Source organism: Neopsephotus bourkii, unplaced genomic scaffold, assembly GCF_033783945.1.
Source record: "Neopsephotus bourkii isolate Nb327-2 ecotype Australia unplaced genomic scaffold, CSIRO-AGI_Nbou_v1 NB_1749, whole genome shotgun sequence".
Classification (NCBI taxonomy): domain Eukaryota; kingdom Metazoa; phylum Chordata; class Aves; order Psittaciformes; family Psittacidae; genus Neopsephotus; species Neopsephotus bourkii.
The window spans coordinates 7690654-7761556 of NW_026902223.1; the positions used below are offsets into that span (position 1 = coordinate 7690654).

General features: G+C 50.0%; 1 protein-coding gene and 2 long non-coding RNA genes across 3 annotated transcripts; 1 reads left to right on the top strand and 2 right to left on the bottom strand.

Moving 5' to 3' along the window:
• Positions 1–4327: 4327 nt before the first annotated feature.
• Positions 4328–6169, bottom strand: LOC133225027 (uncharacterized). The gene is made up of 2 exons (XR_009728998.1): positions 4614–6169; positions 4328–4452 (listed from the first exon to the last, which is right to left on the bottom strand). It is a non-coding gene; the product is annotated as an uncharacterized LOC133225027 (long non-coding RNA).
• Positions 6170–6883: 714 nt separating this feature from the next.
• On the top strand, positions 6884–38691 carry HS3ST3A1 (heparan sulfate-glucosamine 3-sulfotransferase 3A1). The gene is made up of 2 exons (XM_061376964.1): positions 6884–7470; positions 37944–38691. The coding sequence occupies exons 1-2, from the start codon at positions 6899–6901 to the stop codon at positions 38560–38562; spliced, it is 1191 nt and encodes a 396-aa protein (XP_061232948.1). The 5' UTR covers positions 6884–6898; the 3' UTR covers positions 38563–38691.
• Positions 38692–44829: 6138 nt separating this feature from the next.
• On the bottom strand, positions 44830–51555 carry LOC133225032 (uncharacterized). Its single transcript, XR_009729000.1, has 3 exons — positions 51458–51555; positions 48745–48898; positions 44830–47480 (listed from the first exon to the last, which is right to left on the bottom strand). It is a non-coding gene; the product is annotated as an uncharacterized LOC133225032 (long non-coding RNA).
• Positions 51556–70903: the final 19348 nt, after the last annotated feature.

Below are 70903 nucleotides of genomic sequence, written 5' to 3' on the forward strand. Positions count from 1 at the left end.
TGGAGAATCATATTAACAAGCAGAAAAGGCCCGGAAGGTATTTACTGTTGTTCCACCCTGTAGCCAGTCACAACTGTATCAAACCCAGCACTATGAAGCACAGAGCACACAAATAAAAGGAGACACAAACAAAGGTAATAAAAGAGACAAGTATCTGTTTCAAAAGCACTGGGAGAGCAGCAGGAGTGTAACTACTTCATGTTCCAGCTAATATAGCTGTCTGGAGTGATCCTCAGAAAGCTATAGCAGGGAGCAGTTTATGGCTTTCCCTTGGAGAGCTCTTGTAAATATTTGCCTGCAGTGGCTGAGCACCATTGGGAATGCTGGGGAGGTGTTCATCATTCCCGTTTGCCAGCCCAGCTAATGAACCTGCTGTTTGGGATGTCCGTACAGCGCACCCAGCACTGTAGGCATGGATGTAGACAGGGCATCACATCGTTCTCAGGATGTGCCTGATGCTGGGTTACTCCGAGAGTGATTTTTCCATGGGTGACAATGCATAAGCACTCTCTGGGAGGAACAGCTCGCTTCAGGTGTGCTTCTTTCCTGTGTATGGATTTGGGCTGAGCATGGTGCATCCCCATCTCTACTGCCTGTGCTCTCCAGATGGAAATCCATTGCTTTCCACAGCCTCTTGCCACCTGGGAAGGGATGGATGTCATTCCAGCCAACACAGAATGACCTGATTCCTCTTTCCATCTGATAAAGGCCAAGATGAGAGCTGGCCTCATCATTCAGTTCCCTCAATGTGCCACCCCACAAGGGATCTCTCAGACCACTCCACGCATTTGCTCTTCAGGCTCACAGCCCTTTGCAGCCAAGTGACTCTCACTATGCCACCCTGGTACCATCCTGCCTTATGTAAAGGGGTTCTTTGCCTGCTCTTGGGGTGCACCAGGGGGGCTGCAGCCATTATCATGGTGCAAGCAGCTTCCTTTCTGCACAGGATGGGTTGCTGCTCGCCCCTGGGGTACATTGCTCATGACTGCAATACATCCCATATGCCTTGTGTGGTTTGGATGACTGAGGAATCCCACAGATGTGGTGCCGGTGCAGATGCCAAGCTGATCATCCCAGTGAAGCACCAACGCTGCTGCATTCGCCCTGCATGACTCCACTGCCTCCCAGCCTGTCCCACCAGCACAGCACCCTGAAGCAGTGGTAGGTCACCAGAACCACAACTGGGAGCTGTGGCTGCCCTGAACAACGTGATCAGTCCCACTGGCCCTGGAGGGTCCTTAGCCAATTCCAGTCTTTGGGATACACTGATGCAGCTGCTTTTATGGGAGGCTGAGCATTAACAAGCTGCAGAGGCCCTCCAGATAAATCATCATCCCATATATCTCGGGGAAGGACAAACAGGGATCATTGGAAATCAGCCCTTTTGCCCCCAGATGATATTGTGCATGACAAAGCGCTGTGCTCCAGGCTGTGCTCTCCTCTCCTTCATGGCAGAGGCATCACCCTGAATGTGCTGGCCAAGCTGGGAAGGGCAGATCCAGAAATCAGGCCCCTGCCACGGCTGGCAGCTCCATCGGGGCTTTGGATCCCATTCAGTCTCCTACTCTTACCGCTTCTTATTAATTCATGCTCCCAATCCGAGGCTTCCCAGATGTCCTCACATGCTGTGCCAGCTCTCTAATCAAGTTGGCCCATTCTCCATCCCCCTGGGCAGGAGGTATCAGGTACAAGGTGGTCAGAGTGCCATGGCCTGACATCAGGCAACAGGATACATTGCCTCCTGCCTCAGCCAAAGCAGGACTAAGATTTCATCCTCTTCCTGCTCACAGGTCTGTTTGCATTTGGGGAGCAGGCATTGTGTATTCTGCTGCAGGCCAAGTCATTTTGTCAGGTTGAGTGAGTGCAGGCTGAATATACTGCCTCAAAACTTTTTCTATAGGCTCTATATGACATTTCCTGTGGATATTCTCATTCTCCAATTAACTCTTCAGATATTAAAACCAAAAGAAAAATCCAGGCCCTACATTTCTAATGTCTATGGCTCAGTGTTTCAGGAGAGCTTCTAACAAAACTCCCAGCACTGGAGATGCTGCTCAGCTCTCCAACATACCTCCAGCACTCACCTCTACCCGCTCAGCCCCCAGGGTGATGCTCCATAGGGATGCAGCTCCCATTCCCAGTGCTCATATGGCTCCACCACTGCCCTGTGCACCCTCAGCGCATGCTGCATCTGATGAGGGCTCTGCAGATCCCATCAAGGAAAGATCACAATCCCTTTATTAATAACATGGGAGTATCTGGCTGGGACCTCGCTGTGCCAGGCTCTGTGCATCCATGTGCTCTGCCCCATAAGTGGAGCCAGAACCCACCTGGGAGCCAGACTGCACCAACACAAGGCCACCGTCCACCCCAGGGCTGCCCAGGTGACAGCAGTGGCTCATCCCTGGCTCCACACTGGAGCACTCCCCATCATTCTACCCCACACCACACCTCACTGGCTGCCCATCCCAATGGCTCTCCAGGACAATGCATGTCCCTACAATCTGAAGGCATAAAGTCCTTGAACTTCCTGTGTGATTTCAAGGGGGGGAAAGCCCAGGAGATTACCAAGATCAATAGAGGATTTGGGTAAAACAGGACCCGCCATTGACTCCTCCCTCTCCTCTGGGCTCTCAGATCCTGGCTGCTGCTGGCCTGTCCCCATTAGCTATTGTTCCTATTCATTTTAGATGAAGGGGCTTTTGTTGTAGGAGCCCATTCGGGGTCACATCGCCCCTCGGTTATCAATCTGTTTCTCTCTCCTCTATCCCATACTCCATCTCCCCGGTACAATGGGATGTTTTCTTCGGCAGCAGCTTCCTGACAGGCAGCGGTTCCCTTTGCCTTCAGACCTTATAATCACTTGTTAAGCTGTGCTAGCCTCGGGCTCTCCGGTCCCTTTTCCACCATACTCCCAGTTTAACCCCTGATCCCATCTGTGCTACGGGTCACTAGGAAAAGGGAAAAACTACAGCGGTCCCAGTGGGACTGGTGCAGGCTGAGCATGCAGGAGGCATCCAAACTGGAAGCCTTCCCTTTTCCTAATTGTACAGGAGCACCTGGAAATATCAGATGGTGGAAGCAAAGTCTTCAGCTCTTGTTTGCCAAAGGGACAGCATCTGGGTTGCTGATTTTAAGCTTTTGCAGACTCGCTTGCGGACGGGCTCCCCTGCTGTGCGGGTCTGTCTCCTTGGTGTCCCACGCAGGCATCCCAAAAGAAGGGAATCCCACAGTATCCCATTTGGAATACAAAACCTTGCTTGGCTTCAAACTTAAACAAAGGAGATTTAAGTTAGGTATAAGGAAGAAGTTCTTCACTATGAGGGTGCTGAGGCACTGGTACAGATTGCCCATGGAAGCTGTGGCTGCCCCATCCCTGGAAGTGTTCAAGGCCAGGTTGGACACAGGGGCTTGGAGCAAGCTGCTCTAGTGGAAATGGTCCCTGCCTGTGGCAGTGATGACCTTCAGGTCCTTTGCAACCCAAACCATTCTGTGATTCTATTCTATGATTCTAATGGGCTGCTGGTGGTGGTGGAGGGGGATTTTGGCACTACTGTGCTGGGAGAAGAGCCCCACTTGCTATAGGAAGTAGCACCAGGAATGACTCGTGCAGCAGAACATTCCTCGGGGGAAGGCAGGAAGGGAGCAAGCACTGAAACAATGAACAGATAAAAGAGAAAGGAACAGCCAAGCAAGGTAAGGAACAAGTGCAAACAGGACCACGGAGGAGAGCCTGCCAGGACCATCCCCATAAGCCCATGCCAGCAGTGGGGCTGGTGCCAGGGAGCTGGGAGTCATGGGCACAACGCACAGCCCTGCAAGCTGGGGGGGATGCACTCACCATTGCCCGCCAGCCCACAGGGAGGGTCATTGCAGGCCCACAGTGGAGCATCCCTGGATCCTCAGGATCCCACCACCCCACTGCTGCCAGGGGATGCTGGTGTCTGTGATGGGGTATAGGAAATGCTTTGGGATAGGCAGATTGATCAACACAGCCGGGAAGGAAGGAGGCTGCACTCAAAACATTGAGATGTGTAAGAGGCTGAGTGAAATGGAAAGCATCTTTTGCTCCAAGCCTTTAAGTCATTATAAACCCCCTCCATGTTATCCCTGAGAAAGGACTATTTTTTTGCTAAAACAGGTAAATTCCCAGAACTGGATGTCATGATGTCAGCCACCCAATTTTTCTGGCTTTATAGCACAGTGCTCACCAAACACTCTTTGTACAGAAACTCACCTAAAAACAAGGACAAAACCAGTCTGCTCATGGAACTTCATGGTTGCAGCTGTACTGGCAGAGCCCAGAGCAACACAGGGCACGGAGGGCTGAAACTATTCACTGTTTTATTGCCCTTTCTCCCAGGTAAGACACCTTCCTTCCGGAGAGCTGCTCCTGGCTGCTGGAGCCACCGGTGCCTTCATCCCCAGCAGGCAGAAACGATGAGTCAGGTTCTGAAACAAATCACAGCATCGCCTTAAATATCATGGGGCTGTTTTAAATACAGCTATATTTAGCTTTACTGCTTTCTAGACACCAAAACTTTTAAAATAGACTCTGGTCATATTTTCCCTAGGCAACTAGTGACTTTTTAAAGGAAAACTGAGATTCTCACCAGGATTTCCAGGAAAAGAAGGCAGCGAACGTGAGTGCTGCGATGCGATCGCAGCAGTTCCACACACATCATCCCCCTGCACCCCCTTCACACTGATTTCGCTTCTCTTTTCTTGTTTTCTCTGCTTGAAATGACCATTTATTCAAACAGAAAATGCAGCATTGTTCTAAGTGCATAGGAAAAAAAGTATCATAATAAGCAGCATAAAGAAGTCAAAGCACTTTGCATTGATCGTGCTCCTTCTACAGGGCCCACTCCAAAGCCCATTGATGTCAGCAAAGTCTTTTCATTGCCTTCAATGAGCTGCGGATCAGAGCACAGATTTATAAAGGCATTTAGGCTCCTAATGATGTAAGTAGTTGCCTAGAGGTGTTAGGGGCCTAACCTGCTTATAGCCTTTTGTAAACCGCACCAGGCATCTACTTACATGTTGAAGCACTGAAATACCTGCAATGCTACAGTATCTTGAAGTCACCAAACACACCGAGCTGGAATTACACTCGTCAATGTGAGATAAAGTGATCTGGCAGCGCTGCAGCTGGGGTGGGTATGGATTTGGAAATGCATCTATTCCAGATAAGTTGCTATGCTTAGAGAAGAAAAATGTCATAAAGTTGGGAGAAGATCTAATAGAATAATTCACTGCACATAACATTTGTTATTAATTTTGGCCTGTTTACTATTTGGAAACCCATTTTTATTAGCCAGCCAGCTCTGCAGATGGCTGATTATTATTCATTGCAATCTCCCCCCCCTTTGCATTGAATAATTTGTGGCTACATCAGCTTTATTCCCAAGTAGTGGAAGTTTAATTCCTCAGCTTGGTCCGCACCAAACAGCAGGGAGAAAAAAGAGACCGAAGTCAAGTGTTTCATGTGCAAGTTTGTTTAAAGATTCGATGTTCTATGACAAACATTTCAAATTAAAAGGACATTCCCACAGGCAATGAAATAATGAAGCCCTGAGAATGGGGCAGCCGAGGCACGAAGCTGATAGTGATTTCCACGTTTTATGTACTCTCAAAGGAGGAGAGCAAATTGTAAGAGCAATATCCTGTTGTGTTTGTAGATATTTCCTACCAACTGTGGGCCGGATTCTGCAGCCAGCCATGGGGTAATGTGTTCAAATCAGTGGGGAAAAGCCCTGTTTCAGGGCTTTCTGTGCTGTATTCAGTACTGTGCTTGATGCAACTGTTGGCTGTAACACTGCAAGTGTGTTTAACACCCATGTCAGTGGTTGTGCTGGTTTTTAGGGGGACTGTTCTCTGTGAAGGTGTGGATTTATCATCAGGCAAATCAGGAACTGGTGTTCAGGTACCAGAGGGATGGAGGGGGGAGTGGTTCAAAACTGTGTGGATGGACGGAAAGGTGAGCAGAGGGTGCTCAGATGGACACCGCGGTCTCATCACCCTGCACAGGCTTCACAGAGAAGTCCGGTGAGCCTGGAAAGTCAGGCAGCATCTAGAGAGAAGCTGTAGAGCTGAGATCTCCCCTCTGCCCCAGGGGACACCACTCTAACCCCTTGGAACAGCCTCCGGGGCACCCTCCGGACATCCCCGCATCCTTCTACCTCCCCCGGGGAACAGCCTCAGGGTACCCCTGTGCCCTGCAGGACCGCCTCTGGGACATCCCCTCGTACAGACCCGCATCCCTCTATCCCCCGGAACAGCCTCCGGGGCACCTCCGCACACCTTAGGACAGCTCAGCACCCTTCTATGCCCCAAAACAGTCCCGGGGCATCTCTCTATCCCCACGGACAGCCTATGGGCACCCCTTAATGTCCGGGGCACCTCTACATCCCTCTATCCCCCGGGCACCCTTCAATTCCCCGGTACAGCCTCCGGATCCCCCTTAACCCCCCGGGGCACCCCCGGTACAGCCCCGCACCCCTCCACCCCCGGTACAGCCTCCGGGACATCCCCGCACCCCGCTCCCACCGCAGCACCGGGGCAGCGGCTCCCAACGGGGCCGCCCCCCCCCCCTCCTCGCCCGCCCCCGGCTCTGCCCCCGCCCCGGTCCCGCCCCGCGCCCGGCGATGTCTCCGCCGAAGTTTGCCGCGGCGGCCGGCACGTGGGAGCCCCGCAGCGGCGGCAGCGGCTCCCCTCGGTACCGTTCCCCCCCCGCCTCCACGGGGGATGCCCCCCTGAAGCGCCGCCGCTTGTCCCCCGCGCTTGGGGATGCGGCAGCGCGCAGCCCCCCGCCACCGCGGAGCGCTGCGCGGAGGGGCCGCGCCGGGGGGCGGCCGCGGAGCATGGCCAGGGCGCCCGGCCGCCGCCTCGGGGTAGCATGGCCGTGAGCGCGGCGGCCGCCCCCGCCGCCGAGCCGCTGCCCCGCAGCATCTTCAAGAAGTTCCTGGTGATGCTCTGCTCCCTCCTCATGTCCCTCTACGTCTTCTACTGCTTGGCCGACCGCTGCCAGACCCTGCCCGGACCCATCATCGCCGCCGGTGCCGCCTCGGAGGAAGAGGAAGGCGGCGGCGGAGGGTACCTGGGGGGCTCGGCCGAGCTGCCCCCCTGGCAGGCGGCGGCGGCGCGGCGGAAGCGGCTCCTGCAGCGGCTCAAGCAGCGGCGGCGGCGGCAGGAGGCGGCGCCGGGCGAGGAGGTGCCGGCCGGGGGCGGTGGGAGCCGGGCGGGCGGCTCGGGCGGCGGCGGGGGCAGCGCGGTGGGCACGGCCGGCTCCTTGACGCTGCTGCTGGGCGAGGGCTCCAAGCGGCTGCCGCAGGCCATCATCATCGGCGTGAAGAAGGGGGGGACGCGGGCGCTGCTGGAGTTCCTGCGGGTGCACCCCGACGTCCGCGCCGTCGGCGCCGAGCCCCACTTCTTCGACCGCAACTACGAGCGGGGACTCGCCTGGTACAGGTACGGGACGGGCTGGGGCGGGCGGCGGCTCCGCCGCGGGGCCGGGCTGCGGCTATGGCCGAGCCGGCAGTGCCCCCCGCTGGCCGCGGGGACCCTCCGCTGCCGGTCCCCGGGCTCCCTGACCCACAGCCCCGCTGCCCCAAATCCTCCTCCCCTCCTGTCCCATCGCTGCGCCCCGAAGCCTCGTCCCTGCTCCCCATACCCCCCCCGACTGCCCTACCTCACTCCCCAGCCTCGCTTATCCCAGTCCCCGTCTCTGCTTCCCAGTTCCCCGTTCCCCAGGCGCTCTTCCCCCTGCCCCTCTCTCCACCGCTTCTCCCGTCCCTGATCCCAAATGCTCCAGCCCCCCTTTCCACCCCACACACCCTCCTCCCTGCTCCCCTCCACCCCATCCCCTAATCCCTTCCTAGCCCTGTTCCCCCACAGCCCTCCTGCTTCGCGGGTGCCCCCCTGCAGCCCTGGGTGTTCCCTTCATCGGGGGGAAACCAGGCAAGGGGAAGAGCAGTGGGTGCCCCATCACCCTGGGGACTTCATGGAGATGCTGAAGCAGAGCTAAGTCCCCCCCAGGACGAGCACAGACCCCCCCCCAGTGTCTTGCTGCTCCCCAGCTTTTCTCAGGGATGGGGCTTTGTAAAGCTTGTGGCTCATCCTGACTCCCCTTGCAAAGCATCTTCTCATTGCCTCCTGCAGCCCCCAGCCCGGTAGCAGCAGCTTTCCCATATTCAGTGTGGAGAAGAGCCCTATTCCCCATGCAAATGTTCCAGCAGCCCCAGTAATGAGTAACCAAGAGCAGTTCCAGGAGCCCAACCTTGCCTAAGCAATGAGCAAAAAGGTAGATGGGGTGGTTCTTTTCAATTAATTAGTGTTTCATTAAACCAAATTAAAGGTATCCCCTTTAATACAAGATGGTAAACGTTAAAGCCAAGGGGCAGGATTCTCATTCGGATAGTTTAGACGTTTTCCTTGCGTGTGTTAAAGTTAAAAGAGGAGCAGATTCCGATGGAAAGGATTGGTTTGGGTGGGGGCAAAACTGCCTTTTTCTGTGTTTGTGGCTTTCTTGAATGAACAAGCAAAAAAGGAGAGGATTTAGGTACTCCCGGAGCTTGTTTTACTCTTGTGGTAAGCCCAGCTATTAGGGCTGATTTTGGCTCAGTATTTGAATGCGGAGTAGGATAGTACTGACGGTCCGAGTGTTTATGTAAAAGGCTTAACACGTGGAAGCGATGAGGTTCCTTGTGTATCCGGCAGTGTCAGGAACACGCCGGGATTCTGCAGGCAGCACTGTGGGCTCTTTGAGAGGGAAAGCTTTCCTTTCGTGTGGGCTGAAGCTGTCTACAGAGCGGTATTTTTAGTGCGCGCCTCTCCCGTTTACCACGCGCTGACCCTGTATCGGGGAGGAAACGTCTCAAACCGGAGCTGAGAAACCTCAGGGACTTTAATCAAGCCTTGGCTTTGAAAAATAAACGCGCGGCTGTGGGGTGGCATCGGCTGAAATGGATGGTGGGGATGAGGAAAAGCTCATTTATCAAAGATGCTCTGCGAGCCTGGAGGAGCAGATGGCAGTGGGATAGACACTCTTCTGGGAGCTGCCTGAGCAAGGAGCACAGACCTAGACAGAGGAGGAGCCACAGGCGTTTAGGGCATAGTACATGGGGTAGGGGATTCAAGTTTTCCAGGGGTTTGGTCTGGATCTTGCTGTTCTTACTCATTCGAGGTGCTGCCCTGCGCGCTGTTTGTGTAATCGTTATGCCTTAGCGTGCGGTGCATGAGCTCTCCCATTAATTGCCGCAGTTTGTTTGCTCTGGTATTTGATGTACTGAATTTCATCACTTTATTTGAGTTTTATTAGCCCTGTGGAGCACAGTGAATTCTTTGTATGGGCTTATTCCTTTGAGACCTAATCTTGCTGGCTTTGCTTGTGTGAGTAATCTTTACTAACACACAGAGTCCTGGCGCGATGGCAGCGCTGTGGTGTCAGCCCGCTGGTAACCAGTTACCACCCTGTTAGAAACACTCATTTCTGTGTCTCTCCATGGGTTTACTGCAGTCTTTGCTGAGGGTTCAGTGGTGGGGAAATGGCCAGATGTTTGCCAGGGGTCCTGACTTCTTATCTTTGACATCGGAGGCTTAGGTTTCACGTGCAGTTCTGTTTCCCAGCAGTCAGACTAAACAGCATCATTACAAGGTATAAACACTTGGGTTTGCTTTCAGCACCCGCAGGAAGCCGGCGCAGGCAGTGAGCGCCCTGTCCCAGGGAACAAAAAGCTCCTGGCTGTTTGCAGTGATGTGGGATGCAGATGGAGAAGAGCCAGCCAGCCTTCATGGGCAATGGTCAATGCCATCATCACCATGGGCTGTCACAGGGATGCCACATCAGGACTATAGCAGGGTGGCATGAGCGGGACCGCAGTTCCTCCTGGAAACAAAGAGCAGCTCCAGTAACAATTACTTGTCATATGTGAGGGTGGATAAATGGGGCTGAGCTGTGGCTGCAGCAGCAGGATGATGCTCCCAGAGCGGCTGGTTTGATGTGGTACCCATAGGGCAGTGGCTCAAAGGCAGTCACGTGGAGGTCCTGTCACTTACTGCTGTGCCACACAAGGCACGAAACCACTCTGTTGAATCAAATAGTGTAATTGCTCGGCTCTTACAGCCTGAGCTATGCCTGGGTGAGGAGGCAGTTGTCCTGCAGAGCCTGAGTTTATGAAACCCCAAGCTCAGTGATGGAATTTGGTAAAGCACGACACCTCTGGGCATGGGTTTGGGTATCAAGGGAAGCTGCGTGCCGAAAGCTGCTTTCCCAGTTTCAGGCTCGCAAGTCCTCTCTTCATACAGAGACAAAAAGAGGGAGGGAGCAGCCCACAATGCTCGCATTGACTTCCCAGCACAGAAACCTCTGCTCCAGCCCTGAACAAGGCTATTGAGCTAACAGGGTTCAATAGCAGGTGAGCATGGGTTTTAATACAGTTCAACTGCATCCCCCACCCCAATACGGCTATATACAGCCTGAGGAAAACTCCCAAGAACAGGGGCTAAGCCAATCAAGTAGAAGAAATGTCTGGATTAAAACCAGAATCTGTATTTGCAAGCGATATTGTGAGCCTGGCTGGTTCCCTCTGATCCTTTGTTAGTCTCGCACTGATTGAGCTGCCTGTTGGAATGTCATTATCCTGTCAGTCACCCCAGGAACATTTATTTCATATGGTTTAATCTCCCTGGCTCTGTAGCACCGATGCCAATTTCACTAGAGCGAAGCCAAGCTAATGTCATTAGATTACACCCCATCCAGGGGAAGATGAAAGATGATTCAAAGTTACTCCGTCAGGTTGGGAGTTAAAGTATCGCTCCTCCCTGGTGCTTCCAGAGCTGGGGAGTTCTGTCTCCTAATTACTGTCCTCCTGGGATTTCGCTCCAAGGCTTTTTCTTTCTAATCCAGGCAGTCACTGATGTTTCTGAGTCAAAGGGAACAGAGAACATCTCGGCTGCTGAAGAGATGGGATGGGAGAGAAGGGGATTTGTTCAGGGATGTGCTTACAGCAGCTGTTAGCAGCTGTATCCCATCCTCTGTGCCTCAAATCATGGTGAAATCAGAGCCCTGGGGATGGAGGAGTTGGGCTGCTCCGGTCCCAGGGTTTTGTGGTCACTAATTCAGCAGCACAGTCTGTGAGTGCTTTGTAAGCATAGAAGTGAGGCTGGGAGCATAGGTGTAGGGATGAGAGACTTCAGGGGAGCGAGTACCATTCCTAAAAGGTGGAGCAGGACTGGATGGCCATCAGGAGGAAAGACCTTGTTGCAAGCCCCTCTGTGTGAGGGAGATGCTGTAGCAGTTGTTGCCTTGAGTTGATCTCCCCGGCCTTTCTCCATCCATCCTTGCAGCCCCTGCAAGAAACACCAAGGCTTTGGCTACGTGTGCCCGACCCAGGACATGGATTGTGCCTTTGGACATGGAGTTGAGCTGGTCTGGGTTTTCTGCTCCCTGCTGTGTGCACATCTGCTTGTAGGAAGGTCTGGTTTAGCAGCGCCTGCTCCTCATCTCCTAAACACATCTGAATTGCAAACAGCATCAAGCACAGCCTACAACAGTTTCTTGGGAAACTGCAGCCTTGGACAGCCACATGCTGAAGGGGATCAAGGTCCTTGTTTATTTATTAGCTGTGTAATCAGATACCTCCCATACTGAGCTCATGGTGCCAGGTGCTGTATAAAAAGGGAACAAAAGATGGTCTTGGCCCCAAAGCACGGGTAATTCACTGTAAACAAGAGGTGGAGATAGGCACAAAGACAAGGGAGTGTGTGTCAATTTGTTGGGGAGCATGGGTCTTCTGGCCAAGAAGTTACTGGGGATGGAGGATGAGGTGGGTTTATGGGTGGTTGAATGGACCTTTCCTTCCTGGGGAAGAGCAAGGGCGAGGAGGAGGTCATTGAAAATGCTGATGCGATCAGGGCTGGGGCACCAAGTCTGTTATAAAGACAGTGACTGATTCTGGTGCTCACGTGCTTTGCTGCTGCCGTTGTGCGTGATCTGGACTCTGATACTCCAAGGTTTTATGGTAAAGATGTCTTAGTGTGCCTGTTCACCCATCAGTGAAGTGGGAGAGGAGCCACTGCCCCGTGCTGCAGGGATGTAACAGCAGGGACATGACTATGGCACCTCTCTCCAACCCAGACATGAGGAGCTGTATGGAGCTTGCCAGGCTGTGCTGTGGGTTAAATAACACCCATAGGAGGTGAACCCCATCAGAGCTGCTGGCAGAGGTCCTGCAGCCTTGGCACAGTCTTGGCTTGCTGTCCTCTTGTGGACTGCCATCCAGTGTGCACACCTAATGGATGGCACTGTCCAGGCATGTCCATCAATGTCTGACTGCAGAGCTTGGTCTAGGCTCTTTCCCCTCCTTAAATAAGCCTCAAAAGATTATTACTTTTGGTAGTTCTTTTAAGCACTTTGCATCTATATGTATCACTTCTGTTTTCTGTTAATACAGGAGCTCATATCCAGGGTTGATGTTCATTCCTTATGATGGGGTAAGCTCCTGAGTTGGTGTATGAGCAGATGTCAACCCCGCTTCTAATAGAGCATCAAAACTTAGATGTGTATTGGACTCTTCTCTTAACACTGGTCTCCACAGGATTATACCAGGGTGGTTCAGAAGTCAGTAGACCACATCCTCCTCTTCAGTACTGCTTCATGCCCTGGTCCTTGGGGCTCAGGAGGCTGGAGAGGATCAGCACCTTCCCCATCCACCCCATGACTCTGCCTGGCTCGGGGGTGCTGGGAAACGGGGCTCTGCCTGCTGGTGCTGAGCAATGTTGAAAGTATGGCCTCGACTGTCCAAGGTTTTGTCAGTTGAATTCAGAGCCAGGTCCCATGAAAAGCAGCACAAAGCTCCAGCTGCTGAGAGCCCATTTATGGCAAAGATTATGATACTCTGCAAAGCAGCAGCAGATTCACCAAGCTTAAACCACTGGTCCCACTTTAAGGCTGGACCTTGCAGATCCCCACCTATGCATGCAGCCTGTCCTGCCATCAGCCCTGCTGCCTTCAGGGAGCAAATTCCATCAGGTCTGGGGGCTGAGGCCGTGCTCTGCCCACACCATCACCACCACTGTGTCTGTTCACTGCAGCTGAGCTAGGGTTTCACCCGACCTTTTGAAGTCTATAATAAGAGCAGTTAGGTCTGGGGAGGGGGAAGGGAGTTGGTGCCTTTCCAAAGGGTTCAGAGCAAGCAACAAGTGATCAGACAACCTGAGAATAGCCCCCTGCGAGCCCCCTCCCTGATGCAGGCATTAAAGCTCCTGTGCTGCTAATGATGCTTTTCCCCTGGAGAATATGGAGGTAACCCAAACTGTTTTCACAGGCAAACAGCAGGGACTGGCGAGGGGGAGCAGGGGAGGTTGTTGTGGCCATAAATCCTGGCAAATTCTCATTACTTGGGGGTATTATGGAAGGGAAGTGGATTAGGTTGCAGTTAAAGTTGTGTTGCTGGAGCTGGGTAGCGGGATCTTACCGCATTACAAAGCCCTGTGTGGTCAGTGGGGCTGTGCATGCAAAGTCTGTAGGATCGGGACCATCCTGGGGGTAGTGACAGTGTCCCAGTGTCTCTGCCTGTCTCCTATGTAACCAGCCTACTAGGAAATCCAGTTTTCCATGGTTTGGAATTCAACATGTTTACCTCCAGCCTGCGCCCTCCTGAGCCCTTATGACTCCCCAGGGTGGGGGGTATGTGAGTGCCTTCAGTGGGAATATGAATAGAGTTGCTTAAGGAAGTGAATTATTCCTGGTGTTTCTTTCATCGAATGATGTGGCTATGCAGAAGGGGATCTCTGAGCAGAAGAAATCACTAGTTCCCTTCGTGCATGGCAAGAGCATCCCTCTTGCTTCCTGGAAGTGAGGAGGCTCCTAACGTGCTCTTTCTGCTGCAGCACCATCTGTTGCAGAGATGGGAAGAACCCTGCTCAAACTCCCCCAGCTCCAGCCTGCTGCTGGGTGTATCTCCATTGGGAGACAGAGAAGCTTCCCATCTCTGCCCCAGGGGAGCACTGGAAACCTCATGGGGTTGTTTCCCCACTGTTGAGCAGCCATGTCCATATGAAAATACCACTCCAAGCTTCCGGACACCTTTCTTGCACAAACCCGTGCAGATTGCGGATGCCAACACAGCAGCTTCAGCAGGATCCTGCTGTGATCTTCAGGCTTTAAGCACAGCATCCCAGTGGGAAGCTGGCTATTTATTTATTTATATCTCTCTGGAGGTTTCCTTTTGTGCTGGAGTTTCAAGGAGCCAGGCTGATCCGTTCTGACATCGCCCCTTGGAAAAGGGCTCCCTCCTGCAGCCCATGCTCTCTGGGGAAGTCTTGTATGGGAAAATATCAAATCCAATTGTTTTGACTTGTGTGTTTATGTGATGGTTCGTGTGTGTGTGTGCTCATGTGTGCGTCTCTGGGCTCTTGAGTGTTGCGCTTTGTTGTTAGCATTGCAGTTCTGCTTTGTGGTGTTGTATTGCAAGGTTGAGTACCACATCCCAGCATCTTTTGACGCTGTTTAAACACTGCACTGTCTGAAGTGGTCTGTTTGGGAAGCCTCTTTGGGGGAGAAATTCCCAAGTGCTGGCACGTTCCAGCTCAAAATAAAACAAGTGAGGACACTTGGATTTCCCACCTGGGGAAAGCTCTGTGTCTTGATCCCATTGGCACAGGGTTAGTAAGTGGAAGGCAGGGAGTTGCGATGGCCCAGAACTGGTGTGCAGAGAGCCTCAGGAGGTGGTCTGGCTCAGCTGAGACCCCCCTGAAAGCACACTCCAGGATCAGTGATCCCCCAGTGCTGGTGTGCTCTGAGTCCCTGTAATGTGCCAGCTGGAGATGGTGCTTTCCCCATTTTGCATCTGGACTTTGTTGGCTCTGGAGTCCTTCTTCCATCTGGAAATTCGCTTCTTAAACCCCTTTGGTCTCAAACACTGCTGGACCCCAGGTTGTGCCTTGCCAAGTTTTGCTCTAAGCCTCAATATAAAGGTGTTTGGGAGGACCCTGGTTCTCCCAGTGCAGCCAGGTATGGCTTTTCCCTGCTCCTGCTTGGCCTGTGCCCATGGCAGGGATCCCAACCCTGGATGGGAGGAGCACAGGGTTACTTTGGTTGCAATTAGTATTGTGCCATTAACATTCTGTGATTTGCGTAGGTAAAAGTGGTGATGGCAGGAGGAGGCTGTATGATGTGCCAAAGCCAAAAGTGGGGGAGATCCCTCTCCTCTGGGACACAAACACTGCATCAGTGGCCTCAGCTGTGGTGTTTCTCACTTTCCAAAATGATGTTGTCAGGAGGTGTTCCAACCATGGCAGGGGGTTCGAACTGAATGTTCTTAAGGTCCTTTCCAACCCAAACCATTCTGTGTATTTATAGCTGTCTGTTTGGGTCTGACAGATGGTCCCTGAGTTAGTGCAGGGCTATGGTAGCATTGGTAGAATGGAGGATGCTCCACTAGCAATAGGGAAACAGGCAGAAAAGCACCTAGACCAAGGCTTAGCACATGGGACCTCTTGGCATCTAGTTCCGCGCTGTTGTTGATCCTCTCTAACAGTGGTAGGAAGGAAGTTGTCTGGTACAAGCATCAGCAGTGGGTGTTTGGTGTGTTCTGAGCTTCCCTTGCCATCAGCCGCATCCCGCCTGGTGCTGCTCTGCTCCTCTGAAGGTCATAGGAAGTTCCCCTGACTGCTCTCACAAGGATGGAGGTGCTAATCCCAGTGCCTGGGCTGGCTTCCAGCTCAGGTAATTCTAGTCTCTGCCCCTAAAAATTAACTGCAGTTTCAACTGGCTCCAGTTGCCTTTGTTCCCCAGCCATGGACCCTGCTGGGCACTGTGCTGCTGGCAGAGACCCACCATGTGGCTTGGGGCAGTTGGTTTTTAACGCCTGGGAAGTGGTGTTTCTTCTGGTCTGCACAATGGTTTGGGCTTTTCTCTGTGCAAATCTACATGTCACAGCCAGGGGTAAAGCTCACGTGCAGTCATCCTGCCCTGTTGCACTGCTGAGCTGTGCTGTGTCTGCACGTCCATTCGGTTGCATCTCTTATCTCTCCTTGGTTGCTCACTGTCTGTGTTATGTTTCCTCCTCCCCTGCACTCATGTGCTGTATTAACCAGTGGCCATGCACTGTAAAAGGAGCTCATGGGCTCTGCTAGACATTTCATGGGGTGGTTGAGAAGGCAGCAGCCATCCCCCTCGTGTCTCCATCTGTACTACCAGCAACAGGTTGGAAAGCAGCAGAAATAGGGAGTTTTTCAAGCAGTGTGAGATTGTGAAACTGGCTGCCATGGGAGGCTTTTGGCTAAAGGGCTTTAAAAGGGCTCTAGAATTGCTTAGCAAAGCAGGATGCACCTAGAGCTGTTAAGCATGAGGGAGTCCCCAAACCTTGGCTGGGGGGACCAGTGGTTTGTGCCTGCTGCTGGCACAGGAATGAGCTCATGGGTCAGGGGGCTGGTGGGTTATCTTCCATAACTGTTATTGGGATAATATCATTGGTGTTATTTGGTTAGAAATGTAATTCCTGGAAAGGAATGAATTTTCTGGTTGGCACTGAATGGCCAGTGGTGGATGGTGAAGATAGGAGCACTGCAGTTTGCACTCATGGTCTGGGTAATTCCAGTACAAGTGACCATCAAACACTTCCACCCCATCAGCTCTTGTGCTGACGAGCCTGGATGTAACTGTGTTAGTCTGTACCAGATGCAAAGGACAAAAGAAAGACACCTCTTACCACTTCCAGGCTACTGAGAGCTGGGTAAGCACAGCTGGACTTCCTAGAGCATCCCTTCTGGTTTATGTGCTTCTGGACTTCCTAGAGCATCCCTTCTGGTTTATGTGCTTCTGTGGTACCTGAGGCTGCTCCCTCTGTCCCCTGGCTCTGCAGGGACTGATGTGTGCTTTGCAAACATGTGGAGTGGTTTAAGGTCAGGCTTCTCATTTCTGCTCATCTGCTGGAGGGTTTTGCAGCCCGAATGGAGAGTGTGAGTCCTGCTCGTCTGCCCAGTGTGAACCTGCCTGGGTTTAAAGGGCTGCTGGAGGTTTCTGAGCAAACACATGCGATTACAGCCCATCCATGGGTGTGAATGGCTGGAGGGTGATATGTGCCCCATGGAGATGCAGGGAGGATGGCTGCACTGTCTGGTCCTGCATTCTGGGGCAGGAGGTCATTGCAAAGCAGGGAGTGTCTTGGGGAGCTGGAGTGGGGCAGGCTGGAGATTGGAGCACAGAGCTGGTGGGAAAACTTGCTGCCAGCACTTGCCTTTCCAAGGAGGCAGCGATGCCAGACTGCCAGGAGCAACCTCTCCATTTCAAAGAGGTGAAGGTACAAATGTCTGGACATTAAATGCCTTGCACCAAACACCAAGTTGTTTCTTGTCCAGATGCTCCTGGTTTGAACTGGCCAGTTCTCACCTCGCTATTCCCAAGTGTAGCAGAGTCTGGCCCAGGCTGGACCCTCCTTAGGGCAGGAGATGGGATTTTGTTGTACTCCTGGGGTGAGAGCTGAGCTGGGTGGTGGTGAGCAAGGGCCTGTTCTGTCCTGTGCCTCAGTTTCCCCATCTGTGAAATGGGGTCATGCTGATGAGCTCACTTGCAAAATGCTAAAGGTGCATCTGGCAGTGCTGGGACTTGGCTTTCCTGCAGTGGTGATGACCAGGATCCCTCCAGCATCACCCTCCCTGGGTTGCGTTTGCCCTGACCACAGGCAGATGCAGGGGGTCGGGCACAGAATCACATCAGGATTCAGTGTTTCCCTATGCACGGGGGTGTGATCCCAGCTCAGCCCCAGAGCTGCCTTCATAGCGAGTCCTGATGCTGCTCCGCCTGCTCCTGCCTCTGCCGCCTCCCTCCCAGCAGCAGTAAATCCTTTGGAAGAGCCTCAGAAAGAAAGGCTTCAGCAGGACACGCAAGCGGTTATCCCGGGAGCCTCCGAAGGGGCCGGGGCAGGGGAAGCACCGCACGGCCTGACCCAGATGCTGTGCACAGCCTTTAATTGAGTTTGACCGGCTCCAGTGCCTCGGGTCAGGGTCAGCCCCAGCAGCGAAGCCCGATGAGGTGCTGGAGCTGCTTCTTTTGGCACTTGGACAGGTTGAGCTCTGCCCTGCCTGTGTCCTCTGTCACATCATGGGGACCTGCTGCCTCCCTGGCGCGATGCAATGGGGGTCAGTGAGCGGTGGGATTCAGGGGGCTGCACACTGGAGGTTTATGGCTTTATCTGCTCCTTGCTTCCTAATTGCAGTTGAGTTCTTTGGCCAAGTGACAGCAAACTGCTGGCTCGCAGCTGATGCCTGGATGTGTCCCTGTTTCTGGTGCTCCCATCCCTGCAGCCGGGCTATTCAGGGGGGTTAGGACAGTGGAATCCAGCATTCATTGCCCTCCCAGCCTGCCCCAAAACAGAGTTGAGAGAGAGGAAGAAATCAGTGCTTCTCTGTCGCTGCCTGCCTCTGCCAGGCTGTGCTTTCTCAGCTCTCACCCCAGAGCAATGCCCCACCAGTCAACTTGGTCATTATGGAGCAAGCCCTGCTCTCACTTGGAAGCTGCCTGTGCTCTGTCTCATGATAGCCCTGGGCAGGTGGATGGGAAAGGCATCAGGGTGGTGACTGCAGAGGTGAGGAAGGAATTTGGGTGTGTTCCCTCTGGAGTAAATCCGGCTTAAAATAATGAGCGACTCTGGGTTTTGTTGAAGCCCTGAAAGCAGTGCTTGGGTTTGTTGGCCAAATCAAGCAGCCCTGGTAAAAGCTGGTTTAAACCCACACCTAGATGAAGGAGCTGAAGCCTGGGTGACCTCCACAACGAAACTCAACCCTGGCTGCTCCCAGGGGTTCTCTTGGCCATCATCCCCATGGGGACATCCAGAGGTGAGCGGAATGGAAGAGACCAGACCCAGATTGGAGCCTGTTGGGTGTTTCAGGATGGAGAATGCATCCTCCTCTTCTCTATTCCTGGGAGCTTCTGCTGAATAGCCCATGGTCAGCCCAGTGTGGGTACCCTGGTGTGGTCTGGCCTCTGCTCATGGTCACCTTGGTTGCTGGGAGCCAGCTCTGCCTGGAGCCTCCCCTTTTCCTTGCACATCCCCAGTATAAAGCCAGATTTATCAGACCGGTGAGTTGTTACCAGCAGCTGATCATGCTTATGTGGGAGTTTGTCTGACTGGGCTGTCCTCTTGGCTGCTGGGGTTGTCCAGCATCCCTGGATCCACAGGTGGCTCTGCCCAGTGTGGGGAATGCGTTTACGAGTTGTTGGCTTCCCAAAGATGCACCAGCAAAGGGGTCCAGAGGGGCTGTGTCTTGGCTGCTCTCTAAAGCCAGGCATTAAATGCATGGCATACCCTAGGAAAGGGCTTGGAATGGAAGTTCATCGCACTGTGAGCCATCCTGTCCCTGCACTGTTCTCAGGGAGGGGGCCCTTACCATACCTCTGTTCTTAGGGGTGGAGCTCTGCGATGCTCCTGCCCTCACCAGCCTTTCCCAGCCCACTCCAAACCCTCAGGTCCCCTGATCCCTAAATGAGTTCCAACAGGATCCTGGGGCTGAGGAGAAGGGAGAGACCCAGGTGCTCTCCTTCCCTCCTGTCCCATAGGCACCCCTGGCAGACCATCGGCGGGCAGAGCTGCAGCCAGGAGGCCCATCCCTTACTGGGGGTGTGGGCCATGGGGCTCCAGGAGGAAAGAGTCGGGAGGGAGCTTTAAGGAATGATTAATGGCCTCAGCCACGGCAGGGCCATGGGTCAAAGAGGTCCAATTATTCCCTGTGATGTTCCTACTGGAGGGGGAGATAATCCAACAGGGCCAATGCAGGTCCATCTGGACCTCTGGCTTTGGAGCAAAGCGAGGACAGGGGCAACTGGGACAACTCTTGAGCCCTGTTCATGCTTTCTCTCTGCAGAAGTGCTTTCAGACACAAGTCTGTGGGTCACCCTGACATTGCTGACTCAGGCATGGTCTCCCCACTCAGCACAGATTTCCAGGAATGCCGTCCTTAATGTCTCCCGCTAGGCAAATCATAGCCATCATATGTTTAGGGGAAAAATTGGATTTGCCTTGTAATCTAATCAATGTTAAATAACAGTAATTCTAACTCCGAGGCTCTGTGTTTAAAGTGCTGTTGGTCTCCGGGGATCATCGGAGTTATTTAATCTAATGAAATCACCATTACTGTCTCACGAGGGTGCACCATGGGGATGGCTTTGCAGGGAAGGAAAGCAATGGTTAAATAATTGGCAGTCATGGCCAAATAGTGGTGGTAAATGAGCAGAGTGCAGTTGAAGGTTTCACTTAGTGAGAACCCAGAACTCTCTGGCTGCATCTTTCTAACGGTGACTGTTATTGCTTGGTGGTGATGTGCATGTACCCAGGTTCCTTCTGTCTCCTCGCTGCGCAGGCTGGACCACACCAGTGCCACCTTTTCCCAGCCCAGGCAGGAGTTGTGCTGTTAAAGCCATCTCATTACTCCATCCTGCATCACAACTTGCTGTGCTACTCTCTGTGAGGGTCCAGGCTGTGTTGTCTGCTGGATTTAAGCTGTTTTCCCCCAAACCTGCTGTACTTTCTTCATTTTTATTAAGCTTTTTTTTCCTTATCCCCTTTCTAGAGGGAGACAGGACTGGCTCCAGTGCACATTTCCCTTGTTGGCTTCACATTAATCTCTGAACCACAGTCAATTCGCTCATTACAGAGCAAGCTGAGCCCTATTGAGCCCGTTGCTTTCCTATGCGCTGAACTGGTTGTATTCAAACACATCGGAGTTGTATGAGCAGCAGGCAGGGAGGGACTGTGCTGCTGTCAAACACCAGCGCGGCTGTATCCTGTGTAACGGGGGAGTGTTCCTTCCCTGGAGCGTGTGCTCTAGTTTCCCATTATTATTTCTTTAATAAGACTGATACTTACTGTACATCGCTCATTTGCTGCTAAAATTGGAGCCATTAGAGCAATAAGTGGCAATTACCTTCTGAGCAGTGTGGTGTGTGAAGGCAGTGAAGAGGGGGCTGGAGCCTGCCTTTCTGGAGCAAACACCCTGGAGCAGCAGCATAATGCTGGAGTGGCTTTGTGGGGACAGTTGGGATGGTGCCCAGCATCCTCCACAGGCAGGATTGCACCCATGGGTGCTGGGAGAGGATGCATCTGGCTTGACGTCGGTGCATGATGGGGATGAGGAGGGGTTGTGGCTCTGCTGTTATCTTGGGACATGTTATCCATGCTTTGAGCAGCCTGTCCCCAGGGAGTGGCTTCTCCCCTGAAAAACAATCCCCATGTTGAAAAGAGATAAAAAAGGAACATGTCTGGTAATTTAATCATATTGAGTGCTTCTAAAATCACCTTTGGGCTGCACAGCAGCGTGCCAGAGGCCTCTGGAGGAGCACATGGAGTAGGACCAGTGAGGGTTAGGGTTAGGTCTCTGGAGAAGGGAGGGTAAGATGTGCGAGCAGGTCTGAGAGCCCCATCTCAGTGACCACAGCCTGCCCAGCAATGCAGGGACCCTTGTCCCCACAGTGTCAGCACTGTGTCCTTAACACCAGTGTGGATGAGCCCAGGCCATGTGTGGCAGCACAGGCAATGCCCTGTGTGCTAACAAGGGGGTCTGGGAGCTGCTATTGGCGAGGCCGGTCCCTGTGGGCAGCTCCTCAGCGACAGCCGGGATGTCTGTGTTCATTATGCACATCCTTTTCATGCTGCCTTCATTATTCGCATGCTATCTACTGTCATTAAGATATCAAGTTCATTTAGGTACATCCACATTGGCAGTTTAATTATGTCTGGGTACCACTCTGTATTTTATTCATGGACTATCTGGGGGCGGTTGTCAGACACAAGACCAGGAGATAAAGGTTCGGTGGCTGCAGAATGCTAATGTCCTGCTGGTTCCCTTTTGACAAATACACATGCCAGTTATTACCAAACTGATTATTTCATTCATTAACACCACATACATCAGCTCCCTTCACCCAGTATTATTGTATACATTCATCTCTTCATAAACAATTACCTGACAAGGTTGGGAAAGGCAAGTACTGGGGAATTAATGCTCTGATGGGAAGTTCCTGGCGTGGCTTAGTCGCAAGGTGCTGGGGTGGGGGGTTGCTGTGTGGAATGCCCCGTTAGCGTGATGGCTTCATTAATCAAATTAGGGACAATAGCACGTCACATGTGTGCCGTGTTTCCCAACAATACCAAACCCGTTTGCATTGTGCCGGGGGGCTCAGCGGATGGGGCTCCCTCTTCGGTTTGTGGTGATGGAGGGGATGAAATGAAAGCCAGGCAACCCTGCAGGAAGGCTTGGGAAGCATTCAGTGCGGCCAGAGCATGGTGTGCATTTCTCATCTGCCCTTCTTTTTTAACTATTATTATTATCATCCTTATTGTCGTGTGGAACATTTGCATGAGAACAGGTTCTTTGTTTATTGTTTGTGCCTTTTTTCCGGCTTCCTCATGTTGCTTTGCTGGAGCTGTAAACCCTCCACGATAGCATTAGCAGCGGTGGTGGGAATGATTAAGACACTACAAACATGCAACCATCTGGGGAACAAAACCCCCTGGGTCTTCTTTTCTAACTGTAAAAGGCTGGTGATGGAGGAAATAAAACATACAGGGAGACACAACAGTGAGGAATAACCCAACTCATAAGTGATTCCTGCAGTTCTCTTGGAGACCGTGGTGAATCCCATTGGAGAGGATTCATGATGCTGCTCGCCCAGCTGGAGGTCGCTCTCACAGTCTGGACCTGCCGTAAGGAGCATCTTCCAGCACATTATGACCAGCATTAACCCCTGTGGAAGCAATCAGAGCTGGAGCTGCTCTCAGCGATTCCCCTTGAACCCATGTGGTTTCCGTGTGTTGGTGGTGCCTTATTTATTTCTTTACGTACATTGTACCATCAACAGTTTCCACCACGGAGCAGGAGCAGCTGCAGGAGGCCACCAACACAGCCAGAATCAATTCAGCTTTTCCCTCAAGCAGACACGCTCGGAAAGTACTGCTTCAGGGGTCACACTTCTGCACTACTCCAGCGCAGGGTTTGCAAGCTAAATAAAGGATCCAAGTGAGGTTTAAGTGCCTAACTCCCTTAGGCCCCCTTGCAAAAAAACCCCACTGGAATACCTAAGAAGCTTTCGCTGTGCATTTGCAGCAGCATTAATTCTCCTTGCTATCTCTATGAGTCTCTTTGATCACACTTCAAAATCTCCATCTCCAGGGGTCCTGTCTGGGCTTTCCAATGTGGTTTAAGAGCAGACATCTCCGTGCTTTTTGGGGAGACCTGGTCTCCCAGGACCCAGAATCACTTTTCAAAGCCTTGCCATGGTCTCTGTATTGGAATGGAAAGATCACTTCATGCTGAGGGCCCTGCAAGGTCGGGCCCCATGTCCCAACCACAGGGTGATGCCCGACTGTTGCTGTGGGCCTTGGTGCCAGCGTGGATTTGAAATCCCTGCTGCTGTTGGAGTATCAGTGTGGGCTTAGCTGGGTTTTGCTGCATTTTCTGCAGTGAAAGAGGGAGCACACTCGGGGTTTTCTTCTCTTTGTGGATGCTGAGAAATGAAGAGGGGAGGAGAGTGGGTTTTGCTAAGCAGAGCATCCCTGGGTAATGAGAGGCTGGGGGTCATAGAATCATAGAACAGTTAGGGTTTGAAAGGACTTTAAGATCATTCAGTTCCAACCCCCCTGCCATGGGCAGGGACACCTCGCAGTAAACCATGCCACCCAAGGATTTGTCCAGCCTGGCCTCTTTAGGAGATGATCTGAAGCCCCCATCCCATGCGAGTTTGGTGCTGAGTGAGAAAGATGAGGGTTTATTGGCCTGGACCCAAATGTCTCAGGTTGACTTAGGAAGCTGAGGTCACTAATTGTTTAGTTTTTTTCCATCCATTCATATTCTGGAGAGCACTTTTCTCTCTTTTCTTTCTTACATTAATGAGCTGGGTTCACTCTTAGAGACCTTGGTGTCATTCTAATGCCCGAAGAACAGCCTCTGCAGTGCAGTGACGTGAAGCTGAGCATGGTACAAAGCAATGGAGGAGCCGGACCTGAGTTAGATATGCACAATTTATATCTGCTATCAACTAAAATGTCCTGAAATACATCAGATGACTCTGACACCAGGTTAGACAGCGATTCATTCCCTGGGAGGAGGTGGAATAGCTGAGCACAGAAAAGAGGAGCTTTTGATGCGCCAACACTGTGAGCTGTGGCTAAAAGCCCTTCGTAGCCTGCAGGGCTGGAGGAGGCTGGGGTGTGATTGCTCAGCCAGGTTCCTTCTGCATTGGCCCCTGCCTTGCCCAGAGCTTGCAAATTAGGTTAGGAAGGATCTTGTGAAGCTTTCCATTTTCTGGAGACTTTTGCCCTCTTTGCACTTGGCTGCTTTGCTCCAGGAATGGAAGCAGGGAGCCCTTCCCTGCCATTAAAGTTTCATTTAGCAAAAGGAAAAGAATTGGCACAGGAAGGATGAAGAACGACTGCAAGGGTAAACTCGTGTGATTCCATATACTTCAGATCATAGCCAGAGGTCAGGCTCCCTTTTTTGTAATACAGATAGAGGCTTTTTTGGCCTGGCAGCAGGAGGAAATGAGTAGTATATATAAAGAAGCCACTTCTCAGCATAATTTAAGAAACAATCTCTGTTCTCAAAAGCGGGGTCCTTTGAGGTGGCTGGCTCTTTCGTAAAGCTCTCACGCACACATACACACACAGATACACACACAGCATCTCCAGCAGTGTAGGGCATGTCACAGTATTTCCCAGAACTTAATAATCCCTATTGAATTGCTTAGGACTTCACAACAATATCTTGGATCCTTTTATCTCTGCAGAGAAGGGAGAAAGCCCATCTCCTCACTCCCAACAAACCCCGAAGGCAGGCGGTCCGTTAACCTGCAGGGATACAGGAGCATCCCTGTGCCCTGGGTGCATCTCATTGTGCTGCACCCACTGCCCGTTTCCAGTATCTTCTCCCTGTTTCCTCCTTCAGCTGCTTTAATGTAGCTACTTTACTTCCTGCACTGTCTGCATCCTGAGTTTAGGTCTCTGAGATGTAGTGGGATTTCTCCTCAGGAGGGATGGAGGAACACGTTTTTTTTCCCTGAATCACCTTTATTCAGTGGTTTTCTGTGTCCTTCCCATTTCCAGAGAACATTTGGTTCGCCTTCTCTCTAGCTTCATTTCTCAACCTTACTCCTCTCCCATCCTTTTCCTCTTCTTCCATGGGAAGAACGCGTGCATTGCGGTGCGTTTGCGTGGCTGACAGTGCACCTGTGCTTGTGCCTAAGAAAAATGAGGCAGACATAGAAAACAAGCAAATCACATTATATATTGCAGGCAATAATGTAGCTCCCAGGGGACAGAGATAATATAGTGAGAAACAAAGGAACAATAGACTTTGCTGGCCTGAGCGCTCACTTGATTGTGGCTCTTCTGGAATTATTCTTGACTTTCTCTGCATGAGTGGAGCATTGGGCCTCGGAGCTGATAAGAGATGAGGGTGTGATCCAGGGGCTGTGGCTGGGATGAGCATCAGTTTGAGTAGGAGCCCTTGCTGTACATGTTGTTAGAGGGAGCCTCTTGCTCTTCACAGGAGCTGCACAGCACAAGGGATGGGGAATATTTTAAAGCTGGCTGTGATTTCTGTGGTTTGGGAAAACACACTCTTGTCCGAGGGACTTTGGTGGGTGCTGTGGGGCAGGTGTCCCATTAGCAGTAGGGGAGGGAGCAGTGGAAATTCCCTGAGTTTTGGCTGCAGAAAGAGGCAGCAGAATAAAACCTCTGCCATTAACCATGGAGAGGACCTCTCCCATGTCACATCTGGGGCTTGGGGTGCTTGAAGGACATAACGGGGCTGGTCATCCTCAGGCTTCAGGGTGGCTGAGTGGGGGGCACAAGGCCAGGTTAAGGCAGAGGCTGTTGGGGTGCATGAGGGGGATGGCTTTGCTCACCAGCCTGGGTGGTGAGGAGCCTTCCAAACTGAAGCACTGCTGGCTATTGGGAAAATCCTGGCTGGGATGCTCTCCTAGGGCTTCCCAAAGTTCCCTCTACGGAGGCAGATGACGTTTTGAGATGTGCTTCAGACCTTCCTTCTTTCCTGCTCGTTTCCTTCTTTTCTTCCTTTCTCCCTTTTTCCTTCTTTCCTTCTCTCTTTTATTTCTCTTCTCTTTTTTTTGCCCTTTTTTTGTGTTCATGTCTTTCTTCTTTCTTTTCCTTTCTGTCTTTATTTCCCTCTTCTGCTTTTTCCATCCGTCTGTCTGTCTTTCCACCTTTCTTAGACCTCAGCAAATTCCAGGAAGGCATCAGTTGTCTTTAACACCCAAAGGAAAAATCGAAGGGAAGGGTTCAATTACTTGCATGAAAAATGAGTCTCCTAACCAAGGTCTATCCATTTGCTAGTTGTGCTTGTTTTAAAACTGAATTATAGAGACGGCACATTCTTCTGGAGACAAATGCATTAATTTCTCTCAAAACAGACAAGAGGGAAGCAGAGGGAAAATAAGATAATAAGAGTTTCCACAGTGATTTATATGCCTTTGTGAAAAATAATGGGGGCAGACGGCAGCGAGCACCAGCAGCCCATGGGGGAAGGGGCAGGGGGTGGCAGGGATGACTGCAAGGAAAACTGCCAGAAGTCCAACTATGATTGTTGGTTTTAGATGATATAAGATCACTTTATGTCTCTGACTGGCTTGAAAAATCTCTGCCTCTCTCTCTCTATACACACGTAAAATATATACCATATGATGCACTTAAAATCAGCGTGGGCTATACTGTTTATACAGGAAAGGATTGTGTTTCTCTCCGACCTCTCCCCAGCCCTCCTTCTTCTGCCGAAGGATAAACTGGGACCTTTAGAAAACAAAGTGGTGGCTACAGTTTTGAACAGATTTGCTCTTGCATATATTTATATAGGGCAGGAGAGCCCTTCCCTAGGGCTCGCCTGTGCTCTTGGGCAAAAACCGAAGGGGGGTGGTGAGTTTATTTTTCTTGATCTGTTCACTTTGGCTTGATTTATATGCTAAAAGAGATATTTTTATTATGGTGCATAGTAAATTGGGTTTCTTTATGGCTCATGAGAGCTGTTTTCCAAAATTGGACTATTTCTATAGTACACTGATTGCGATGTATTTCCGATCTTAATGTCTAAATCAAATCAAATACACCCAATGGTATTTGGTTTTAAGCTCTTTTGAAACAGGATGAAATGGGCAACTTTTTCTCGAGGAGATGTGGTGTCACTCAGGAAATCATCTCAGTTTAGCAAATAAAGGCTTTTGGTGGGAATTGGAGATTCTGGAAAGTTCTGAAGCCTTTTTGTGCTGGTGGAATCCATGGGAAGCACATCCAGGAGGCCAAAGGCCACTGGGACTTTAGTACCTACACTGGGGTTTATCTCCAGTTACTTATAGGAATGATTCAGTGAACTTGGTCCCTGTTGGTTTCCAAGTAGAAAATCCTGCAGCGTTCAGATGGATCCGAGAGCAGAGGGAGGCTGGAAGTGATGCTTTAAAGCAAAACCTAAATCTGTTCCAGGGCAGATGGTTAATTGTGTGGTTCCATTTATTTGCCTAATGCAAATCACATCCAGTTTGCCCATGGCGCTGGGGGAGCTGGGTTCCTGTTTGTTTTGCTAGAAATTGGGCTGAGATCTCATTGCATCTTCTGCAGCTCCCCCCACCCCGCAGGTTTTTGGTCCTCAGTGGAGGACCTTTGTATCTCCAGGGCTGGGGGAGAGGAGAAGCATCCGCTCCCACAGAGAATGGGATGGGGATAAGCTACCAAAGCTGTTGGTTGCAGCATTCAACTTCCCATCTTCATGGCTCCAGGGCAGTGAAGATGCTTTAGTGGATGGCAGCAGCCCCTTCTCCCATCCCAGAACCACACACTGGTCAGTGTCTGTGGGTTTGGGCACCCTCGATCCTCTCCAGCCTTAGACCAGGAGGGTGTTTCAGAGGGTTCCCAACTTCCCAAATGGGCCTAATTGAAGCCTTAAAGAGATTTTTCACAGATTCATGGCTTTTCAAAGGAGAAATTTGCATATTAATAAGAAGCTGTTCAGACTGATTGGCTTAATGTGTTTGGGGTAAGTATAATTAAATGTCAAGGGAAATATATCATGAAGTAATGAAGCTGAAGCTAATTTATCAAAAAACGAATCCTAAAGAGGGAGACATTTCCAATAACAAACAGTTCTTTAACCTTCCTCTTTAAGATGATTTGCTTAGTCAGGGCTGAAATGTGCAGCCTTGAAGATCCTCACGTGAGAGAGACATGGGATGGTTATTGGTCAGAATTAACCCCTCTGTCCTGGAACCCCAAGGCTGAGCCCACCAAGAGGGTTCACTTGGGCCCAGGTTGGGGAAGTGTGGCTCTGGTCCTTCCGGGGCAGCATCTGGGATGCTGTTTTGGGGGATGTACATGTGTAACACTTCAGGGGTGCCCTTAGGGAAGAAGAACTGGGTTGAGGCTTAATTGTATCAGATGCTGGGTCCCTTATGCCCTTTTTATCCCCATCCCTCAGTCTTTTTACTGTAAGCTTTTCAGAGCATGTGCCATGTCTCATTCTGTCTCATATGAGCTGGGGGTAAAGATCAGCCCATACAGGCTGTTTAATAAGAACAAAAAATGCACTGCACATTCAGAACTGTGATGCAGGTCCCCAAGCTGGGTATTTTAACGTAGGACTGAGGAGGATGAGGTCTATGCCACTTGCTATGAGGGCTGTGACTCCTCATCCTTCTGTGTGATGGAAGGGGGTTGTGAGCTCCCCGTACAGAGGGCAAACAGGGCATGCACTTCTCAGCAAACCCCTGCTTTGCGTTCATGGGATTCATTCCCAGCCATGCACTGACTGTCCTTTGCCAGCACTCCATCAGTGACTTGCTCCCATGCATGGTGGGAGTGGGATTGAGAGCTCTTGATTTGTGCTTGTCCACTTGCAAAGGAGAAAAGGAGGGTGCAGAGCTGTGAAAGGATCGTGCCCATTGTCTCAGCTGGAAATCCTCTTTGGCATAATATGGGATAGAGGGGAATCAGCAGGTTGCAGAATAATAGAGGCATCCGTAGGAGAGAGCAGAAGTAGTGTCTATTTTCATTAAGAGGCATCGCAGTTACAATAAAAAACAGCACCAAAGAGCCAACAGAACCAGCCAGCAGAAGTCTGAATTTACCCAAGCAAATCCATCCGGGAAATGAGGAATCACTTTTCATTTGGGAGTTGCATTGGAAATATGATGAACTCGCTGTGGGCCTGATTTGTTCCCTCGCAAGAATTAGCTGGTGCTGCAGGGATCTGGCAAACAGCTCATGACTTATGCTTGGAGGCCCAACCAAGCTGGGGTTAAGCTCTCACTGGGGAAGGTGCCTGGAGAGGCCACTGAGATGTAAAAACAGCGGGGTCAAAAATGCATGTGGCCACCGCTGGGGGTGATAAGCACTGGGTCCAGGTCTGATGGGGAAGTAAAGGGGTTTTGGTCCCCAGTGCATGGCACACCCAAAAGTGCGCTCACTAAAGCTGCTGGGGTGCCTTGAGGATAAAGAGCTCTAGGGCTGGGATAAAGAGCAGGCTCATGGCCAGGCTGGGGGGCAAGCACTGCAAGACTCCTCAGCAGCAGAGACAGCCGATGAACCCACCTCAACCCCAGCAGAGAAAGCAGACGGTGCCTGGTGGTGTCTCAAAGGATGGAGATGTGGGAAAAGGGGTCTAAGGCCAAGGGCTCTGGAGCAGTTCGTCTGCTTCCGATAGTCAGACAGCAGGGATTTACCAGCAATGCAGGACCCAGCATCCTCCCAGATGGATGCAGAAATGCTCCAGGATGACTTCGTGTTTTAGCCACTGGAAAGAAAACAAACAGCTACAAACCCCCCCTTCCCAAAGGCCCAGCTGGTCAGCCTGGAGGAAGCAGCGGTGCCACCCGTGATTGCCGCAGCCCCAGTGAGTTTCGTGTTCCAGCAAATAAAATCAATGGCTTGCATGGCTAATGGCATCAGAGAGTTTCTGCCTGTCAATAGCACTTAGGCACTGGCGGTCTCCAGGAGATGCCCAGATGTGCTTCCCAGCACAGCTCCTTTTCGGGAGCCTGTCAGCAGGGTTCCTGCTTCTAGACCATTGAGGGATGCTGGGGCAGCAGCATCACCTCTTGTCATTAGCATCACCTTCGATAGGAACCAGGAGACTCAGGGCTCCCCACTTCCCTGCTGCCCTCAGAGCAGCAGCTCTGCTTGGTGACAGTTAATCAGAGCAATTAGGGTGAGGGCTGAAATTAGCTCTGGTTCATGCAATGTCCCTTCCTGGGGCATCTGGTGAGCAAAGACCCCTTTGCAGCCCCTCTGCCCCTTCAAATCACCCCCAGCCCCATCACTCCAGCGCTGGGGAAGCCGATGTGAAGTTACACGTGTGCCTACCCATAGGGGTGTCTCTCGGGGGCAGAACAAGCCCCTTATCTTGGGGACACTGCCTCTTCCTGCTGGGTCTCATCAGCGTGTGGTTGGTGGGGCTCAGCTGCACTGCCCTTGGCCAGGATTGTTCCTGTGCTTCCGGAACAGGTCACGTTCCCGAGATGCAGGAAGAAAGCATCCACCTGCAGTTATCAGTGACGGGCCGTGCAAACAAGCTGCTTTCTCTGCAGCATTCCTTTGATGGGTTTTCCAGCCCTTGGGAAGGAGGAGGCTTCCTGGCTGCGGCCTCAGGGTGGGGTGACAGCGGTCATTGCCCCCATGAACTGGAGTTTAGTGTCCAAGTGACGGTTTTGGAGGCAGGGAAGTTAAACCCACAAAGCAGCAGAGCTGCACTCGGGGTGCAGTTGGGGGGTGTCTGCTGGGGACCCCCAGGAGCCTGGGTGGACTCACAGATGTCTGTGACAGGATGGGCACAGCGTGGATGCCCAGATGTGCACAGCTGCCTGCCTCATCCTTCTGTCTCACCCTGCCCTGGACAGACCCTGCTTTGGGGCTTTGGTTGCTGCAGGGGGTTTGGATGGGGACAGGGCAACCTGGAGGTCCCTGTGGGCTGCATTTAGGTGGAGGTTTGCACCACGGGTGTTGGTGTCAGGCTGTCAGCCATCTCCTAAACTTGAGAGGGAGCTCAACTGGAAGGAGAGGAGGGAGAGACGGGAAGGCAGCTCCACTGATAAGATGCTGCTTGACAGATACAGCGTGGAAACAGATGCTACTGGCTGCAGATGTAATGAGATACATAAACACCAGACTTGCTCAAATAAACGCCAGCATCCGCTGCAAGGACGAGCTCGGGAGCTCCCAGTGCTGCTGACTGGGTGCCAGCAGCGAGCACAGCGCGGTTGGATTTGGAGGGATGAGGAGAGGAGAGATGCTCTGTGACAGGAGGAGGTGGGAAGATGTGGGGGGGTGGCATGTTAACATCATTTATCCCCTGAGTGATGCCTGTGGCAAGGGCTGTGCTGCAGCACCCAGCAGGGACCATCCCTGCAGCCCATGCTTTAGGCTGTGCCCCCCACCAGGGCTGGGCTTTGGGGTATTTTCTGTGTGCCTAAAAGTAACTACGCACCCCATGTGCTTTGAGAGCTGCCCGCTCACACCAGCACTGTTCTCATGTATGCTTTGATTTCTTAACCCCTCCTGGAGTGCTGGGATAGTAAAAACCCTATGTCCTGGGAGGGATCCTGCTGAGCTGGGCACAGGGAGCGCACCAAGGTGTCAGGAGGCTCCTCAGCACATCTGGGAGCAAATAACCCGGGGACCACTGCAGCACAATGGTAGGAATGGGAGAGACCCATGGGTTGTCCTCTCCCAGGGCTATTCCTGCCTCTTACTTCACTCCAACCTCAGCCCAATGCATCCTCTATAAACCCAGTGGCAACACTGTCCTTTAGCATCAGCTGGATTTGATTTTACATCCAGCAAAACAATGACCGCTTTTCCTTTCTCCTTCCAGACCCCTCTGATCTTTCGCCACTCTCCCTGCAGCTCCCTCAGTCCCACAGCTTTGCTTGGAGGCTTTTTTTCTGTACACTTGTTACCCATTTCCTGACAGGCATCTTTCCATTTAATGCTCTCACCCGACCTCTAAAGCAAGGCAAAGCAGGAGGCTGAACTAACTCCAGTGTGCCCTCACAGCCCCTGGGCTGAGACACTGGTGTCACAGCACAGATGCACTCATCTCTTTAGGCAGCATGTTTTAATCCATACATGCAAACACACCACTGGTTGCATCAAGTTATCACTCTTGCCAGAGCATCTTTCCTTCCAGGTATCTCCTGTGCACGGTGTAATGGCAGTTCTGGGAGTGTGGGCTCAAGGGTATCACAGTATCACAGTATGTTAGAGATTGGAAGGGACCTCAAAAGATCATCTAGTCCAATCCCCCTGCCGGAGCAGGAACACCTAGATAAGGTGAGGGGCAGGAGAGTGCTGTGATTGCAGGTTTTGATCTTTACTACATATTTCTGTTGCAGAATCACTGCTTTAAGTGATTTGGAAGAAAAAAATTGAGAAACACAGGGGGAGAAGAAGCCAACTTGCCAGTGGCTGCAGGGAGCAATGCACATTGCTCTGAGGGCACGAGGCTGCATCATCACAGTGCTTGCTGTGCCTCAGTTTCCCCATAGCTGTGTTTCCCCCAGGACTGCTGCACTCCATGCCTGTCACCGTCTGGCCCCTTCCTGGAGATGGAAACCCTGTCAGCATTGCTATAGAGAAGTGAGAGGTGAAATAAGCCTCCTCAGTTCATTTTCCCTCTGTGCTCTGCTCTCCCAGCACTGCCATGGCATCCACCATCGTGCCAGTCACTTAGTACTTGTCACACAGAAGGCAGCACACGAGTGAGGGGCAGAACACGCTGACAAGTGGATCTGAAGGGCAGTGCCCAGCTCGGTGCCACTTGGTTTGTCGGGTGGTTGATGGAGGGGGTTTCACTCCAGCCTTGGATACTGCTGGCTCCCAGAGATGTATTTCCTCTCTTCTTCTCCCTCCCATGCACAAAGCCCAGATAACTGTTAACCTTTAACCACGCCATCACTTCATGGTGCAACGGCAGGATGAGGGATGGGTGTTTGCTGGTGGGAGATCCATGCTACATTTCTGGGAGCAGATATGACCCTTCCCTGCCAGAAAGGCTCTTCCGTGGGATCCAGGGTCCCGCAGCTGATTGCAGAGAGATTGTTGGGCTCTCTCAGAAGGAGCAGCGTTGTCTTTGATAGAGCTTTTCCTGTGATGACCTCTTCGGTGGCACTTCCTTCAAAACAGCACTTGCCACCGCAAGAGACTTCCTTTCCCACCGCTGCTGCTCCAGATCCCAGCCATTGGATGTGGAGCAAAACCAAACTGCGGTTAGGTTAAGCTGAGCAGGGCAAAATGTAACAGAGGGCAGGTTTTTGGTCTCTCAAGCTTGCTCTAAGGTGCTTGTTACCACATTCATTAATGTGATGTTAACGGATGTCACACTAATTAAAGGAGCCTCTGTGTTTCCATCTTGAGCCATGGCTCCTTGGATGCTCCCAATATCTGCCTGGGGGTTTTCCTTCTCCACCATTTCTTTGTGTATATCCCATTGCTTGACACTGCTCAGCTTAGTGGCAAAGATGGAAGAAGCAGCTGGAGGCTGCAACAGGGGCCCCACAGGGAATGTGTTTTGGGATGCATGGAGGGAAGCAGTGCCCTTCTGCTTCTGCCGTGTGCCATCACCCCACTGCAACTTGCAGGCTGTGCAATGGAACAACCCTGATAGCTGAAGTCAGCAGCACCTTCGGGAAAGCCCAGCTCTGTGTAAACAGACTGTGCAAAACCCCAGCTTCGCGTTCCTGCTTCATTCCCATCCTTTATCCAGCAGATAGCTCCCAGCCTGCCTGCCCCTTTGGGGCTGCGGCCAGGTCAGTGGGAACGTGGCCAAAGACAAGGGTAAACATCAGTGTGCTGGGGAAGGGAGCAGCAGCAGCTCCTCCTTCACATCTGCTGCTGCTGCAGGGGAGTGGGAGAGCATCAGGATGAACCAGCAGCGTGCGGGACGGGTCCAGGGACACAAACAGCATCCCCAGGTTGCCACTGCCATGCTTGTGCCCCAGATGTGGGTTTTCCTCTGTCTCAGGACTTGGTTGATGGTGTTCTGCACTTTCAGGCTGTTTGCTGGGATCTTTCTTTGTCCTTCACTATTCATTCACCCTGGGTTGTGTTGCTGCACGCTGCAAACCCCAGTGCTGGTCCAAACCCATTCTCTGCATCCTCCTCCTCCTCAGCTGTATGGCAATTGCCACTTCAGGCAGTGCACCCTGCTGCAGGTGAGCTCAAGGTAGACCTGGCCATGTAATAGGATGGAGAAGGGTGAGCAAGACCCCACAGCTGAGTTGCTTCTTCAACCCAGTGCAGTGCTCACCCTGGGGTCTTCTCCATGGCATCAACCTTGGCACCCCTTGTTCTGGATGATCATTTCAATCCATCCAGCCTGGATACCTGGGCTCTGGTGGGGAAGTCATATTAGGACTGGTGCAGAGAAGGCACTCACGTCCTGGGGTTAAGAGGAGACAAATCCTGCCCTTAGCACACAATAGGGGAAGGTTTAACCAGAGGCCAGAGAGCACGTGGGGCTGATCACTGTAATCACAGCAGCTTTATTTATCGCTCTGGGTTGCAATGGCACGAGGGCTGCTAAAGGGCTGCCCTTATCTGCCGACGTCAGCCTCCCTTCCAGAGAGATCTGGACTAGATTTATGTGGGAAAGGTTTGCAAGTCCATCCACAGCTGCTTTTAATGCCTCACATGCTGCCAAGGAGCCCAGGAGGTCGTGGGCAGGACATGGTTTGGACCAGCTGGGAGCAAAGCAGCAGATGGACTTCAAACAGCAAACTTACCTCCAGTGTTCTGGATCCAATGACCCCTATGGGAAACAGCAGCACGGGGCTGCTCCTCCTACATGAAGCAGGCTGTCCCCTCCCCAGAATCTCATTCACGGAACAACCAGTGCTCATTTTCTCGCCAAGCACCAGCCTTCCTTTGTGCTTTGAGTTGGTGGGACAGCAGCACAGGTCAGCTGAGGCCAACCAGCTGGTTTAACCCATTTCCTGGCCCAGATGAAGCTGAGGTGGGTACGCAGCATGGGCTGCTGGCAGATACCAGCATCACACAGCACTGCATCTGTTCCTCCAAGCTGTATTTCCAGAAGCACAGGGTGCTCAGGCCTGTAAGGGAGGAAACCTGCTTTGTTACTCTGGTTCTGTGACAAAGTGATGCTTCTTCCCCAGCACTGTTAACAAGAGGGCCTCGAGATCAGGTGCTGGCTCTTGGACTCTCATCTCCAGGGCAGGGCTCAAACTCACACCCTGCTTGTCCTGGGAAACTTAAAGTCAATATTTTTAAAGGCATCATTATAGTCCATAAAGAGATCCAAAAGCCATCATAAAGGTCAGTTCCCACACTAGGAGTGTCTGAGTGTTGGGAGCCTGTTACTGGGATGTCCTAACATGCTGATGTCAAGGACGGGCATCAGCACAGCTGCATGTGCATCACTGGTCCTGTATCCCAGCACCCAGCCCTAGCACAGCATCACCCCCAGCCCATCCCTCCAGTGCTGCAGCTGCACCTCTCCCACCGGTGCTGGAGGATTTGTGCAGCAGCTCCAAGGGAACGTAAATCCAACTGTTCCATTACCAAAGTGAAGGCCTGTGAAGCCCAGTGAGGTGGGGAAGGGGCCACAACCCCTCAGTGAGCAGCAGCCCCATGACCTACCTCCAGGGGCTTTGGCCAGACACGGGAATGACCATTTCAGACACCGCTGCTGGGAAGTATGGACGTGGAAAAGGCGAACTATGAACATGCACACATAGCCGAAACGCTCCCTTTGAGGAAAGTCTTCCTCCCCTATTAAGTAATTAAATAAAGCTCCGAGCTCTACTAAAATTAAAATAACAGAATGCATTTATTCTGGCAGGGCTCGCTGGTGGCTGCTCTTGCCAAAAACATTTTTGTGGTTCTTGTCTTTTCAAGTGGCTTTTTTGCAATAAAACCCAGATGCCATCAGTCCGAGGAGGCCTCCAGGCAACTGTTTGTGTCCATGAAAGATGCCCTTTGTAATTAATTAATCTCCCAAAAGCTGTGGTAGCACATTCCCTGTGGCTCCTGGCATGTCCCTGCCCGCCAGCCCTGGCACAGGAGCTGCGTGCTCATTCCTGGGTGCTGAAGAAGGCTTTTGTGTTGCAGCTCTGCCATGAAAGGGGTTAATCTCCTCCATGGGAAGACACAGCGGAGATTTCAACACTTATCACAGCACAAACAGCAGTCAGCTGGAGGGGCTTGGGGACTCTCACATTTCATTGCCTCTGATTTATTTCACCCACCATGGAGCTGCCCAGTCTGTTTCTGAACCATATCTACTTTTGGAAGCATCAGGTGATGGCAAATTCCACCATAGAATAGTGTGTCTGCTCAGCAAGGGTCGCCCTTAGTGTCAGCAGTGATTGCCTTTATGTCTTCACATCCTCCAGGATGCACGAGCGCTATCTTATACCCCTGAGTTCATTCCTTCTCCAGCCTTAATGTCCCAAATTCATGGAGTTTCCCCCAGAAAGCCTTATCAAAGATCCATGTCTTTGCTCTGCCTCTCCCTAACGCAGCTGCAAATAGAATTGCTTTAGGACGGGTCAGTCCTCGCTGCCTCATTTGTAACGTAACGACTCAGCCTGGGGTTTGGTTGTTATTGGTGTTTTTTAGCCCTTGTTGGCTTTTCATTGTTGCTTTTTTTGATAGATGAGTTTACTTTTGCTGGCATATTGCACAGGTTTGCAAACCAGATGTTGCTGCTGCAGGATGCTAACAATGAGGCAGGCAAGGAGCCGTTCATCACGCACACGGTGCTGCAACCACAGCAGGGTCAAACACACGGGGTCAGGGCATGGGGGGGATGCAGGTCCCTGCTCCTTAGGACTCAGTTGCCATGAGAACTGCTGGTGGCACCGCGGTGAACCTGCAGCCACCTCCCATCCATCTCCCATTCCCCCCCCCGTTGGAAGGAGGCTGAGCTGCAGAGAGAACTGCTGAGAGCATGGAAGGAGGGATGAAGGGTTTGTGTATATCCGAATGATGATGGTGTGGATCAGTGTAGGTGCTGGCTCCTCTCTGGGAGCAATACGTGGGGTAGTGGGAATGTGAGGGGATGGGATATGGAGTTGCAGGCAAGGATTGAAGCTTGGAGCACCCTGGAGAAGCAGCAAACGTCTGCTCCTGTGGGTCCTACACCTTTTTGGGTTGCCTTGTTTAACATGGAGGAGCTTAGGTTATCCCATGTCCAAACCCTATGGTCCTTTAGCAAACCATAACCAGTGCCTGGCCCAGGAGGGCTCTGAACTATCAAGGAGACCATGGAGCAGGATGGAACCTGACCCGAGCCCCAAACCCCTTCCCAGTTCAAGAGCTTCTCGAAGTATAGGATTACTTTGGGTGGAAGAAGGAAATCGCTGAGGTCAGGGGGCTGATACTGCACATTTTTATGTGACATCAGCTTGCTGCCACCTTGAAAATACCAAAAGATAGAGTCTCGCATCCTGGCCCATGAAAATCCCTCGTGCCCTACAGGAAGGGAGTGTTGTTACTCCAGAAATTCACTGTTATTCCAGGGAATTTAAGCCAATGTGCAGGAAACCCCAATGTGCACAGGGAGGAATTTAAAGGGATAGGGCATTAGGATTGCAGACATGTGCTGTGTTCATACAGTGCCACTGCAAGAAGGGAGGTGGGATCACCCTCAAAAAGCCCCTTAGAGGCCTTGAATAGGCATAAGGGATTTAGGTCTAATCTGACAAGCAGTTAAAGGAAGTGGGGAGTCAGGAGTGTGTTTAGATGCTTTCCTGAATAAGAGCACTATGGGTCTCCAGACAATGCACATAAGGAGGAAGGAAAGCTGGGCTCTGGGCTGGAGGTGTCAGGCTTGGGAGCATCCTGCCCTTGGTACCCAGGACATCCCAGAGCACTGCATGCAGCAGCACCCCCCAGGGGCATTCAGCACTAACGTGTGCTTCTCTATCCCTCTCTCAGGGACCTCATGCCCAGGACCCTGGAGGGGCAGATCACCATGGAGAAGACCCCCAGCTACTTCGTCACCAAGGAGGCCCCGGCACGCATCTCCTCCATGTCCAAGGGCACGAAGCTCATCGTGGTGGTGCGGGACCCCGTGACCAGAGCCATCTCGGACTACACGCAGACGCTCTCCAAGAAGCCCGACATCCCCACCTTTGAGAGCCTGACCTTCAAAAACAGGACTACGGGCCTGATCGACACCTCGTGGAGCGCCATCCAGATTGGCATCTACGCCAAGCACCTGGAGAACTGGCTCCTCTACTTCCCCATCGGGCAGATCCTCTTTGTGAGCGGGGAGAGGCTCATCAGCGACCCCGCGGGGGAGCTGGGCCGGGTCCAGGACTTTCTGGGCCTCAAGAGGATCATCACCGACAAACACTTCTACTTCAACAAAACCAAGGGCTTCCCGTGCCTGAAGAAGGCGGAAGGCAGCAGCAAACCCCACTGCCTGGGCAAGACAAAAGGCAGGACCCACCCCGACATAGACCAGGAGGTGGTGCAGAGATTGCGGGACTTCTACCGGCCCTTCAACATGAAGTTCTACCAGATGACGGGGCAGGACTTCGGCTGGGACTGAGGCTGAAACAAATAATTTAAGAAAAGGAAAATATAATATAATATATATTTTTTTTACATATCAGTAGAGGGGGGGGAAATACAAAAAAAAAATACTAGTTGTGCTGAAACATGATTTGTTCTATTTTTTCTTTTGGCATTGCCTTGTTTTCTTTCTTCTCTCAGCAATGGGGTGATGTGTCCGTCCACAAAAGGAGGCTGTGAGCAGCAGCCTGATCCTGTTGATGTCTCCTGCTCCCTTCAATGGGCCCCAGGTTCAGCCCTGTTTCTGCAAGGCAAAAAGCAGGTGTAAAGCTTTCAGATGTCCTCAAGAAGTGATGGGGGCTTGGGGAGCTCAGAGCCTTACTGGAAGGGCAGCCACATTTTGGCTGGCAAATCCCATTCGAGACCAGACCTCATCATTTTTGACAGTGAAACAAAGGAGGCTTAATACCTAATTTGGCTTTCAAAACCTTACCTTAGGGGGTTTTCTTTATTGCATGAAACCTTAGGTGAATTTCTGTTTCATTTATCCCAATTTTTTGTTTGACTCTTGCCCCCCACTAAATCAAGCCCTTTTCATCAACCAAACTTATTTTTCACCTTTACAGAAGCCAAAACCAATAATCCTTTGTTTTGTTTTGAGACAAAACAATTTTGGTAGCCAAAAGTGAAAGAAAACAAATGATTCTTTTGACTCTGTGATGAAAATTGCCAGGTAGTCAAAAGCCTCATTCATAGGCACTGGCTCTAAACCAGTGTTCTCCACTGCCAGCAACATGCACCCCTTTTACACTGATGGCAGAGCACAGGGGGCCCATCTGAAGGGATCTGGGTGATGGGCGAGGAAGGTCCATACTGTGCTGATGCTCATGGTACCCTTGTTTCAAAGGTGATGGGGAACCCACCACTCTTCAACTCGTATGCAGGAAACAAGCTCACAGTGTGTGGTGGATGCTATTTAAGGCATAATGAGGAATGCTTTAAGTTGGGGCAGTCCTAAAAGAAAAACATTGGAAAAAGGGTTGTTTGGGAAAGAATGAACGAAAATCACATCTAGGAAGGGGAGAGAATGAGGGGAAGATGATGGAAGTTTCCTTGTCCTTTCCTAAACAAGAACCAAGGGGGAAGCAGGACAAGAGGCTTTATAAATGCGCAGGGCTTTAAAAATGGTCAGGCAAATCAAACCACCTTTATCCCCTTTTTGGCTGGTAGAAATGTCTCAGCATCAGAAATCTGTTAGTGAAGCACAGTCTTGTATTACCATGGGCTCATTTAGCTGCTGCCTCCTTAACTTTAGCATTTCCTGGGCTGTGGGAGCACCTACTTATTGCTTGGTGCTGTATAAACACAAGATGATGCTCCCTCTCCTGAGTCTAACGTCAAAAATCCCCTGATGGAATAAAACAAATCTGGGGATCACCTGGCTATCTGGTTAGGAAGGAGCCTGGGGACCAAGCTCACTGCACAAGGGCTGAATAAAGTCACAGCAGAGCACGGATTTCAGGAGTCCAAAAAGAATTGTATCTGAACTTACAATTTAACCCAAGAGGGAGTCATCTCCACCTTGGGTTGTCCTGTTTGACATTTAGGAAGACAGCTTGGGTCCTGCTAAACTTTACGGCACCAAGTTCCACTGCTGGTGTGGAGCCACATCCCCTCCAGTGTGACCCTACTCTCCTTCTTCCTACCCGCCCCTACACACTCCCTCCATTCTCGAGGATGCTGTTCCCTGATGACACAAACCCACATGGGTTTGCATGCAAGGACCATTTCCCAAGGTAATTAAAATAACTTCATTAGTGTTGTGAGGCTCCAGAACCTTCTCCCCTTGTTGTTGTTATTCATCTCTGCAGCTCAGTGTTGGAGCTCAAAGCTCCCAATTCAGAGAAGTTGGAACTGTTGGGCTTTTAGTAATGGTCTTTCCAAAGTGTCACTGGAGACAAGGGGAGAAATCTACTCTCTGCCATGTCAGCCAGACCAAGGGGGAAGGGGCTTAAGATGTTGCCAAAAGGATGGGGGTTGATGATTGGGAAAACCTTTCTAACACCAAGGCTTGTTGGGGCAGGAGTGGGAGATGGCACCATCCCTCCCACACTGCTCTTCCATCCATGTGCAAGAGTCAAGCTGGCAGCAAGATCAAGGCCAGCACAACCAAGCAGTGCCAGCACTACTGAGGCACAAAATCTGAGGTTTGAGCTGAAAAGATTTAAGAATGCTGTTTCTTTGGTATTTCAAGGAGACTTGAGGTTGGGCTAATGTGTAGATGCCTGTGACAAGTTGTCATGGTTCAGCCCCAGCTGGTAACTAAAGCCCACGCAGCCACTCGCTCACTGCCTCCCCAGTGGGATGGGGGAGAGAATGGGAAGAGGATGGGAAAACTCATGGGTTGAGATAAATACAGTTTAATAGGTAAAGCAAAAGCTACACACAGCAGCAAAACAAGGAATTCATTCACCACTTCCCATGATCAGCCATCTCCAAGAAAGCTGGGCTCCATCACATGCAATGGTGACTTGGGAAGACAAACAAACAAACACCATCACTCCCAAAGTCCCCTTTTCCTTCTTCCCCCAGCTTTATATCCTGAGGATAATGTTACATGGTCTGGAATACCCCTTGGGTCAGTTGTCCTGGCTGTGTCCCCTTCCAACTCCTTGTGTACCCTCAGACTACTCACTGGTGGTGAGGAGCAGAAGACTGACTGTATAAGCAGTATATTACTCAGGAGTATATATATATATACTCAGCAGTATATATATACAGTATATAAGCAGTATATATTACTCAGCAGTAATGAAAACATCCCTGTATTACCAACACTGTTCCCAGCACAAATCCAAACACCGCCTCGTAACAGCTACTATGAAGACAATTAATTCTACCTCATCCCAAACCAAGTACCCAAGTATAAATGTTATAAATCATTACATGGCTCTATGAAACTTCACTTAAGCATATGATTTAAAAAAATCAATCTAACTGTATTGCTATTGTCTCTTTACACAGTCACATTTAGACTAATATAAAGCAGCTTTATAGTGCTACAGATTGCTCTTCCCATATTAAACTAGCTATAGCAATACCAACCACCTTCATGCAAATGAGTTGCCACAACTGCCACCAAATCACTGTCATCAACTAGAGCTTTGGTGTGCACACAAGCCTATCGTATGTGCCTCTAAAACTCTCCCCAGCACACCGAACTCAGCTACATGATCATACTTTCCCCTAAATGCTTGACTATTAAACTTCCTCTACTTCCTGAGGGTTTGAATCCCTTGCTGCACACCCAGTAAAACTATTTTGGGATCTGAGACTGGAATTGATTTTTTCTTAGCTGGGCCATAAGTATCTTTGAAAATCCCTCCATGTATGAACAACGGCTTTTAACAGAGGTCATGCAATCAAATTGCTTTGAACTCTAATAACAGTTAAGCCTCTCAACTCTTTAGGCTTATTTGAAAATCCAACCATGAAGTTTAGATTATTTTAACCTAAGAAGAATTGGAAGTAAACTATTGAAAACCACACCCCTCCTAGGCCTACAGTATTGAGTGTGGGTATTAATAGGAGAGGAAAGCAAAAGGAGCTATAAACGAAGAAGTGACCTATAAGGTTTGATTACTTTTTTATTAAGCAGAAAAATCAATACATTAACGATGAGAAACTAATTAGGTGTATTAAAATTCTTCTGGTTTCAATAATCAAATATGCCATTAGGCACTGATGAAGCTTAGGCTTATACACCATGTGACATTTAGAATTTAGAACATTTGTTTAAAGAGGAAAAGAAGCACTTTCTAAAGCATCCTGTCAAGAGCCAAATTCATCATAAGGAAGAAATCTTTTATGATGAGGGAAGGAGGCGCTGGCACAGGGTGCCCAGAGAAGCTGTGGCTGCCCCATCCCTGGCAGTGTTCAAGGCCAGGTTGGATGGGGCTTGAAGCAACCTGCTCTAGTGGAAGGTGCCCTGCCCATGGCAGGGGGTTGGAACTGGAAGAGCTTTAAGGTCCTTTCCAACTCAAACCAGTCTGGGATTCAATGCTGTTTGAGCAGACAGGTACCTCTCCTCTACCTCTGCTCAGCCAGCAGCACGCCTCTGGGTTTGCAGAGCATCCAGCGTAGCCCCACAAGTGGGGTACCACAGCCCTTGTGTATAGAAACCATCTGGAGCTTTAGGGTAGGGGTGCTGAACACAACTATTTCCTCCAAAGACTTCAAAAACCTGGGTTTTTCTCCACTGATGGTGACATGCTTTGGCACAGGCTTGTAGAGCCCAATTCAGAAAGGAAGCTGAACACGAGACCTCCCTTTAGCCCACTGCACTGGCAGCTTCCAGCCAAACCTGACTGAAGGAAGGCTCTTTGCACTGTGTTTCTACTGGCCACACCTGGAATGTTTCAGAGAAATGGGCTTTTCTTTACCAGAGCAGTTTTGGCAGGACAAAACCTGGCCCCTCCGCTGCTGGGATTCGCATGGCTGCCACTTCTGGAAGGGCAAGGGCCAGGATGCTGCATCCACGTTGTAGTTGGCACTGATTTCATGCACTACAGAACTGAATCAACTCCTAAGGGAATGCTGCCACCCAATAATTTACATAGTTAAAAGGAATATAAACACCAGCGTGCCATGAAGCGCAGTGTATGAGGCTCCTCTGTGTGGCATTCAGGGGGATCTTTGGGGTGCAGCAGTAAGAAGTCCCATTTCCAGCAGTGATTTGGCCATGCCTATCCTGCACTGAGTGATTTTGACTAACACTGATCCTTAGCCTCCTCGGTTCTCCCACAGCCACACTGGAATACACAAGGTTAGGTCTCCAAAATGAAGGAAAACACCTAAAATTGCCCATTTCCTTAACCATTAAAAAGAATTCTTGTTCCCATAATATGGTTTCTGGGTTTTCTCTCCTCCCTCCTCTTTGCTTGGAGATACTGTCATCCTTCTCCCTTTGGTGCTATTTCCGTATGAAACAGACTGATTTTAATTTAATCAAAGAACGAAAAAGCACACATTTAATAAAGTTTACGGGTACTGAGAGGCTGTGCTCTCTTTTTGCTGGCGGCAGCAACCTGGAAAGAGGGGGCAGGTTTATGAAGAAAGGGGAAAACACAGAATTACCCACTTGTGTCTGATTTTAGGTTCCTAACCTAAAGGTATTCCATGGAGGAGGGGGGCTCTGCCTGCTGTGAACTCCTCAGTGGCATTGCTGGTGTTGTTTCTACGACCTCTATCTCCCACTCCATGTTTCTCCAGCAAGGAATACTGTCATATTCCTTTCTTTAGGTTGCAAAAAGCCTTGCAAAGCCCAGGTCTTCACAGCTCCCCCCACCAGCCACCGCTCAGCCCTGCTACGTCCACAGCATTTTGCCACGGTGTTTGATGAATTCCTGCTTTCCCTTGACCTGGTAGGAGAGGAACGGACCCACTGCATGAAACCTGAGGTGGAAGCAATTCACCAAGAAATATATACAGCGGAGCAGCCCCCCCTGTATCGGGTTTTCTGTGTGGTCAAGTAAAGTGATATTCTATTTACTTTTTTAGATGTATAAACAGATTAAGTCCCAGGGAAAATATACTCCCAAACTTCATCTATTTTATTAAACCACCGAAGTTTAATATAATCTTTTGGCTTCCAGGGAAAAATTTTCCATTTCTTTTCTGAGCACCTTTGATTTTATTTTCTTTTAATTACCACTATCCGGAGTTAACAGTGTGGGTTTTGCACTCCACCCAGCCAGGACTATCCAGATTAGGAGTGGGGAATTTTGCTGAAACACAGGAATATCGATGTGGTGGTGAGAAGTCAGCAACGCCTGGGTGGAAAACTCTGGAGAAGCCGATGTGCAGAATGAATTCCCCTCCGCCAGGCAATAACGAGGCTGCATTCCTCAATTCATTGCATTTATTACCTAAGACATTGGCCAGCCATAGCTTTGGAATGATACCTCCTCCATCTTATGCCTGTCCACACCGCTGTGTGGAGGCAGCACAGCTCATTGCTCCATAGGGAAGGCTCTCATTAACTCAGGTCCAATGCTGCCCTTGGGCTCAGGACTGTGTGAATGCAGCTTTGGATGCATTGCCTATGTGGGTGTGAAGTTCCTAGTGAAGGCCAACGCTGTGCTGAGCCTTGAGCACACCATTTGGCCCAGGATCTTCCAAATCAGATGACCAAGAAATGCCCTATGGACAGCCTGGCTCATGGTGAAAGCTGCTGGGAGCCAGCAGAGCTCTTCAAGACTCAGGACCTGCATTTCAGCATGGTTAAATATGACTAATAATGGTAATCAAGATGACTGTGTAACTTCTGGAGGCCAAATTCACTGGTGTGAGTGTTACCTGAGGTCCTCAGCACAGCAGAGAGACTTCAAACGCAGCTTATCCTCCACAAGTACATCTCCCTTGCCAAACTTCTTTGCAGCTTCCTCTCCTGCAACTCAGAACAGTGACAGTAAAGGAAGCCCCTTCTTCCCAGCATCGGGCCTCTGTGAGTTCCTCCATTAACACTGGGGCAATGGTGATGTTGTAGACAGGATTAGACCTGCTCAGCCATAGTTTCTCCAGCTCATTTCTTTTGTTCTTTCACCAACAGCTGTGATTTAGGGCATGTGAGCAACATCTAAAGGAAATGACTGAGAGGTGCTGGCTGGGGAGCACTTACCTTCCCTTGTACAGGGCTTATGGAACAGAATCAATAGATTTTCTATACTGCTCACTGCTGGAGACCTGGGCACAGAAGAAATGGCAATGGAGTGAAAAAATCCTCCTGAGAAGGACAAGTTTAAGAGCAGAGGAAAGCAGCTGAACACATCCTATGAATCTATCATGATCCTAATTACCTGCCTCCCTGCACGCTGCCTGTCTGCAGCAATCCAGGGCTCTCCCGGTGCCTCAGCAGCTTCCTGGGACCCATGCATTCAGGGGGTGCAGAAGAGTGTGTGCTTTGCCCTCCAAGCACTTCATCAATTCAGCAGCATCACAGGATTTGCTGGATTGCCAGCAGCCATCTCCTCCTGGTGGTTTAAATCAGCTCTTCTGAACAAGAGGTGATTTTTTGGCTCTGATTAAGCTCAGATGGGGTCTGCTGTTCCAAGTGAAGCCACAGTCCAAAGATCCAGGGGCATATTCAACCCTACAGACACATCTCTACCGCCTGCCATAGGAATTATAAAGATATAGACCATGACATCAGTATACCATGATCTAAAACAACCCTCACTGTAGTTCCCTGGAACTCAAACCCAGCGCTGACCTGAGCCCAAACTCCTCCATTTTCCACAATGAGAAGATTTAAGGTTAAATGAAGAAACTATATGCATGGCTGCCTGCATGAGATGCTCAGGGCTCAGAGCATGGCCAGCTCTGCCTGTATAAACTGGATATTGCCCCTGTATGTTTTGGTGAGTAAGAGGTGCCCTATGAGCTCTGCCTGGTCTGCAGTTACCCCGGCTGGCACAAGCTGTGTCATCCAGAGCAGACGCTCATGTAAGAGGTGTCTGGAAGATGCTGCTGGCATAGGAATGCACATACACCTCATCCCATCTGCCATCAGGATCCCATCTGGACTTTCACTGCCTGCTTATCAACGGAAGGGTTGCCCAGTCTCCTGTTGGAGCCCAACCCTGGCCACAGCACCTGATCCCAGTGTGGATCCTTCCTCCATCAATCAGAATCCATGGCTTGTTTTCCAGGCAGTGCAGGAATGTCCATCTGAAGTCGGAATTTCACGTTTCAACCACCTAAACCCCTGTTAGACACAGCACACCCCAAAGCCGGGGAGCTCACAGGGAGAGCGCGGAGGTCTTGGTGTATATTGGACCCTTAGCATTGGCATTCCAGAGGGAAATGCTGCAAAGGAGCCTGCCTGGACACAACCACTGCCCAGCCAGCTAAATTGGCTGGGTGAATTCATCCTGGTTTGACACTCCGTATTTTACCAGCTTTCCTCAAGAGAAAATCATCATATGCTTCTACTTTTTGAGGAGCTGAAGCTGTCCTTTAGACAGCAGCTGCCAGCATAAATATACATGAGAAACAGGTTGGAGTTCCTGAAAAATGCCTAAAAGTTGTAAACAATTCCCAAGTCATGTAGGGATAAACATCAGAGTTTCAATATCGTTTAGAGTTGAAAAGAACAACAGCCGTTGGAGCTCAGGCAAGCCAAGGGGTTGGGACAGATAGTGTTTAAACATTTGGTTTCAATTCTCCCAAACCTTCTGCAGAGAAGCCCCATTCATGCTACACTTTGCTTACAATTCAAACTGAAAAGTATTATGGCCTAGCAAACCGGACGTTTCTATTTCAAAAGAAGAAATGGTCTCAGATGGGGCCACCTTGGAAGCCCCTTTCAGAAAGCAAAACCAAAACCACTCACTCAAGAAGTTAATCCAGGCTCCTCTTCTGCTTCAAGTTTGAGTTAGGTTGGATGAGTTGTTTGCTTTGCTTAACAAACAAGAGTATTCTGACAAAACAAATCCCTGACGAGTCCCATTTGTCAGGCTGGGAGCAGGAACGTTCCTCTTTGGTGCAGTCCGCCTCCCGTCAGCACACAGCACAGCACAGGCAGAGCGCAAAACAGAGTCCTTTAATTTCCTCTTCGCATTAGAGTTCATTAGGAACAATCCAGAGGCCCCCTCATTGAGCAAATGTATGCATTTGCATGTCTTCTGTGGGTGTTTAAGTTGGATTTTCCTGTGGGGTTTGTTTGTTTCTTGTGTCTTTCCTGCACCACTGACACTGGGCTCCTCCTCTGCTCACAGTTAACCTCCTAAATCAATTTTTTTCACTTCTGTCCCTGCATCACAGCTGGATGGTTCACAGGACATCATTTTCTAGCTCAGCTGTTCAGAAACCACCTATTTCAGCTATTTGTTGGTATTAATGCTTACTCTGTCAAGTTTCATGGCAGTACTCCCATTCCCAGGCTGGATAAGGCATCTCTCAGGAAGAAAGGAGGATAAAATACTTACTAATAAACCTTACGGGGGTGCATTTTGGATGCTTCACTGCTCCTCCTAAGATGTACCAGATCTGAGGGTTTCTTGAAGCAGTATTGATTGCTAACAGCTTCAATCACCAAATTCCACTTTGTGATTGCATTCATTAAATACTGCAGGTCTGGACTTCGAAAGTTCAGTCAATTCTTCTATCACTAGACCAGCTTTTGGTCAAAAAAATAAGAGTTAAACCCTGTCTTCAAGCTTGTGGCTCCTATTAAGGTACTTGATTTCCAACACAGAACAAATGGGAACTAAATCCTTTTTTGTTCCTATATATTGCCCTAAATGCCCCATTACGGGAACAGGGTTCTATAGGCTCAGGAACCCAGTGTCTCTATTCTTGACCATGATGGCCAACTCTGTTGCCCTAAACACGTTCCTGATCTCCAGCCTGCCTTGGCTTTTTCCTTCCTAACCCAAAGGCTCTGCTTTCCCATTTGCTTCCCTGCCTGAGCTCTGGCCATCAGGAAGGTTTTGGCCTTTCCCCCATCCCTACGAGGTCCTCGGTAGCTTGTACACACACCAGGGAAAACCACCTCAAACAAGCTGTTAGACTGCACAGCCCTTCAGCGGTGTTCCTTGTTCCAGCCCTGAGCCATGCTGCTCATGAGGAGGGCAGCACTGCAGATTCCCACCCGTTGCAAAGCTGTCTGCTGCCTGAGACCATCCGGGATGCAGATGGGATAGCAAATTAACTGCAGTCTGTGGGGCATCACTGATGAACAGCAAGGGAGACCAATTCCCTGTTGCCTGGATGCATTTCCTTCCAGCAGGAGTATTTTGGCTTATCTTCCTCTATCTGCTAGCTGAGTTTTAGGCTCCTAGGGGAGGATGCAGGAGAAGCAGAAGAAGGGAGAAGGACAAGATCTCCAAATCAGTCATCCCCAGCCTGTTCTGCCCAGGGGCACCAGCACTAAAGCTGAACGACGAGCCAAACAGGACAGCCTACTACTTGTTCTCCTACACAGGACCTCAGGGCCTCACAGGCAACATATTGCTTCAGAATATAGTTGTCCTCTGATCCAGACTTCCTAGACAGACACGGACCTGCTTTTGGGTGTTTGTGTGTGAGACTGGAGTGTTCTGAACATTGGCGAGCTCTCCACGCGCATCAGGGAGTTACTGCTCTGAAATACAGGGGGGGCAACAGAAAAAAAGACTCCCAGATGTTGCACTTGACTTTCTATCAGGCTCTTTGCTACCTGTGTGGCCCTGGCAGAGCACCGGGGCTTCTTGGATGTGAGCTCCTGTGCTCCTGTTGGATCCATCCTGAGATAGGGAGCTGGCTGGTGGTCAGAGAGGAGAAGCCAAGCTGCAGCTATTCCCTCCCAACCCGTGGGCTGTGCTCCAGTATCTCTGCAGAGAGAAGGAAAGATGTTTTTTATTAATCAAATGAAATACACATTGAAGAGATGAAAGGGAAGGTTCAAGGGAGCTGCAGGTGGGAGACACCGAGTTCTGTAAGGCTCGCTCTTGCAGGAGTGCTATTTGTCCTTCACGTTCATCTGCTCCATCCCCAACTTGGCCTTGGAGCAATGTGGCTTTTCCACCCCATCCTTCCTCCCAGCCTTCATTCCCCCAAGCACACCCACGGTGTCTCTGGGCACTGGCAAGCATCAACCATCACGCTCCACATATTGCCTGTTCGGAGCTGCCCGCACACAATGCTCAGTACAGAAAAAGGAGTAATTCTATCAGATAGGGGTGTTGGGGATTTCCTTGCTCAGCCCTTGGCCACCATCCTTTCCTGTACCAACCTCCCAAACCCAGACTGAAGCAAACGAATGAGCTTCAGAGCATGAAAATTACTCTCTGCCTTTGTAATCCCAGTTCAAATTTATCAACATAAAACCTACTAGTTTCCTTTGACTAATCCTTGCTGGAAACTCCTTTTCCAAGCTCTCTTTCCTCTCCAGCACCACCACACCCATCTCCAACCAGAAATGACACCAAGAAGTCCTGCAGCCATCCATACACCCAGGGTGTAGCTCCATCCTCAGGCTTTGATTTAAGCACTTTGCACCATGGTCAATTGGAAGCAGAGACATTCAATCATCCTCCTTTTCTTTTTAGACTCCAGCCCACAAGCACTGAAACGCAGCCAAGTTTGGAAGGTGTTGGTACTTTGGTGGACAGCTGATCTCTGTGAAAGGATATGCAAGCCAGCTCAGGAGGATATTGCATTCCCAGGCAACTGAAGCATATTTCTCCTTTTACATCGAATTCTCTGCTACCTTTTGGCAGAAGTCTCTCTATGCATCGGGTCTTGTTTGATGGTTCATACACTTGGCATCCTCATGCTCAGTTTAGGTGCCTCAGAACACCAAGCCTGCAAGGGTTTGTATTTGTGCACCACCCACATCAACTCACATTAAGCACAGTGAGGTCCTGATCATTTCTGACCTTCTCCACGCCATCAAGCAAGAGCTGACCTAGCGTTCTGCAGCTGCTGGGTCCAGCCAGCCCTTTAGCAGTCACTGTAGCAGGTTCAAACTGCAAGGTTCAGTCTCCAAAGGGCCAGAGGATGTGGATGGAGGAGGCTGGGACTCGGAAGGGGGAACCTCTCCTGGTTCAGTGCAGCCCTGCGCTGTATTTCCCTGTTGGGTCAGTTGTAATGGGAAATGACAGCTGATGAAAGCTGCTATTCATGGCCCTCTAAACAGCTCGTTACCCCCCTCCTCATCCCAGCCCCTCAGTGAGATTCCCTCTGGCTTCAATCCAAGGCCAGGAGATCCTACTCCAAGTACATTGCTAGTGCTGCTGATGGCATGCTTCGAGTGAGACACCGACACAAACCAAAGCCCCATTTGTTCATCTCTGCAGGTACCTCCCAAAATCACTCCAGATGTGTACACATCTGGGGACACACACACAGAGCAGGCACATTTAGCGCTCTGCTGTTACCTGTATTCAGCCCCCTTTGTCCCTCCAGGACACACACTGATGATTTGCTATAGGAGTGCCATACCACTTCAAACCTGAAATGCCTTCTCCAAGCCATGGGGCTCCAAGACATCCCCCTTCTTCTCTACTTTGCCAGCTCTCAAAGACTTTTGCTCACTAGCCAGCAGTGGTTTTCTAACCATTAACCACTGGGGTGGCTTCCTGCACAAGGTATCCAGAATTTAGGCTGGATCCTCAAAGGTGCTAGGCAGCTCCACAGCATGAGGTGTAGGCTGAAAAGCTGGAGGAGGACTCAGAGAAGACCCATAAGAATGGCTGAAGTCCTGGAAAGCCCTGGAAATCCTGCCATGAGTGATGGAGCCAAGCAAAATCCATCTGGCTTAACAGCAACCCTTTCTCAGTCTGTAAGAGAAGAGATCCAAGACCTACAATGATCTGAGCTTGGACCAGAGCCTTTGGTCACTCATTTAGGTGCCTGAGTTTGATCATCTAAGTCTGGATTTAATCATCCTCTGCTGGCCAGCTGTGCTATGGAGTATGAATGAATTCTTCTACCTTGTAGTTCTGAGACTTAATGGATGTAAATGATTTTAACACAATGTAGGGGTACCAGGAGAATAACTCCTACCCACGGCCCTAAGACTGCAAGAGAGGCAGCCAAATAAAGGCTAAATACAGCTTTTTGGAAAGAAAGCTCAAAAAAACCCCAACTCTTGCCTCTAAAACTGACTGTGGATCATTTTACAAGTAAGGGATCTCTATATGGGATACTTAAAGGCAGACATTTCAGCAAGGATAACTTGGTGGATAACTGGATAGCAGCAGTGGCCAGGGTCAGCTACTGGTGCTTTTCCTTCTGGAGCCCCTGATGGTGCCACAACTGCAGTCAGTGGGGATGGATAGAATTCCTTCAGCATAATCTATTCCTCCTAGGGTCGTCCATCTGCTGGAACAATCCCTCTTCTCCTTGCCTTTGCATGCATTGAAAATACTGTCCAGGAATATACTCACCAAAGCTTTGGAGTTGAAGTCCGTGCCATGGATCACTAATGGGGTACTCTCTGTGGGAACACTTGTGCACCATCAACTGTCAAAGCAAGAGGATGGCCTGGGAAGGATGTATTGAATCAGTGCCATGAGCCTCCTAAAGCCAAGTGCCAAAACCTTGTTAGCCCCCAACCTGAGAAGAACCAGAAGCATTAAAAGGCTCCTGGGGATAACAGCCCCAAAGCAACACCTATTCACTACCCAAGTCTCTGGGAACCCAGCAAAGCTTCTTTTTGTGACTGGTTGTGGAAGAAGCCACATCCAACACTTCTGGTACACAGTAACAGTCTGTCCCCCACTATGGGATAGGGGGAAAAGGAAGGAAGTTCCAAGCAACCATCACTAGTATATTAAGCCAAATACTTCTCGTTGTTCTCACATCCACCTCCCACCCATCCTCCATTTAGCTTTCTGAGGATAAGGACCTACAGAAACTGGAACTTAGCCATCACTCTTCATACTTCACAGCAGAAACCTTCATGCCCAGAGGAGCTCAGTGTTCAACAGCTCCATAGGAGCAGGATATGGGGCAGCTGGGATTTTCAAAGGGGCTGGTAGGGCCGTGAGCTGCTGCTATTGACTGTGAAGAGGAAGGACCAGGGGATCTGTGCCTCTCTGGAAGGATTTCCATTTCCACAGCAGGCTTTCAAAACATTAGCAGCCACCGCCTAAGCAGCAAAATGTCTATTTGTGGGTAATAAACCCAGACAGATGCCTCCTGCACGCAGCCAGTGCCTCTGAGACAAGAGGCTCTAAATAAATAATCAACAAATCCTAGAGCTGAATGCACAGTTGCTATTTGCATCATAAATAAATGAGGAGGCTTTTATTTACTCATTCTGGGGGCAGAGCACGTAACAGAGGAGCTCCTCAGAGCTCCTACACCAGAGATTGTCACTACTCCAGCACAACCGCTCGGTTCCCACCAGCTGTTTGCTCCTGTGCTGCTCCTCAGGAGATGCATAGCTCCCCAGTGAGAAGGGAGAACACGAGGTCTCCATCACCAAGGAGTGCTCAGCTCCCTGCTGACCTCTCTTAGCATGGCACTGGCAAGGTGGGAAGGACAAGGACACAGCTGAGCCAGGGAGGTAGAGGTTGGAGGCTCCATCACATCAGGAAGGTTTCGAGATCCACCAATAGACAGCCACATTTATCAATGTTAGATCTCACCTGATGGTAAACCACCCTCCTCCCACAGCACCATGGGAGCAGTCGTACAAGAAACTTGTAGGTCCTTCTGTCTACTGAAGCTGGAGGACATCACAGAATCATGGAATTGTTTGGGCTTGAAAGGACCTTTAGATCACCCAGTTCCAACCCCCTGCCTTGGGCAGGGATGCCTCACACTAAACCATGGCACCCAAGGCTCTGTCCAATCTGGCCTGAGATTTTTTTTCCCTTAATACCCACAAAACAGGGAAAACAGCACAATTTCCAAGGAGGAAAGCCACCTTTTCACCCACAAAACATATCCCTGGAGATCCAGCGAGCTGGGGTCTGGATGAGTTTATTTAGTTATGTATCAAGTGTTATTAATCCATTTGCTTCAAGCAAACCAGTGAGCAATGAAACTTTTTCTCTCTGTCCTGAAAACTGTGGGTTTTCCTCTTTGGCCTTGGGGATGACAAACAGAGCTCACAGAGGCGCAGAGCATGCACAACCCCCCTGACCCCATCCATCCGCTGCAACAGCATCCTGAGCCTGCAGCCCGCCTTTGTCTTACTAATAAAACAGGGAGGGTGCAGGGAGGTCCGACCCTGGACACCACTGTGGCTCCAAGAACACCAGCACATGGGCATGAGAAACTGCAGCCTAGAGGAGGGAACTGAATTCAAGCCTTGCATCTGAAACACAAGGTCACCTTTCCCCATAATCCCTGCCCTGCAACTCCACACCCATCTCTGGTGACAGGAGGTGGCCAGTCTTCAGCATATCCAATACAACACCATGTGGAAGCCCAAACCAGACTATTTAGGAGCAATTTAGCTCCAAATGAGATTGTTTTCTAATCCCATCACTAACCCAGCTGCCTATTCACACTTTTCTATCAGTCATCTGATAGCCAAAGTACAGTCCTATGCCTGAATAATTCACTGCAGGATTTGCATTCCTAATACATCTTTGAGAGGACCATGGCTTTGTGCTCTGATCCCGCTGAGATGGTCTCCTTTCCTGCCTCCACACAGGGAGGACCTTGGTCCACAGGGTCCCAAGCAAGGGAGGCCCATTGCCAGCCTCAGACTCGGGGGTTGGATTTATCCCTCTTTCCTACAGGAATGTGGGCTGCTCCAGCACTCATGGGGCTGGCACCGAATTTGGGCTGGCAGAAAAAAATGTGTCATAGAATTTATTTTGCACAGGAAAAGTCATTTTTAGTTTAGCTTTTTTCTTCTAAAGCAAGTTATTTCCTCTTCCCTGGCTCCATCCTCCCGCACCCCACTGAAATCATGTCTCATCTTGCAGAGGGGGGGAAAAAAAAGCAGCCAAACAACCCTCAGTGAATTATCTTGGCATGAAACCAATAGGTTCCAACTCCAACATATTGCCACAACACCTCCAGCACTGAGTATCCCAACCAGCTGCCACGGGGATGGGTGGCAGCACAGCCAAAGCAAACTGGTTTGGTTTTCCAGTAAAACATGCCTCTTTCCAGCTCAATAAAAGGCTGGTTTACCTTCTTGTACATGCACATTAGTGTATAGCCTCTTGCTACAGAAGCAGGGGAGGTCTCCTATAGGACTTGGTGGGTTGCTTATTGCCAGGGGTGAGCAGATAATTCCATATAGATTGGTTAAGAGAAGATGCTGCTGGCTCTATGGGATGAGGCTCTGCCCCTCCCATGGCATCTTAGCCCTGCCTTCACCCTTGTATATCTCAGTGCATCTCCTGCTGACTGACAGGGGTGGTGGGGTCCTATAAGGAAAGCAGCATGTAATCAGGTATTAAACCCCATACCTACATGTGCAGCATGGCCCAAGAGAGGGCTGCTGAGGCAGGAGGAATGCTGGCTTGAACTCCTCCAGGGTGTAAGTCTTTGCAGCTTTATTGATTGCTATTTTTAACAGAGCTGGGGGTTCTGCAGCTTCCTGGATCACAACAAATCCAAGGAAAAGCAGAATTTCACCCGCTGGCACTACCTGTGTAGTGGATGGCACGTGGGTGACGCATTTCAACCTCAAAGATTAAAGTTTTGCAGCCCCGTGAACAACTGGAAAGAAGCTCTGATAATGGGAAATGTCAGGAAACTTAATAACAAGAGAGATTAGCACCCTGCCTATAGCACATCACTGCTGCGTTCAGCCAGCCTTTTATATATGATGTCAACAGCTACATACAAGCTGTGAATAGTTTCCTATCTCCTCCAGCCTTGAGTCTCCAGGAACTTGACTGACTTCCCTAGAACTGTTTTGGATTTACACTGGCTCTGCTCAAATCAGAACTGAAGAGCCAAAGCAGACAGAGGGAAGCCAGCCCCACTGCTCCCAAACCAGAGGAGCGGGAGGATGGAGGAAATGCACTCTGGAACTCTCTCCTTCCTTGGCAGGAATATTCATCCCTTTTCCAGCTCAAGTAGAGCTGTGATTTACAGTGGTGGGGCATCAGGTCCTCTGCTTGCAGCTATGTGGGACAACAGAGATAATGCAGCTAGCAAAGACCTACCCCATTTCTAACCTCAGCAAGGATCAACTGCCCAGTTTCAGCAGGAGCAATGGGCAGGTTTTTCCTAACTGGACGGAAGGTGCGCACACTACAGGGAAGCAGCATCCTCTTGGATGGGGTAGACATCCCACCAGCACCCCAAGTCCCCACTAACCCACTCCTAATGCTGGTCTGTGAAAGCACATCACAAGCAGCATCGCCGACTCTTCCATTCACCTTCCCACTGCCATACCACATCCCTGCCTTTGGCTCCAGAGCCCGGCTTTCCCCATAATCCCTGAGGCACCTCAGCACATTCCTTAAACTTGTGCTAATGGATGGGATTTTGAGAGGGACGGCCCTTTAAAGTCTTCCCTGCTCTCCAAATAACCTTCTGTGGTGTTTAGGATTGCTCCTTTGCATATGATAGGTATAAAAATACACACAGAAACAAAAGAAATCCACTCCCCAAACTTTTTGACACCCCCACCCCCAAAAAAAATGGTGTGATCAATTATTCTGAAAAAGGCTTTTTATAGTTTGGACTCCATAAAGAACAGAATGCCTGATTTTATACACTATCCGAGAATGTGATGGTTTTCATTTCAGCACAATCAAGACCCAAATCTGTGTCTCCCTCTCCCTCATCTGAGCTGCAAATGGTTTTATATTCCATCTTGCTTTAAATTATACACATCAAGTTTCTAATGGGACACGGTCTATTTTGTTGCCAAAACCTGCTCTGTAAGATCATCTATTAAACTGTATTTATTTTTTATGACAAACAAGAAAAATGACAAAACAGCTACCGAGCGCCTGCTAACGAGGACCAAATGCCTCCCCAGGCACCATTCTCATTTCCAGGCATCCACACAGGAGCTGTGTTAACGTCCTCCCACCAGCCAGTGATGGCCAAAAGAAGACACAGGGCTTTATAAACCCCAGTATCAGCCCCTAGGGGATTATGGCTCTCGCTGTCTGCACTTGGGTATGAGATCTGGGGTCAGGAGTTTTATCCCTGTGTCTCCTATGGAGACAGGCTGAGAGATGGGGTTGTTCAGCCTGTAGAAGAGAAGGATCCAAGGAGACCTTAGAGCAGCTCCAGTGCCTAAGGGGCTAAAGGAAACCTGGAGAGGAGCTTTGGACAAGGGTCTGTAGGGACAGGACAAAGGGAATGGCTTTAAACTGACAGAGAGGAGATGGAGATGAGCTCTTAGGCAGAAGCTCTTCCCTGTGAGGGTGCTGAGGCGCTGGCACAGGGTGCCCAGAGAAGCTGTGGCTGCCCCATCCCTGGCAGTGTTCAAGGCCAGCTTGGACACAGGGGCTTGGAGCAAGCTGCTCCAGTGGAAGGGGTCCCTGCCCGTGGCAGGGGTTGGAGCTGGAGGAACTTTAAGGTCCTGTCCTGCAGCCCTGGGACACAACACCATTGGGAGCCCATCTGAGTGAGGAGAGTGGTGCAGAGAGCTCTGAGACATTCTAAACCAGCAGGATTTGGGGTTTTGTCAACATTCCAAAGCTTTTCCTGGAGGCTACCAGAGCAGTGCAGGACCGGAAGGACCATCTCAGGATTCAGCATTTCCTCCAACTTACAGTATTATATATTCTTCATTCATCAGAGCAGATGTAAAGTGGTCCCTCTCCATCTTCCTGCTCCTCCTCCACGCCAGCTCCTCACTGCCCCAGCCCCACAGCAGCTTTGCATGCATCCATCCTTCCTCTCTCTTAGCTTTTGCATGGCAAACAAGGGACACACAGGTGAATGCAAAGGCAGTGCTCCATCACCACGCTCCTTTGCATGTCACCAGCACTGAGGATGTTGCTCTGACACAGCCATCCTTGATCCTGAGTCTGAAACCAGCCTGGGTGTAACAGCAGACTCATGCACATCCATTTCTAATGCCCATGTTTTACTCCTGGAGATGATAGCAGCAAGACCACTGGTGCAAACAGGCCTCCAGTAGTGTGGGGTGCACCATATATGTGCCAAACTTTGCAGTTTTGAATGGGAAAAGCAAACGCTGTATGGAGAGTGGAAGACCTCTAGGAGTAATCCCTTCAGCCTGGTGTTTCATCTGCTCTGCCAGACACCAAAACAGCTCTGGGATTTTCCTTGTGAGCATTGGCTGTGGAGGCTTCCCTTAGCTCAACGATTGCTTATTATGGCACTAAGCAACTGTCCTACCTGGCTCTTCACCAGAACCACAGCGGTGGCCACATACTGCAATGCTTTGGAGGAGAGCAAGCCTGCCCATGTTTCCTTGGCAGGAAAGCAGGCTATGACATGAGATCTGTGGCTAAAATTCACAATAAACCTAATGCTATTTCATTTCAAATTACAGCTCCATTTATACTACAGTGGTAATATAGAAAGTCCTTCCCCTAACACCCTATTTGTTGACTTTTGCCATGCTGGTTGCTAGCAAGCACAACAGCAAGTTAATACTGGGCATGGCAACCCAACCCATCCCGTTCTAATAAATCCCTTCTGTATTGTACAAATAGCTGGGCACATGAATAATCTAACTATGGTTTAATCAACATCAAAGTAACAGTTTCACCAAGACCAACTATGTCATCTTTCCCTAATAGAATTACAGGCCAAGGCTCTGGTTTCACTGCAGAACACACATGTCCTCAGTGATGGTTTGAACAAATTAATCACACATTTCTCCACGGCACCAGTGAGGTGAAGGCTGGAGCACGTCAGATATCCCTTCTCCTGCTCCACCCAAAAGGCTTTTTACATCCTTTCTGCTGGAATCACAGAGCACATGGGATGTGATGGAAAGGAGGTCATGGAAGCAAAGTTCCTGTGCCAGGTTTGCACACGTGTGCTGAATTCCATGTGTGGACTGGGAACATCATCCAGCTGCAGCAGGCAGAACAAGAGAAGAACCAAGGCAGGAGCTTGGTGTAACTGTGCTGCAAAGATGGAAATACCATGGAAAAGGCAAGGAAAAGGGACAGAGTAACTCAGCCAGCGGGTGAACAGGGCATAACCACTTGGGCAAAGCAGAGAGCACCGGCTTGAGTGACCACATGCAGGAGGCAGGAAAATCACAGCCTGGTGCAATCCCCCAGGCAGTGGGAGAGACCTGATGAGCCTAATGCAGAAAGGATCATCCATGAACAACCCATAGCAAGGATTATCCAGGAACATCTGCTGGCCTCCAGAATGGACCAGAGAACCAGAGTCCTCTTGTTCTCCGTAGGAGCCCTCAGAGACCAGCAGGGACTGGACCCAGTGTCAGGTCAGGAGATGCTCATCTGAAGCGTTGCTGTGATGGGCCACAGGAAGGATGGTTTGGGTGCTTGGTCTGCACTCCCCAGTCACGTTGTCTGGGATGCAGAAGGGCCTTTTTATGAAGAGAGGCCAGTGGTGCTCACCTGGGAACGTTTCTGACCTAAGGCAGGACACCTGACCTGGGACAGCACCCATGAAAAGCTGCAATATCCCAGGTTTCCATTTACAGGGAACAAAACCTCACCAGAGAAAATACAGCTGAAAGAAACATCTTTTACATCCATCATGGAACACGCGTGTCCCACACCTTACATTGCCAGCAACAGGGAAAGCAGCTTCCGACATCCAGCTCCCCCAACAAGCATCAACCTCTTCAGCAGTTGAAATGCAAGAGCTGATGAGATTTTTGAAGGAGGGGAAAAAAATCACTAGTTACAAGCTCAAATTCAATGACAGCCAATTGAATCCTCCCTCTATGGACCTTTGAAGACACTTCCTCAAGCCCCTGTGAAGCCTACACCTCACCCTGCCCATGTCCTCTGATTTATTAACTGTTATAGGACTTGATGGCTGTGACTGCAGTCGGAGCTCACTGGGAGCTCTCAGCCCGCGCTGCTGGCTCGGAGCTGTACATTTGTTCCTCTCCAAACTTCACAGCCACACTGATTTGATTCCAAGCAGCCAGGGCATCCTGCAGTCCAAATGGTTCATTATCTCTGGCTTGCTTTAAAAGGTCAAGAAATGCTCTCCGTTTGGCAGATGGAGTAGTGCAGGAGCCGCGAAGTCTCAGGGTTTTAACATACCCAGGTTATTAAATGGTGACCTCTAGCCTGAGCACACCAGAAGTTGGTCTGAAGTTTTTAAACAAAGGAAAAAGGGGATATTTTGAGAAAATGATTTTTCAGCCCTATTTTCTTACAAAAAAAAAGAAAAAACAAAACTCAGAGAAAATGAAGAAGTTGGATCTCAAAGCAAGGAACTGCTCCCTAAGTAACTCCCTTTCTCATTCTTCCTGTATTTGTTTTCTAGCCTGTTGCCTCCAGGCCCTTCCTCCCTGTTCTTTAACTCATTTTTTAACACTGCAGCTACTGGAGGAAAGAAGGAAAAGACAAGAGGAGGATCATCCTCCCCAAATAAAGCACCAATTCAGCAGCTCTTTACTTCCCATTGCCTTTATGTTATATTGCAATTCAAAGCTCACAAGCATCACACCGCGAGCGCAGGCAGCAGCTCCCTGTGCACCAAGAGAGCGCCTTTGGGGTCACGGCTATTTTGGGCTGGGTGGGTGTGGGTCAGCACCCACACCCTGTGCTCACATCCCACCTGGGCACCGGGAATGGGATCAGGGCTGACAGTGTGGCACTGAAAATCCATAACCCCCTCTTCATCTCTGAGCGCTTTGCTGCCAAGTCTTGCTGACCTTTTAAGCTTGAAGAGCTCCAATGAAGGCAAATGCACCCAGCACCTCATCATAAAAATGAGCCCCCAACATAGAAAACCTCTGGGAGTTTGCAGTGCTTTTGCAAAACATGGATCAGATCGTTGTGGAGTCCTGTGCCAGCAATCAAACTCCTTGGCTGGCACCAGGAATGGTTGTGCCCGTTTGGCTCTGAGTTTCATGTGAACTGGGATGCTCCTTGTTACCCTTTGCATCCCAGAGCTCTCCACTGGGTATTGGACAGGAATTGTGAATGCCAGCCCCAGATTCTCAGCCTGGCAACACCCTATAGAACCCAGACTTCAAGCTCTACAGACCTTTATGAAGCCCAAGCTGAGTTTTATTTATTCCAATAGCTGCCTAGACAAAGCATCCTTTATAAACCCCATTAAGCTTCTGCTTCTAGCAAACACTTTCTCTCTCCACACTGTAATTATCTGCCAATGAAGCAGAAACCAGCAGATTGACAGGATCCACTCCCAGGATTTATAACGCCCGTTCCTCTGTCACAGGTACATGTGTCACAGCAGCACAACCAGCCTATTTCTGGAGTCATAAGAGGTGGTGCAGGGAAGAATGCAGGAGGAGCTGGAGGAGGAGGAGCAGGGAAGGAGATGCTCTCTGGGGTGACGTTCCCCACTCTGCTCTGGGATTTCCCTGTGCTACACCCAGCTTGCCCAGAGCATCAGCTCTGCCTGCTGCTGGAGCAGCTCAAAGGGTGAAGACAATGGCTGTAGATCCCAAAGTGCTGCTGCAAGGCAGGGGAAGGAGTAGGTGGGTTTGCCAGCCTGTGTGGAAACTGCAGTGTGCGGTTGTGAGGGCATCAGCAGCCCTACGCCTGTTTGTAAAGGACATTCATGCCATGGGCCCAGCTGCAATCTCAGCTTGGTAATTCAATCTCAGGCTTCCAGCTCCCAAAATGATGAGAACTCGTGAGAAACAGCAACCAGGACCAGGAACTTGCCAAGCTCCAGGGCACATGGGGCTTTGAGTGGTTCCAGGAAGAGAAGCTCCCTCTTGGACCGAGTGGTGATGCTCCTTAGCATGCCTGAAAGCATCCCTGAACCCGGCTGTTCTGCCTCACATTTGAGCTCTTCACATTCACATGAGACAAACTTACACCCGTGGAGGATGGTTCCATCCGAGGCTGCTGTCCCAGTGACTCTGCCCTGTTTCGTGTCCCTCCCCAGAAGGTACCTGAACACCCGGTACAGCTCAGCCCAACAAACCAAACCATTGTAGCTTTAAGGCACCGCTCCAGAAAGAAAAGGCCTTTCAGTGCAGGGAATAGCATCGCTTTTCCTCCACGCACCATCTGTTTGCCAAGATGAAGAGCTCCGGGCTGGCGAGGCTTAGTCATTCGGACAAGAATAGGTCCCACTGTACTTACACTTCCCAGCTCCCAAAATAAAAACCACAGCAAGTCAATGACTTCACTTACCCCGTAACAAACACGGAGCTGGCGTGAGGAAACACCCGACTCTGTTATCCCCTAATGCAGACCCAAAAGATGGACACAGCCTCAGGATCCCACAGTCAATGGCCCCTTCAAACAGCTTCATCATGTCCTGTTGTTTTTTCAGAGGGAGAAAGGGAATTGCTGCTTCAGAGCATCCTTACAACACATAGGGCCATTATCATCCCATTCCGCAGGGTAAAAAGTAGATCCCAGAAGCCAAGACTCAGCATGTGCTGGAGCACCCAGAGGTGCCAGCAGATCCCTCCAGACTAAGATCCCTTCCCCTGACCCTAACCCTGGGGCCCCAACTCTAACCATGTACCCAAATTTCAGCATCTGGCTTCCCTTCTCAGCTGGCTCAGGAGATGGTTTGAAACAGCTTGTGGGGCTCTGAGCCATGATAATTGAGGAGACAGAGGTGGGTTTGTCTTCTGTAACTTGAAATCTCAGATGCCTCCTCTACCCCAAACTCGGTGCTGTCCTTAACGTTGTAGGGTTGCCCAAGGGGACAGTGCTATTCCCATGGGAAGCCTGAACCACCTCCCCAGCGCCACCTCGCCAGCACTGGAGCAAACCAGGCATCTGTGCAGCCCCGAAACCTGCTTCACTACACAAAGGTCCACTGTTACTCACCCCTCCAGTCTTGCCAAGCACAAGGAAGAGGCAGAGGATGCAGGGATGCAATTCATTTCCCACGTGGAAACTGGTTTCCCCTGAATATCCCCTAGGGCAGCTCCTCACAGCCCCGTTTCTCTTGCTCTGCACCTCCACCTCTGTGTGGTACATGTTGGAAGCACTGCATCATGGAGCAGATGGAGCCATTTGAACAAAACTGGGAACAGGTATTTAGCATCCTGAGGGGAAGCACTTGGAACTGCTGGGTAAATAAACCTCTGCAGGCCAAATTCAATTCTCCATCAGTGCTATGGGGAGCAGTGACTGCACAGCTTGTGCCTCACTGCTGCTCACCAGGAGCCAGACCCACCAGCTGGTGTCACCACCACCACTACCACCACAGGGGCTTCTGCAGAGGTGCCAGAGCCCACCCTGCTGCCCATGTACTGCCTGGGCTGAGCTCAGCATCAGTTTAACACACCAGCAGCAACTGAAACTCCCCCTCCATTCCTATTGTATCCTTTAGGGACATCAGCAGAGCACATCCCCTCCTCAAGCTCTGATGTCCATCCTTCCGTTGCCCAGATCCTGGGGGAAATTTGGTCTCAAGCTCTCCATCACCTCTAAAAAGCCACACAGCCCTGTTATTCAGTGCCATGCCCAGGATACATGGCAACGCTGCCTGCATCCTCCCCAAGAAATAGTTTATAGGTGGCAGAAATATCTTGACCCTGAAACCCTGATGTCCCTCTGACAACCCGCTTGTCCCTGTGACTCCATAAGTCCATATTTGCTACTCAGGTCCCCTGGACTTCCCCCCAGTGCCCAGCAGTCTCCAGCCCTGGCTGTTCCTGTACTGTAAGGCTGCTGGCTCAGATGGGGATGAAGCTATTCACCCCCGACCCTGAATCAAATCCACTTGCGCCCTTTGCCATGCATTGCACTGGTTATTCCCCAGGATGGGTGTCTGTGCTCCCCATCAGCTGGGAGAAAATCAACCCAGTGAGGGCTGGATGAAGCAGGGAAGCAGCCCAGGGAGCAGCCGACCTTGCTTGGGGTTTCCTGGCTTCTTTTACTTACGGTCCAACCTAAACAGTATTTAAATATTATCATCTTCTTGCTCCCCCTCCCTTTCTTTTTGTCACCTGCAAATTTAGATTAACAAGGAGGTTTGACAAAGTGCTACTGTATATGTTAATACACCCATTAGTGTCGGCCCGCCTGACATATAACCTGCAGAGCCTCCAGTGTTTACTAATACGATTGTCAAAGCAGGGGAACATTACTTTTTAATGACATTTCATATCACTTCAGTTGAAGTAATATCCTGGGACATGATAATCAGAAAGCCATTTAGCTGCAAAACTATGTGCTGGATAGAGGCTGGTGCATGAAAGATGCTCATTTTGTCAGAATTAAAACATTTGTATGTGCTTCATAAGTTGTAAGTGCACTTGTGGAGGAGAAACCTGTGAAATACTTACTGGGAGCAGGTCGCTTCAGGTAAATGTGGCTTCAAAATGAAATGCTGGGAAAGGGTATTATTATATTTGCTGTATCTTCGCATGTAATACATCAATTGGCAATCCATACGTATGATACGCTTAATAAAGCAATGAGATCTTAGAACTTCTCTTTAAAGGATATCCCTGAAGTGGCCCTTACCAGCCCAGCTGAATTTATTGCTGCTTTCCAAGTAGAGGAATGGATGCAAGACAGACTGAGATGGAGTCTGATTTTTGTAGAGCACCTCTCATGTTCCAGGTGATTCCAAAATGCTTTGTAAAGCAATGAGCACAGTACAGAGACAGCAGTGGCACAGTGGCTACAGACAGCCCTGCTGCCCTTATTAATAGTTCTCTCCCCAGCTTGGACGTCAAGGGCCATCTCAGAGCTTCACACTGCACCTAATCACAGCAGATCAGGGAGCAGAGGATGCTCAGCCAGGGGAAAGGGAAGTGGGGAACTCCCTGACACGTTCTCCAATGCCTCAGAGCTGCACTGCGGTCACTGAATAAAACAAGGATATCATCCTCGGTCAGAGAAATATGCAGAAATTAAGAATAAGTTCACATTTTCTCCTTTTTTCAAAGGAAGAACCAGGGGGATCCCTCCATCAATCTGTCAGAACAACCTTTCGGATCGAAACTAGCAATTGATTTAGCTGGAGTCTCCTGCCGGATGGTGGATAGAGCTGATTAAAGCTGTGCATGCACTATTAATAGGAGCAGGATGCCTTGCTGTCATTATTATTAATTACGCTGCTGTGATTACTATCTGTTCATCCATCCACCCATCCTCCCTTCTCTACTCCCAGCACTGGCCAAGTGATGTACAGACACAAATCCTTCCTGTCTTTTTCTCTTCCCAGTTTTCCGGGAAGGAGGTGGGGAAAGACCAAAAAACTTCATTTACAGGATTTCTTATTAGTATGTGTGAGAGTGTGAGCGTGCCTTGTGTGTGAGGAAGTGAGTGCTGGGAGATGAGTAGGTGTGAGGCACGTGGGAGCATCGGGCTGTGAAAAATGCACAAAGGGAAAGTTAAAGCCAAAGAAAGAGACTTTGCATTTCATGTTGAACCCACTGGATTCCTGCTCCATCCTCCCCTTCCATAGAAGCAGTCCTACAGATGGGGTCTGACCCCCTTAGAAAGCCCTCTCCCACGCTCACAAGCACATCCCTACCTGGGAGCCAGGTTCTAAAACTGCGGCCACTGGTCCCAAGAAAGTCCAAGATTTTCCTTTACCAAATAATGTGACTGTGATAAGGGGAAACAAATGGGCCCTTGGAGCAGTGAGGGCTGCAATAAGAGATGAATTATTAGTCCAAGATGGAAATCTCTTTTGATAAATGACTGGCCCCAAGCAAAGAAGGATTCAGCAAAGCACAACAACGTCCTTGTTGTGACATAAGGAAGGGGAAGGAACAACCTTATAAGGGGCAACAAAGGCTCTGCGCTACCACCTTGACCAATTGGTTAATCAAGTGTATCCCACGACATCAGTGCAGTTCCCTCTTTGTATTAGTTACAGCATCTGAATGTGGTGGACAGCGATGACGTGTTCAGTCCAGGTCCCGTTTAGAAACCACCATCAGGAAAGAGGGTAGAGCAAAGCCTGCTGATAAGTCCCACTGTCAAAAGCCCATCGACCCACACAGTGCTTCAAAGCTAACACAGACCCAAAAAGACAAGGACAGAGAACCAGGTCTCCCCTTTCTCCCCTCCTGCGAGAAGCTTGGCTCAGTGGGATGCGGTGATGCTTCACAGGCCAAGTGAAAGAACTGCCATTTATTAACACTGGCCCAATTCCTGGTATTTTTAAAGCCTAGTTCAGTCGGGGGAGAATATCCATTGGCGTCATTGGAAATAAACCTGACAATGAGGCACTGGGCAAGGCATTGGAATCAACAGGCTTTAGCATCACAGCTCCGCCTGGACCTTGATGGGGGGGTTCTGCATGTCTAACTCCAAACAAGGTACAAGGACCTCTGCGGATTAGTACCCAGCCACAAGCAATGACACTATTGGAGTTTCTAAGTCCCTATAGCCTAGAATGCCGTTATCCCTGGGGACTGGTAACTGGAGCCTCTGGCACCACTATTTTTAGTGGGAGATTTAAGCAGAAACAGTGAGCAGAAGCACACATATATATCTCTGTGTATGCTGTGTATACATATATACACACACTGCTAAAAAACACGACTGAAACGGCTTGAGCTGAAGTTGCTAAACATATTTCTGCCTTTCTCCTCCCCCAAAAACCTCTACCAAAACATACCTCTCCATCTAATGAGATTAGCAAGGTACCATGCTAGATCTTTATTAGTTAAAGCTGACCATAGTGCAAAACTTGGCTGGAATCGTCAATGAGCTGACTGCCAGAGTGAGGAGTGCAGCCAGCAAGCAGATTTATTCCAAATGGGTCTCTGCTGTTTGCCTTGGGGAATATGCTTCCTTCTACTTAACTCCCTGAAAACTGGTAGCCAAACTTCAGCTCTCTTTATGCTCCCTGAACCCAAAGGTACCACCACCCCCTCTCACACTGGCCTTACGCAGGCTGAATTCCACTGGCCGCAGTGATTTATACGAATACAGGGTAAAAGAGAAACAAACCTATTTACTCCAATGGCTCACAGCAGGATTTAGCACTGAGGACATTTATATACGGCAATCCCTGCCTTCTCTGACTGGCAGCTTGAAGAGACCAAAGTACCAAATATTAACAGCAGAGCCATGCGTGTTTATATCAGCAGTACTTATTTTTACAGTCATCTTCTGCCCTCAGACGAGTGCGTTTGGCTCCCAGCATTCCTCTTTTGTAAAATATGGGCAGGGAGGAACAAGTGAGAAAGATCATTTCTATTATAAAATGACTGGTGCTGGCCTCCCCTCGCATGCAGTCGCTGATAGGAAACCTTTCACGCGATCTGCACATTCCTTTCGTGGGTCACACCCAGAACCTCCTTTGAAAGGTCTCAGGAGGACCAGCACATGCCTTAGGGGAAGGAATAGGGGCCAAAGCATGGCCATGTATGAGCGTTTCACTGCAAACAAGTTTCTTGCTTTGGAGTAGAAATGGGAAGCATACGCAGAACAGATCTGGTTTCCATCAGCCCGTTATTTATAGCACTGGTTTCACACCATGGATTATACACACTCATGCTTGTTCTCTCAGGCTCTCAGTGCTCTGCCACGCTTCCTTCTCACCTGAGCAATGAATCTGGGCCTTTTACCCTGCCGTGATCAGGCTGTTCATGTTCCATTTAGTTGTGCGTTCACTAAATACGCTCCACAGAGCTTGGCTGCTCATGGAATGCTCTTCTTCTTGCATGCAGAGTTCCTCCAAAACATCCTCCCAAGCCTTGGGCCAAGGTGGTGAAGGATCAGTTTATCAACAGTGCACAAAGGAGGCATCGCCTGAAGCCCTCAATTCACAGCCCCCAAACGGATCCCTAAGGTTGGATCACCTGAAAACACCTTTGGTACAGAGAAGGATATGGTCCCATGAAACAAGTTACTCTGCTCTGCTGCTGCACTCTAAAAGCTGCATTGTGGCAAAGACTCGATATGAAGCCCCATGGTGGCCAACTCACCAGAAACTGCATCAAAGACCTCCTGTATTAAACAGCAGAGGCCTGAAAGCAGCTCCTACACAGCACAGTTCACAAGGAATTCTGCAGCCCATTGCTTGCTGATCATTCATATAGAGCAGAATGGGATGGTAGGTTCCATCTGGTATGCCTGGAGTCATCAATGTTGTTCTAAGTAGTGAGGTTAAACAATGGGTGCTTGGTCCCTGCTGTTGCTTGAATGAGATTTGTTGTCCATAGTAAAACTTCTGGCACATGATCAGTCACTGTCTATAAACCCAAATTACACTAAGAAAAGCCAGCATACTGTTAAAGAGTTTTATACCATCATTAAAGCACACCATCTCCAGTCAGCACATTCTGAAGAGCCATGAGGAAAGCATTCTTCAGATGCCCCTCGGACAGACATAACAGTGCAGAACATGGCTGATGGCTCTCCTTCAAAGTTCCCTGCCAACATCTGCATCCCAACACAAAGACTAGGCCAGGTTCTAAGATACCCGGAACCAAACAACAGTGTTCTCTGTCCCTGAGGTCACAATAATCAGCAACAACAGCAACAACACCCTAACTCTGCTAAATGTTACTGGCAAAGCAGGGCATGGGTCTCCATCACGAGAGACAGTAGCCTGGACAGCCTGCATTGGAGATGTGAGCTTGCCAAGCTGCCCCCCAGGAGGACCTCACAGCCAGACCATGGGCAGCAGAACAGGCACCTTATGCCAGAGTCATCTTCTGGGCAACTGCAGCTTAGTGAGTGTTGGCTGAGTTACCAGAAAGCCACATAAGCACTTGGATTAATCAAGGTGTACTCCAGAGACTAGGTGATAGGTTTGGTCTACTGCTAAACCTGTGGGTGGCTCAAGTTTGGGGATATGAATTTTATCCCCTTCTTGTGGAATCTGAGGGCTTGATTCAGGTGCCTGAACACAGATACCCACATCTAGTGCTGCTGCAGATGTGCCAGTTCCACCCAGATGTCTCAAACTCCATCATGGGGTTACCAGGCAACCAAATGGTACCTGAGTAGGACTTCAGGAGGGAACTGCGAGTACAGTTTCAGAACTGTGGGATGGAGAAGAGCTGCTCACACTGAGATACTTATTAAGGTGCTTAATAATTTAGCTTATCAAAAAGAAGATGAAGAAGTATCTTATTAACAATAAAGAGCGCTTACTAAAGAGATCTCTTACAGCAGAACTCTCTTTAATCTAACAGACAAAGCCATACCAACATCCAATGGCTGGAAGCCAGAATTAGACAAATTCAAACTGCAAGGAAGGTGCCAGTTTGTAATTGAAAGAGTAATGAGCCATTGGAATTACTCACCCTGGGCTGGGATGGATCCTCCACCATCTGAGTGGATGCCATTCTAAAAAGTGCCACATTGCAGGCACATATTTCTGTTTGGGAATTACTGGGAAAGGCTTTCCAGCTTGCAGGAGTTGTGTGTGCTCTGAAAAACAAACAAAAGTAGTATTATGCTGCTCAGTTATGGAGAAGGGAGGTAGAGGGACTTTAAGCAGACAGCCTGTGACAGTACCAGAACAGGACGCAGGTCACATTTCCCAGCCACATTTTCACTCTCTGAAGCAGTCCAGAGCCCCAAAGCAGCCTTTTTGGTGCAGTAATCTCAGGTTGGTGACACCAAGCTGAGCAAGTAAACTCAGGCACAAGGCCAGGTCCAGATAAGACACAGGGAATGGACCGTATCAGCCAAGCAATCCTGCTGGAAACACCTCCAAGTCTGATCCTTACAAGAAGTCTGGGAAGAACAGGACATCCAGACGAAGCAGGGAGGCTCTTGCTGCATTTCCAATGAGAGCCATCCCCAGGGTTCAGCTCTCTCCATGCCTTTGTCCAACACAACTGTGCCCAGAGCCCTCTGAGCACCTATCAGTGTACTACTGACCTGCTTGCTTTCTCCCTCTTCCCAAGGAGCATTCCCATCTCTTGCATATGATATAGGACAAAGTACACAAGAGGTATGTTTCCATCTTATCTCCAGTAGGCAGGAAAAAGGGAAAACCACAGGGGAAAGAGTCATATGCCAAGACAGAGCTGTTCTGGACCCATTGTATGGCAATGCCTGCTGCCAGTTATCATGGAAGAGCAATAAACACCCAGGCTCAGATAAGAAAGTCCATATTGCTGACTTCAAGAGTATGTAATGAAAATCATCAGGAAGGGCACACTCGGGTAAAGGCACTGAAGGCCAGACTGTGAAAGAGGAAAACCCCAGAACTAAGTGAATAAATGATTCCTTTTCTTCTCTGGTACACAATGTCAGGTTGCCCTGAACAAAAAGGCACAGATATCACTTCACCCCACTCCGAATAAAAGCAAGTTTTAAAGATGCTTAGACATCTAATAAAATATTTCATCAGGTTTGTCTAGTTTCATCTGGGGGCTGTGAAAAAGGCTTTTGAGACTTTAAATGTGGGTAAATGGCTAAGACACCTGTTTTGAAATACCAAAGAGAAGTAAGGCAGCTTGGAAATGACAGAATGAAGCCTTCTGAGGTAGAACCATTCAAGATAGTCTTTCTTGGCTGGAAAAAGTGCAATAAATTTGGGGATGGTTTTATAAAACCCCTGCAGATGCACTGCTGAGATTTCACATTGACCATAACCAGGAAGGACTCAGCAACACACCGGCTTGGAACAGCCCAAACAGAGAAACTCTGTTCCTCCTCCTTTCCCCAGTCTTTGCCTGCAAACACATCACTACAGTTAGCACACAAAACACCATTCATTATAGTTAGAACCCTGGAGCACAAAGTTAGCTCTTACACTGGGGCTGGGATCAAAACCTAACACAAATCTTTAAAAGCAAGGATGAAATACTGAGCCCTCTGAAAGTTCAAGCAGAAAGAAATGTGGCTGGTTCTCAGGCAAATGGGAAAACACTATAAAAGGATCTTTAGCTTTATTCATCTGAGTTCATTCATTCACACCCACTGAAGGTGCTCCAGATTTACACATGGTAGGGGGACTCAGGGCACTTAGTGGCGATACTTTGGTTTCACACCACCACTGTGTACCCAACTGCCTGGGCTCAAAGTACCCAGCACTGCTCAACATTCAGCCTCATTCTGCCTCCTATTATGGGCAGCAAGCCTTTGGTTCGAGGGCTGTGTTACCTGAGGTTTGTATGGGAGTCCTGGATGCCTAAGGAGCTCCTAGAAGTCCTCCATGATCTCAGTATAATTTGCCAGGAACAGTTATGGCTCCAAGTAAACAGGTTCTTAATGACTCAGAAGCTACTGGAAATGTCCAGACCTTTGTGGAGAAATTACATAGCTAAGAATTACTCAGGGTGCTGTGGACAGGACGGGGATTGTTATTACAGTAAGATCATTCTTCAGGTGGGAACCTAACCACAGAGGTACTGAAACAACCCATGCAAAGGCACACAGGGTATAATACATCCTGAGAAGGATGAAACAATCAAACCAGATTTGCCCAAGGCCAGCCCAGTGACCGGCTCTTCCTTCTGATGGTTGACAGTAAATTTCAGCAACTGACTCACGGATAATTCGTCCGGATGGGCCTGAGAAGTGGCACATGGAGGCTGAAATTTAGGGAGAACCCCCCCTCCCCAATGCAAGCTCGGTTCTGAGTCCTCCCAAAGGAACCATCTGACCTAGAGCATCTTCCTTGGACTGAGTGAAACCCCACAAAATACACCCTGTGCAGCCCTTTGCACAGGGCAGCAGATGGACCCCATCAATTCATGGGATGAGCAGGTATTTTCCGTGTCTCACTATGAACCTTTGGTGTCTCTGCAGTGCAAGTGCATCACCCTCCTTTGGCTTTTACAGTCCAATGGGTCTGGCCTAGCTGTAGAGGCTGTGGTCTTCAATAGCAGAACTGCCATAGGACCTTTTCTGATGCCACTCTGCAGAAACAATTGGTTTCATGAG

What these genes read in the sequence shown, in the direction of transcription:
- HS3ST3A1 (XM_061376964.1), top strand. Translation starts at nt 6,899, where the DNA reads ATGGCCGTGAGCGCGGCGGCCGCCCCCGCCGCCGAGCCGCTGCCCCGC. An exon ending in CGGGGACTCGCCTGGTACAG is followed by an intron (nt 7,471 to 37,943) that starts GTACGGGACGGG and finishes TCCCTCTCTCAG; the next exon opens with GGACCTCATGCCCAGGACCC.